Below are 69,912 nucleotides of genomic sequence, written 5' to 3'. Positions count from 1 at the left end.
TGCAGTCCGGTGTCGGGCTGCCGCCCCGCCTCGCCTCGCCGCGGCCCAGCCCATAAAACACTATTTGAGCCCCGACGCCCTTAAAATGGACGGCAACGCCCCCCCCCCACTACCCTCTTTTTCACACGGACACAACAATCAACCCCGCACACCCACACACGACTCGACGCCTGACACGCCGCCAGGTGACCCAACTCTCTTACAATCATTTTAACTTTGAGATTCATATCTCGTTTTAAGCTTTAAATTTTTGTTGACAGCTAGCCAGATGAATTTTCCTAGTGTGTAGGTACACTGTTTTTGTGACTTTGTTTGGACCTGCACCGCATCTGCATGGAAACGAGAAGAACCGCGACTACAACGGCGGTCCCCTCTTCACAATCGCCGGGACGCGCACGCACTGCGCACTCCAGCGCGCCGAGTGCTGTTGCTGCTGCGCTCCGAGAACACGGAAGCAAGTGGCTTCAAAACACCAGTCGGTTCGCAATTACAGCAGGTAAAGCGCAGGTCGTTATTGCGGGGGGGGGGGGGGGGCGAAAAGTAGAGGGGGTGCTCGACCAAGGAGCGAGGGAAAGTTGTGTGCATTAGTGGCTCTAGCGGGCCAGCTAGTGACGTGACCCCGTTTAAATCCTGCACGAGTCCGCATGGCTTTCGGTTTGAGAGGCGCTGCCGTGCCGTGGAGGCAGAGCGTCGTAGGCCACGGTATGTTTCGTCGGGTCGGACTGCCTGTGACCCTCGAGGCGATACAATGCAAAACAGGGAAGAGGAAAGAAAGGTTGGGAGTGCCGCCATCACGGCGCCATCAAGCCGCCATTTCGGGTCGTTTGCAGCTCGTGACCGCGGAATGGATTTAATGCACCGCGAAAGAAAGGGCGGGAAAGAGCGGCGGCGCTACCTCGCGGTCGGGGCAGGGTCGGCCGCAGGTCGAAAAACACGTCGGCCGCTCGGCGAGCCGCCATGGTGCCGCGCCGAGGTGACAGCATTTTGGTCCCTTCGCGGTAACGGCCGGTCGACGCGCGCAATCGGCGGCACAGGCGGGGCGGGGCGGGGCGGGGCGGGGCGGGGCGGGGGGGCGGGCGTCCAGCCTCTAAATCGCGGCCACAAGCCAAAACGAAAAGCGTGCCAGCAAAATAAAAGTGAAATAGAGTGGCGGTGCTGGGCTGTCGCTGCAGGACGTGACGAGAGTGGAAAACGCTTTTGGCGGCCGCGCCCTGCCCTGCCCTGCCCTGCGCAGCCAGCCGGCCCAGCACGGCCCCAGCCCAGCCCCAGGCCGGTCCAACAATCCCCTGATTTTCCCGGCCGCAACCCGGACCGCGTTGCGTTCTGCCCGGAAGCTGAAAAGACACCCCTCCCCCTTTCCCAAGCCCGACGCCCGCCCCTCGCGCCGCGCCCCCACCTCCACCTGGCTGAGTGGTCAGAATGCTTAGTAGTCCGTGTGACCTACCGACCGACGGGTCCGACTTCTTTCTCGGTCATTGCAATGGACCGGAGCGCACCCCCTCAGCGGAGCGAGAGAGAGAGAGAGAGAGGGATAGAGAGGTCAAGGACAAGGAACTGGAGGAGGCCAGTCTCTTGCGTCGACTTCCTCTCCGAGTCCCAACGCCTTGGTGTTTGCATCTCGATGGTCGATACTCACTCTCACCCTTGTACCGGTTTTCAATTCCAGAATTTCGAGCTTTGGGGGCTCTTTTCTCGCCCAGTCCACGAAAAAAGAAGCCACCCCCACCTCCTCCTTCTCCCCGGCCAACAAGGACTGTATTTAAGTAGACCTCTGCGAGGTCCGCCTCTCTGGATCTGATGAGACTAAATAGCAACACGACGTACTTAGGGAGCGGGCGGGGCGAACACACAAGCTTTTAAAGAGGAATTTTCTCCTCCGGTAGCGCAGCACGACTGAGCAAGGCACGGCGCAAAGGAGGAGGTCTCTTCACCTTGGAAGGTACGCGGCAGGGCTGGTTTCGAGAGTTGCGCTCGTCGCTCTGTCGCTCTCGCACTCGTGGGGCGTCCCGTTTGCGGTGACGGAGACAGAGCCGCGAGAACGTCCCTCAGTCTGCTGCTGCGCTAATTAACTTTCCGCGGCTGTCTTCCTCCACTCCAGCGCACTAACTACCTGTCTGTCTGTCAACATCTTAGTCTGTCCGTCCGTCCGTCTGTCCGTTTGTCCGTGTGACGCGGTGAACGGTGCGGCGCCCGATGCGTCCACGGTGGGCCCTACTGAACGCACCTAGAATTTTGTCTGCTCAAAATGCGATCGAACTTCGCGATTGAGTCACAAGACAGTGCGAGTACTTTTCTCGTGCTGTCCGACGGCTGGCCGACTGCTGGTCGAGAGGGATAGGCCTTGCAGCCGCGACTCCGACGGCCATCGTCGGCGGCCTTGCCCGTCCTGACCCTCGGCCGAAAGTTGTTGCGAGAAGTGACCGTCGCGTTGGTTTTTGCGCGTGCCAGCGAGGCGGGCGAGGCAAAGGCAGAGGGAGCGAGAGGGAGAGGGTGTGGCTCGCGATGCGATGCTCCCCCGGCAGACTGGTTCCGAAGACCCTTGTCTCTCTCTCTCGCTCCGCTGCGGTGCAAGAGAGACGGAGGGAAGAAGCTGGCGTTCGGATTGGCAGGGTCGGGGCGGTGGACTCCCCGGAGAACACGCACGAGGTCCCCGCGGTCCCCGCGGTCCCCGCGCACACAACCCCGGGCCGTGACCCCCGTCCGGCTGACCCGGGGCGTCGTCGCGTCGTCGTCGCGTCGCCGACCGGGGCGGCGACAAGCACAACAACAGTCTAATGACTCCGGCGCCAAAAGGACGAGCTGGGATCGGATTAAGGATGGCGTGCGAACCAGGAACGGGGAGCTTTTGAATCGAAGCGAGACAAAAATACCACATCCCAGGCTCTCCGATGTGAGTGAGTAGGAGAGGACACCGCGGCAAATTCAGTTCAGAAATGAATCTCCAAACGGCTCGTCGGCGTGCCTGGTTCTTCACGTCCTGGCGGGGCTCCCCAACGAGTGCGAGAGAGAAGGCTGCGGATGACGCATGGCGAGCGGCCGGGCGACTGGCAACGTATGTGCGGCCTGGTTCGGGTTCGGCTGGTTCGTCGCTTGCCGCGTCGCCGAGTTTCCAGGACATTGGGGCAACAAAGGCTGGCCTGGAGTCCAGCGCCTCGCTCGCGCCACACATATCACTGGAGACTCTCATAAATATGAAAGCGCCAAGGGCACCACGCTCCACGCATGCATCACCATGGGCACCGCCCGCACCGCCATGGCGGCCGCGTCGCGCGGCCTGGACGCGGAACCGTCGTTGGAGCACGCACTGGCAACAGAAGAGTCAAAATGATGTCAAAATGACGTCAGAAAGAGCGATCGCAATCACAAGCTTGTCTAATTTCGACGTCAAAGTGACATGAATTCTCTGCTCCCCAATGGTAGCTTGCGTGGTAATTTCATGGCAATTTTCATCTCAATCAGTGGAGTGGATTCGCGGTTGTAATGAACGTGAGTGGGGTTCTATTTTCGCACTGACAGCGGCACCACAGGAAGCCAATCAGAGCGAAGCCCGCTCCACGCGAGACGAAAATGAGACCGTCGGTGTAAAGCGGCGAAGCGGGTCGCGATGACGTGTGTTCGTTGCTGTAGCGGCAGGTCGACAAGTAGTGAAATAGCTTGCTTCCCCGCAAAGCTCCACGGTTGGCGTGTATTTCGGGCGGGAACTAGCAGGGAGCTGGAGTAGGTGTAGTGCCACCGGAACCCAAAGAACCCTAGAACCCAAGAACCCCAGGCGCACAATGCGCAGAAGCAGCAGAGCGCCTTCAAGGAGATAAACTCCGGATCAAGGTCTTTCTGGGCGCTCGCGGCGCGGGGCTGCCCGCCGTCCTGGCCTGCCCCACTGCGGCCCCATCAGCAGACTGATTCCAAGCGAGGTCTCTCTCTCCCTCTCTCCCTTCCGCCCTCGCAGGGAGCCCCGCAGAGCTGCGAGAGAGACGGGACGGCGGGACGCTCCGAGTCGGCCCGGAGGCCAGCGACGGCCAAATCCCCTTTGCGTGCGACACAGCAGCAAGCAGCGCCCTTTTCTTTGAGACAAAATTCGTCCGACAATGGAGGCGAATCTGGGCAAGGCCGGCAAGGCCCTCGCCATGGCCGGGCGAGGCAGCGGCGGGACACACAGGCCTTATTTATCTGCCGCCACAACAGACCCACCCTGTCCCCCCCCCTCACCACCCCGCCCCTCCATGCCCGCCACTATATCGTCCTTATCAGCCAGCCAGCCGATGTAAATACGGAGGGGCCGCCATGATGCGCCATCAAAATCGAAAGCCATATTTCTCCGCGCGGCGGGGAATCTCGCGGTGCAGCCAATCCACATTGTGGCGCTCAAGGCGAGGTGGGCGGCACGTTGAACCGGTGCGGCTCCTTCGAGCGGCCCCTCCGTGCGGTGGTTCGAGTATAGAGGTCTTCCTGACGCGCAGTCACACTGGCGGGGCTCCATGGCTCACCGCGCGACCGAAGCAGGAAGACACACTAGCTCACGTAGTTCCAAGCTCAAGAGCAGACTTTTTCGTCCACGTGTGTGCACTCAAAAGTATTCCGATACTCTCAACTCACTGTTTCACTTCGTCAGTTAACTTTCGAAATAGGGCACTGTTTCTGCCGCGTAGACTGCTGGATTTTTATACGCCCGCATTGTATTTTGCCATTTTTCTACCGTTTCACTTTTTCAGAATGCCCCGTCCCCCTTTCCCCACGCGTCGCGTTTTCTTATGTGTGAGGCCACTGCCAGAGGCCACCACGAGAACCCACAATTACGTCCCATTCGGGAGAAATATTGCGAGGGTGGCAATGCGAGGACGCATCTCGGGTACACTGCCGACGAAAAAGGGAGGAAAGACAGTCACAAATAATGCGCGCCATTCGATTCAGTCAGCGATATTTCCCAGAGTTTGCGCGTTTGCATGAAAGTCGGCGGCAGAGATTTTTTTCTCGTGGAACGTCAGGTGCACAGAGGTCTGTCTGACGATGTACAACGTCCTGACTGGCGGGTGGTGCCGGCGGTGGCGGCGGTGCTTGACCTCGATGGTCGAGAAGTCGAAGCGGAGGGAACGCTTCTTCCAAATCACCCCAATGTACCGCCGGGGCGGTCCCGAAGAAAGACGCAACACGATTTGGGGTTGCTTGGGATTCCACGGCCAGAGGGTGGACCAAATGAAAAATATGAAAATAAGCACAGAAAGTAATGGTAGGATGGGGGATGAAAAAAAGATGAATGTCGTTTCGGACAAGGGCGGGCCGCGGTGGTGCCGTGGGCCGGGGGAGGGGTGAATTCCTTGGTACGTCCTCATTATGCAATAGGGGGACTTGTTGCCGAATCGTTTGCTGATTGTCTTCCCTGCGATTGCAACCTGCAAGGCTGTTGCAATTGAAAATCCGTGAATAAAGAGGAGACATTTTTGTTCTGAAACAGCACAGTTTGAACCTGAAAAGAAAATTGAATCATCTTACGATGGTGTGGTGGAACCTGAAACCAGCAGGGACGCAGACCAGCCTGACTGACTGGAGAAGCCCTGTGTGCAAAGAGAAGAAAGTGAGGTGGCGCGGCCACCAAGCTCTGCCCTCCGCAGGCCCTTTCGGAGCCACCCAGACAACTACTTGTGCCGCGGAGTCGGAGGGGCAGAAGACTTCGCAAAGGGCCCTGCTGCCGCCCAACTACCCTGCTGCCAACAAAAAAAGAACAGAGCGAAGAAGGCGTTCAAGTTACGCGCCTGGTTTTGCAAACGGATCGAAACGTAAGAAAAAGTGAACGAAAGTGCAATGAAATTAAATCGTATTTCTTTGACCACCCCGCAGACCTCCTGCTCTCTACCGAAGAAGCCCAAAGACACATTGTGGTATAGCATCCCGTGACGAACCTCAGAGAGTAAACTCTGTGATTAAATTCACTTCCACTCGACACTTCTAAACAATCAAATCTGGGCGACAGAGGCGCACCGCCCACACTGTCTACTTGTTTCTCGGCTCAGCCCATATAATCCCAGCTAAGTGTCCAGAGGAGGGCCGGGCCTGGCCGCCGGGGACGTCAGGCCTCATGGGAATAGGGCCTCCTGCAGGCAGGGTGGTGCATCCAGCGTTCGGGGGAGGGGGAGCGGGGAGTCGAGTCATAAGGGTGGGCGCTGGCGTGCAAAATGCACCCCATTTCTTTACGTGCGCGCTTTACCACAAACATATGTCTCGCACTCTCCCCGTACCGCATAGCAGGGCTAAAGGCTGCACACCAACACACATGCATCATGCACACACACACAGACGTCCACGTGCGGGCACTGACTCCCCCGACACACAGCCCGCCCCGCCGCCCCTCCCGACTCACTCACGTCTTTGCACTGTGTCAGCCTCCTGCTGCACTGGAGCACTCGCAAAATAACAACCAGGACACACAAAGCGCAGTTCCTTTGGCTTTTTCCTTCGTCTTTTTTCACGACGCCTCTTCGCACTCATTGATCCTAGGTCTGTCCGGGACGAATTTTGTTTATCTTCCGTACCACAACTACACACTCAAGTCAATGCATCTGAACCAAGTAGCGATCTTTTAATTGAACAAAAACAACCAGTAAAAATTCGTGTAAACTTTGGTTATTAATTTACTACGTGAAAAAGTTTTCGATCAATTGCTTTTATTTTTCTGAGTGTTTACATTTTGTGCCCACCAAAATATTTTTCCACGGAATTCTACATGATTGACCATCTCTTTGAAAAATGTAGCCAGATGATTTCACGTAAGATATTACGTAACCAGAGTCCTGCCCTCTCCGGGAGATGACCGGGGGGAATGGCCACTCCTGCTGCCTTCCGGTTTGGGCCGAGTAAAAAAACACGTCGGTCGGTGCTTGGCGGCGTAGCGGGGCCTTGCGCGGCAAAGGGACGGCCGATCCCCTGCACGCTGCACTGCCGAAATGTAACCGCATCAGCGGCGACGGGCGGCTCCTGCACGGCGGCGTGGATGGCGTGGATGGCGTCATCCACGTCGCGTCTTTACCCCGGAGGGCATGTTTTATTCATGGCGTTGGTCAGACGATCAATGGGAGCCGCGTGCGTGGTGCACGCACACACACACACACACACACACACACACACACGCACACACCGCACAGAAAGAGTGCACCGAATGCAACGGATGTCTGCTTATTGCGAAGGAGGGATCAGCATGCATAACTTCATACCTTACACCTTCCCTAGCCATGCTCCTCCCCCCACACGAACACGTGCCGCTCCTTGGTGAGGAAAGGGAGAGAGAGAGAGAGAGAGAGAGAGAGAGAGAGAGAGAGAGAGAGAGAGAGCTATGAGGGTGGGGTGGAGCCTGCGATCGCTTCCGACTGCTTGCCGGGGCAAACCTCTGCAATATCCGGTTTGCATCATAGAACCATTTGTACGACTGTTTGCTCACTGATGCCCTCCGCGTGCGACGACCTCGCGTCTTGGCCTTGGGTTTCGAATACCGACGCCCCCGTACTTCTTCGACATGTCCTTTTTGTGTCTCTTTGTTGATTTTCTCTCGACTGTGTACTTTAGCCGAGAGGCGCACCACTTATCACGAAGGGGCCCTGCATAGGCATCTCCAAGGACACACGCGAATGAATAATTAAGGGCGGGGAGGAAGGGCGGAAACAGAAGGAGCGACAACTCGGTGTAAAGGACATGGCCCGCGGCCGGGCCGACCTTCAAGCTACACTGTGAGCGACCTCCTTTCATGCATGTTTGAGCGCCATCGTCCTCGTTCCTCGGAGCACACGGCCGTACCCGCGACAGCCGTGGAAACTAACTGTCGTTGTAAATTAATTTCACGCGGCGTTCTATACACCAGCAACAAAATCGGAAAGAGAAAGTTCTTTTCAGGAAAAAAAGCAGAGGCAGCGAAAGTCCGCGGGACAAAAGCAGCATGTTGTCCTACTTGTCCTCGCGCCCCGCGGCCAAGATGCGCGACAAAAGGCGAGGCGGTCCTCCGGGAGGATTGTTTCGAAATTTCCGCCTCATTTCCCTGGACTGTACATCCCGCGCCGCCGAGGACTGGACGATCCGACTTACAATGGAGGAGCCGAGTGTCCGAGGAAGAGGCCCTTAAATGTTCAGGAATTTGGTTGGTTTCTTGGAGACGGGCCGTGCGAGAAACGTCGAGCTCCACCCGGACCCTACTCCATCAGCAGCTGCAGGCAGCGACGCGCGCCGCGCGGGTAGGCAATGCGCACGCAGCCGAGGTGACCACGTTGCCTACCCTGAAACCCGCAGGCGCCCTGGGCGGCAACCGACTCCAGCGTTTTAATTTTGCGCTCGCGTCTTTTGGCAGTGTAGGATGACGAGTGATCGCTGCGCATTGGGTTGCTGTGCAAACGTACACTAATCCTCGAGCCTCCCTCCCCGGCGCCTTGGTGGAGGGCGGGACGGGGCGGGGCGGCGCGTGCGTGCCGCAGCAACCCTTCATCTCGGCGGCGCCGCGCCGTCCGGCCCACTGCCCACTAATGGCAGCAGCAGGCCGTCGCTCTGTCTCCCTCGCGCTCGCGGGGGCGTGCCGGCCGGAGCGAGGGAGACGCGGAGTGAGGCTGCAGGCCGAGCCTGGCGCTCCGCGATTACAAGGGAAAGTCTGGCCGCCCCGCCGCGCCGTGCGTCGCGCGGGGGCCGCGGAGATTAGCAGTGTAGGCTGGACGGAAGGCCGGCAGGGCGGGACCGCGGAGGAGCGGTGATGCCTTCATCAGACTGCGAGGACAGCCCCGCCCACCTCGCCGTTTGTTTGGGAGGGTTGGGCAGCAGGCCCCGAATGCCACGGGTTCTCCTCAGTCATTCCCGCTCCGGACAAGAGGAACCGCCGCCGACGCATCCAACGTGAACCTACATTCATCTGGCGAATTTCGATCTTGCTCTTAACTAAAACCCCAGGTTGTTATTTCATTAAGTTTTTTTTTGTATCCACTTCGAGGAGGTCGACGCCTTTGACGTGCGCTGTCATTTTTTTCTGCTTGCTACTCCGCAGAGCAAAAAGCGGCGCCCCTTCCCCCTCCCCTCCCCGCCGTGAGAGCACCCACACGGGGTGCATGGAGTGCGCGGTGCCATTGTGATGCTAATTCACTATTCGTCGTCAAAGAATTAACATACTTGTTGCGAGTCGTTTATATCGCCCTCTGTGCCCGTGGCGACGAGCGGGCGGAGTGATTCAGCGAGGGAGGAGAGTGGTGGAATTGGGGGTGAGAGGGAGGGGAACACGTTGTCGATACGGATTGGCTGGCTGGGAGAACGTTGCACTTGAGAATGTCTGACGGCCCGCATCTCTTCAGTTCCAGTATCTTGATGAAGGAGATGGAAACAAGTAACACCTTTTCAGTAGTATGAAAGGTCCATTGTTACTGGGCGCCAGTTTGTCGTCCCTCGACGAACGACGCATCTACTCCGCAGTGCCCAAAGGCGGTTGTGAGTTCACAGAACAGCGCGCGAGTGGTGGTGAAGGAGAGCCCCTACAGGAAGGCGGCCGACCAGCGCAGTGTAGCGTCCAGGGCGGATGGGGTGGGATTCAGTTTCCAATTTTAATCCCACTGCCGTGCCTCGCTCCTCACCGCATGCCGCGTTCGCCGCGTGTAAGAGAGATCGGGTGTCGCTGGTGGTGGCGTCGCTGGCCGTGCCGCCGCCTTGCTCCTGCCCTGATGAGAACCGCAGCAATGTCAGTGACTGCAGGAAACCTCGAGGAGCACCCATTTCACCAAATGAAAATGACTCCCAGCTGCGATAACCCGTGAATCGTTTCCGTGGCCAAAATTCACGCCAGGCTAAGTTCGTGGTGAAAAACGTGCCTCCGGCTTGGCCGGGACTTATTCACGGGGAGAAGGAGTCCAACACCGAGTAGTGGGACGTGCGGGCCGGGCAGTAAAAATGCCTCCGTACAGCGCCAGCAGCAGCGGCTCCAAGACCTTCGCCAGCACGCCGACACCGCGGACGCCGGGCCTTCGGGCCTACCCGCATTCCAATACGGTGTCGTGCCGGCACTTCGTCTCTCGCCCTTTTTTATTCAGACGGTGTGCAGGACACACACACACACACCTCCGCAAGTACATAAGTAACCCGCACACGAACACACACTTGGTACTCGCTCTCACGCGCCTGTAGGCTGATACTCGCCCCGGGAGAGCACACTCACTCACTCACCAACACACAGGCACACGCACGCACGCACGGACACACACACACACACAACACACACAGGGCGTAGGCCGTGTGGCGGTGCTCTCAGTATCAGCTGGCGGCTCCTCCCCTCCATCCTTTTCCCTCACGCGCTGGCTTTACCAAACAAATTTGGATCTGCACCGCGCGCGGTCCAGATCCCTCTTTTTCTGCCCCGACGCCGCCGCCGTGCACCTCGCGGCCTCCCCTCCGCCATCAACGCCACGCCCCACGCGCCGCGCATAGTAGTAGTCAAAAAGCAGGAGGACGGAGACGTACACGCGCCGCGGGCCGGAGGGGAAGTCCCGCCGGTGTTCCGAAAGAGGCTTTCGGCTTTCTGGCTGTGCAATTACCTCGGGCCACCGGGGGGCCTGCCCGCCCCGCCCTACCACTCCGCTAAAGACCGGCGGATCAGTGTCCCTTCGAGAGCCGCGCCGACATCACGCCGCCTTTGAAGCAGACTATTTTATTATTGAATAAGTTCGCGGCGACACGTGGCAAGGCCTGGGCAGGCCCGGGGGCGTTCGGCGGGGCTCTTTTCCTCGGATGCAGTTCCAAGTTCTGCTGCGTCTCTTCTTGTTGTTTGCCGGGGCCGCGTTGCTCTTGTTGTTGTTGGTCCTCTGCGCCTGCCGCTTGCGCCGCGGTGACCTTGGGACATGGGGCGGAACCGATTCGGGTGCAGTCTGGCCGAGTAGAGAGTGTACGTTCGGCCAAAGGGGCGCGGGGATACGGCTGCAGCAACGCCAGTGGTGCATAAACAGTCCCCAGCGGGCCGGGCTAAACTACGGCCAACGAGGAGGGACGCAGGAATCCTCATTACTTTTGCAAGCTATTTTAATTTATTCAGTGATGAGGTGACTGGAAGTTCAACGTCTCCGCAAAGCCAACAAAGTACCGCTTGTAAGGGCTCAAGTTAGTTTAGGTAATAGCTCGCAAATTAGTGACTGCACTAAACGAAATATTTTCCAATACTCAGCAAGAGGTGTTTACAAGAACATTGAAAAGGAGAGAGCGCGAGGGAAACCGAATCCTTGCTTTCGGTAGTTTTGCAACATTCTTCTCCGGCCTTCCGATGCGGCGCCAGCAGCGGAGACGCGCAAACATGAACAAAAGCAGGAACGGCGAAGCAAGCGCCATTGATCTATTGGCGGCTGTTGGGTACGTGGCACGGAGTGGCACGTAGCGCCGCACAGAGGATATCCGTGCACCCCGCCCTTTAACCCGTCTCCACAGAGCCCCTCCCCCCGGCCCGGCAGACTCCCCCGCGGAGCAGGGCATCCGGCCGACTGACTGCGCCGGGTCTGCAAGATTTAAACACCCCTGGATCAGGCCGATAAGCCCTCCAGGCCCCGGTAGAAACATTTTGAGCTTCTCAAATTTTTCGACGATTTTGAATTTTTTGACGGCGATAAATACGTTGATTGATAAGGTCATTTCCCACTCAAGTTTTCTGAGCCAGTGCAGTAGTTTTGCTCGCGGGGATGGGTGTCCATCTCACTGGACGTTGCGCCTCGAGACGCGAGTCTGCCCGGCGAGTCTGCCTCCACGCCACTGGTTAAACTTTGGAATTGCCGGCAAAGCACGGCGAGGCGCGCGCGGCGTGCGGCGGGCGACATTCCCTGCAGTCAGAAATGACCCGTAAAGGCCATCCTGCCCCGCTCCCATTAGGGGCAGACGCAGCCAGCCGGGGCTTGAGCCGTGCAGCAGGGCCAGCAGGGCGCCCTCTTCCGCAACAGCGAACTTGACTCCCAAACAGCAAAAAAAAACGAAAGCAGAAAGAGAATCATTCCGAAGGCTTAAAACATTGCCAGGCCGACGCGCAGTGCAGCCCTGCCTGTGCAAATGCCTCCGGGGTCTGCCGCGCCATGCACGTCTCTGCAAACAAATATCATACCACCTGAGCGCCGTGGTGCTGGGGCGCTGGGCGTGTCACATGGCGAGGGGACTGGGATTGTGTGCACACGCACAGCTCGGCTAACAGGAGCAGATAGGACTTGCCACCTGTCATCGTCTGTTTTTGTTTTGCATGCGAGGGCGCAGGTTCCCCTTGCAGGCCGTGCAGGCCGTGCAGGCCTCGCAGCGGGAAGGGCTTTTCCCGCGCCCCGCCCGGAAGGCAGCCCCGCGGGGGGGATGGTCGAAGAAGGCAGTGCCGCCGCGTTTTCGAGTTGCAGTTGCGCGGTCTGCCTCACGCTCCCGTTGTCGCGGCCCTCGCTCGCAGCGTGCGACTCTACTCCCTGCCTCCCCGCGGCTCGGCGTATCAGTTTGACGAATTGCATTCCACGCACGCCATTTTCCAGACGCGTATCCTTCCGCAGCAGTTCAATTTCATTTTTGTCAGATTCCATCGTGTCGAAATGGAAAAGTAAATCTCTGCGGCCGGGCCGGGCTAGGGAGCCGAAAGAGCCTTTGCGTTTGACGTGCCTGTCAAACTGGCACCACCGAATCAGTGCACGAGTGAAGAGCTGTCGGGCATAATGTTTTGTGGAAAGGCCTCGTGAACCTGCAATCTCCGCCGCCTGCCTGGTGGAGTCTGCCACTTCCTGCGCATCCCTCTTTAATAAAGCTTCTTATCATGACAAACAACCTGCAATAACCTGGGGCAAATAAGGGTGAGGGCGGCGAATTAGAGCCTAAAAACACAATCGGGGGAGTAAAAGGATGCTGAAAATCAAAAATTATAATCAGAAAAAAGGGGGAAACAGAAAGAACAATAATTCAGTTTTTTGTCCAAAAAAAAAGGGGGTGGTTAAGCCCCAATTTGCCACAAAAGTGCAATATTCCGCGATGCATCATCGGCACAGCCCCCCGCGCCATTTACTTGTCACCTCCCCATGCCAAGGAGCAGCAGCCAATGTCCTCGGTGCCACATGGGCCAGAAATAATCTCACACGCCAGAGGGGAGGCCCAGGGCCTGGAAGGATTGGGAGGGCAAAAAAGAATTACTCGGCGGGAAGGAGCAGGACGAGGAGGAGGGGAAGAAGGCGTAGGAGGAGAAGTGGAAGGAGCAGACAGAGACTGCCCTAATGGGCCACACGACGAATGAATGAATATTTAATACGCAGGCACAGGAAGGCCCACGGCGCCCACGGCCCTTAGTCCGGGTCATGAGGACCGCCGTGCCCCCCACCCCCGGTCCCCGGTCCCTGCTCCGACCGGACCTCCCCCGCCGGTTCCGGTTGGGCTTCCCGTAAACAACGGAGGCGCGAGCACTCAATGCGCGCACGCCCCCCCCCCCCCCGGCAGACCACTTCTTGGACTTGGACGTCCGGGCGGCTGCAGCGCTGCGGCCGAGCCCGCCTTGCTGGCAGTGCCGCTCAGGCTGCGTACAATCCAAAACGATTATTTTTTGGCGTTTGCCGACGTGCTCCGCCAACATGTGCAAACTGTCAGCAACCGTCACCAGCCAGAGAGCGCCGCAACTGGACGCCCGTTACTGGAGTCTGTCCGCGCGGCCTCGCGTCGAGTGGCGGCGAGGGGGAGCGGCTGGGGGGGGAGGGGATTCGCTTAATAGAGAGGCGATTGCCTGGTCCTGTTTGTGTCCGCATCCCTGTCACGCGCACGCGTCACCGCGTCGCTCTATCTTACAAATGCGTGTTTGATATTCCCATCCCCTGGCTGCGCTGTGCTACGCTGCGCTGTGCTGCCCAGGGCCGGGGAAGGGGGATGGAGATCCCACGCCGGAGAGGAGAGTTTAGCAGCTCAGGGGTCATGCACCTCAGGGCACGGTAACTGGCCGGAACACGGCGGGTTGCTGGTCGGTTCACGCAAGGTTGTTGCGTTGCACCGGTTGGTTGGCTTACGGTTCCAGAAGCCGTATTGAAGACTGGATCTGCCCATGCACACCCCAAACTTGACCATCCTTCTCCATTTAGACCAATCTCTTTCCTAACCGCACGATGCCCTCGCCGCCGCCCCCAGTTGTCTGCTGCGGGTGAGGGCGTTTTGGCGGCAATCTGCGCGCGCTAGACGTGGCGTCACCAATTTCTCATACCTCGTCGCCGCTTACGCAATAACAACACAATCGAGGGGCGATTAAGCCAGGCTTTATCCGCCACAGTCTGCCCCAAATAGGGCATAACAGCTCGCCAGTCTCCCGCAAGTAATTTACTGCATGGCGAAGCCGAGCCAGATCGGGTTCCGACCGTGTCAACAGGCGCTCGGCTCCGCTCGGCTCGGTCCTGCTCGGCTCGGCAGCTCTGTGCGATCTCCCCTTTCGTTTCGACTTTTGGCGGGGATGATAAGTGGGTTTCGGACTGGGATCAGTTTGCCCATGATCGCAATACATCGAGACACTGCAGCGTATTAGAACTGTCAGGCTCGAAGAACCCGGAGACATTTACTGGGAGACTTGTCTCACAAGATGGCAGGCGACACACTTAATTCTTTTGGACACCAATCTCGATTTATTAACAATCAAATCAAAACAGCAGTAGAATCGGGCCCCACTTGTCGGTGCGAGGGATGTGGCGGGCCGAGGGTTGCCGTGGGGAACGCCGGAGTGGGGCAACACGTCTTCACTTCTTCGTCTGCATGGAACTCTATTAAGAGCTGGCACGACGGTAATATCCATCCGAAACACAAGCAACACGCAGTTCGAGCCACCCTCGCCTCGCGGCGGGACGCGTCCCTAGCGCCAGCCCCTGCCGCGCCCCAACCCCTCGCGTCGGCGCCTGTCAACACCGGCACGATGACGCGAGGAGGCGAAGCAAGGCGAAGCAGGGCGAAGCCCGCGCGCCACCTCGGCCACCGCAACAACAAACTACGCACTACACTGTGGGGAAGGGCCTCACTACTCTCCCCGCTGATCCTGTCTTTTATGGTGAATTGATCAGCTCATTTCTCGGACTTTGCTCGGATTCATGCCGTAGGCATGCTAAGGTGGTCAGAAATTGGAGAAGCGAGGTTTCCGTTTTGGTGCTCTCCGAGCTCCTGAGGTGGAATGCTGGACGCCCTAAAATTGGAATGCAGATTTTTGAAGAGCACTCCCGGGCGCTGCAATCATCTAGGAGGGGAAAAAACATTTCGTTGCTCCTCGCGCAGTGAGGGAGTGCAGTGCAATCATCCGGTGTAGTACGCTACACTGCTACAGGTGCAGTCGGCCAGAACGAGGTGGCATTCCGGCGCGACGCAGCGAATCGCTGGCATTGCGTTATTGCGCTTGCATTTCCGCGCTGCCACGGAGCGGCACGGCGCGGCGCGGCGCTCGCGGGGAAAATAGCTTCACTTTCTCGTGTAGTGAACCGATTAGCGTGGTCGGATAAGGACGAGGTTCCTTAATGGGAATTTGGGAAAATATAGCCGGCTTTTAATGGGGAAGCTTATTTATCTTCGAAGCTGGGAGGATAGAATGGGGCCAACCATTACCCCTGTTGGCGCCTTCCCGCGGAGCAGGCGTGGAGTACAAGGCAAACAACACGCCTTCTGCGGGCAGGGAGGGGACTGGTCTTGTACCGCGGCAATGCGGATGGGGAAGTGGATGCTTAATTTTCGTCTTTTACAGCATCGCTTGAATACGCTGCCTACAGATCACACCCTGAGAAGAGTGATCTTGTCCCTTCGGATGCCATCCGCACCATGAAAATTCGTGAGGTTCAAAAACATTGACAAGAACCACGGTGAACCCTATGCTCCAGGGGTAGTACTCCTCAGCAAAAGCATTGAACTCTTTCATCCCGGTGCAGTGTGTGGGAAAGCAGACCCTTGCGTCCGCTCTAGAAACTAGCGTATCATGCACGCCGCTTCTCTGGCGCAGCGCAAACTCCCGGAGAGTATAACTAGCTTGACCGGAGTGGAAACTCCTTGGCGGCCGAGGAGGCGGCCGCGGCAACAGCCTTCTAACAAGCCGTGCAGCACACGTTCCGGGTAAAATGGGAAGTTGAGCCGAGCCGGCGCCTCTAGCGGGGCAGGCCGAGCAAGCCGAGCTGCGCGCGTGGGGACCACTCGGGGCTAGCCCTGTAGGGGCATCGAGTGATTGAATTAGTAATGTTTCAATGAATATTCAAAGCGCAATCCACACCCTGTCCACGATTTAGGTTTTAGAATACTTTTTTTTCTGGTGGCGAGCTCCGCGCCACTATACACAGTCAAGAAGAAGAAGAAGAAGAAGAAGAAGAAGAAGAAGAAGAAGAAGAAGAAGAAGAAGAAGAAGAAGAAGAAGAAGAAGAAGAAGAAGAAGAAGAAGAAGAAGAAGAAGAAGAACCGCTTGGGCTTATCATGTTGCAGGCGGTGCAATCAGGGCGTCCGAGGGGTGAATTAAAAAAGGGGTGTGAAAAGGGGAGAGAGAGAAAGAGATACAAAGGCGGTGTCAATCAAGGCTCTGGGCGGCGTGGAAGGGCTGTTTGACCCCTTATTACGTCTGTGCACACAAAAGGGTTCAGCTAGCCAGCCCGTCAATTTGCCTGCTCCAAGTTTTTGTTTGTTATTGTTTTTTTGCTTTCTTCTTCCTTCTATTTTTATAATGATCACACACACAAAGAAAATAGAACGCAAGAAGTGAAGATTTTTATATTTTCGGAGAGCTTGTTTTGTGGCCTGCAGAGAGCAGGGTTGCTGGTTAGGTTTAGGGGCGCGGGGATACAGGGAGCAACTGTTCGTTATGTACCGAATTTGGAAAGAAGGTTCCAAGGATTATCTTAGTGTCAGTGTCCCCACGGTATTTAGAGTGTTAGTGTGAAACAAGCGAAGCTCTCTTAAAGAGAGTACTCCCTTTGCTCTCGCACAAATGAGCTACGAGCTCAGACCCGTCCTGGGTGCGCGGTGCGCCACGCCGCGGCATAGCATAGCCGCCCCCCTGTCTGTCCCGGTGTCCCGACGGCCAACGAATATTAATGCCCGCCGGGGCCGGGCCGTGCCGAGCAGCGCCGCCAAAGAGTAAACACATTTTTACCATTTCTGCGCCTTATCCACACTCATCAGCAGACACACGCGGCGTGGGCGTAGCACGGGCAGCACACGCAGCAGGCGCCGCCAGGGCAGCCAGGGCAGCCAGGCCGTCGGCTCAGCCCTTTATCTCACCGGAAGCGAAAAAAGGAAGCCGCCGTAACTCAGGCATTAACACGACACAACACACGCACACGCGTAAACACACACACACACACACACAATGTAGAGGGCCTCCAGGTATGGGCTGGGAAAGTACCGGGTGCGAAACGGAGGGCGAGCTGTCCCATGAAGTACTGCGAGCCTCGAAAACGACTACCCACCGTGGCTACTCCCCTCCAGAGCTCATCCTCTCGGGCACAGTCGGCGCATGAGGGTGCATGCGGAAAAACCTTGAGAGCCAGGCCGTCGGGGGAAGCACCCGGAGCAGCGACGAAAGCCTCTGCCTTCCCGCGCGCGGGGTATTGACGGACTGATTCTGGCCGACAGTGACACGCCCGGTGGTTTAAGCGCCAAGCGCACCGAGTAGCGACGCGTCGGGCCGCTCTCACGCGCGGGGTATTTACGAGTTGCTCCGTGGTAACCCACCCTCTCCCCCGCCGCTGGCCCCGCCGGGCTGGCGCGTCCCGGGGCCCCGAGGGAGCGACGACGGCGTGGCTTGTCCTCCCATACTTAATGCACTTAGGCCCCGCGTAGGAAATAGAAGAAGATAGGGTGCGGTGGGAGGGGGAGGGGGGTGACGGGACGTCAGGCCGAGCTGGCCCGAGGCTTAATCCAATTTCCTCCGCGCGGAGAAGAAGGTGATGTGGGGAGCGGCAAGCGGCAGCGGCGCCACCCCGCAGAGCCCGCAGGGCAGCCCGGCCTAGGCCAGCGCCGCCAGGCCAGGCCGCCAGCCGAGCAAAGACACGCGTCGATACCCCACGCCCTGGAGCACGCTCATGTCCAGCCAGGCAGCCGCGGCGATCCCCTGCGATTCCGTGCGTTTTGGTTTCTTTTTCAAATTTCTGTCTGCCAGCAGGAATTGTCACATCAACTCCGTTCCGAGTGGCTTTAAGCAGACCCACGAAGAAACCTAGAGTTTTTTCGAACCTGAAAACCTTAATTTCGCCCCGACTGTGCCAGTGCCAGGCTGGGCATTGTCTGTCGTCCGTGCCTCCCCCCCCTCTCTGTCGGATTGTGCAGGGCTGCAGGACCGCGGCGCCGCTGAAGACGTCGAGGCTGCAATTTAAATAAATTAGTAATGAACGCATCCGGGTGTGGCCGGCGCGGCGGGGAGCAGGCAGTGGGCCGGCAAATGGCACGCCGAGACGTGTGCGGTGCCTCGACCACCGCCACGGCCTCGACCACCACCACGGCCTCGACCACCGCCACGGCCCCCGTTGTCCCCGTATCGCTTTTCATTAGACCATCTCGCACAAACGGCCTCTTCCACGGCACTATTATTGGTGCGGGCCACACCGCAGTAGGCTGGAAAGCTTCTGGGCTCGCGGCTAAAGCCATGAAGGAGCTGAGTCCGAAATTCCTTTAAAGGAAGTTCAAATGAAGTTCGTGATAGTGCCACGGAAACAGTTACTAGAAATATCGTTTGTCTAACCTGTCATTCTGAATACTTTTTAAAATTTATTTAAATCGCGACGGCCTGCCTGCTCGACGGGACTGCCGCTCCCGCCGGCGCAATGGGGACGTTTCCCGACCAACACCGCTGCATTGTTATAGACTATAAAAATGGGCGTGCGCTCGGCCCCAATGTTCCAAAGTTGCCATTCCCAATCGTCTTACCGCGCCGCTGCGCGCCACGTAAGAGGGCCGGGCGACAAGAGCGCGCGTACCAACCTCCCCCCGCGACATCCCCACCCCACTGCCTGCTGCAATTGCGAATGCGCACAGACAGGCGACCCACTGAACTCCTTTTCAATTGACTTCCCCGCGGGGCTGCGTCCCAAAGTCGGATCCGCCACACCGTAATGAGGTGTTTTTCCGGACGCAGTGCTGCCAACGCGAGGAAGAAAACACACGCGGCGCAGGTGGGGGAGGGGTACTGCCGCGGCGCTACGGCAGCGACGCGCGCGCCGATACTGCCAACATAACTGGAGTTGGAGTTGAATCGCACCTGCGACCCGTTCTGCTTGGAGCGCCCCGTTATCTCCGTCGTAACGTTGGCAGCGCTGGCTGGGCCAGGGCCGCCAGGGCCGCCCGGGCGGCAATATGCACACTCGCGGCTATTTATGGAGTGCCCGTTGCGCCTTGCCGCCCCGCCGGCGTCCTCGCCGTCTCCGGGTCTCCGCGCGCGCCACGTGTGTGGTCGTGCCGCCCCGCCAGCAGCGCGAGAAGCAGCGGGGCCATTCGGAACCTTGAATCTTGAACAAGCGACGCGTTATGCTGTCACAAATCAATGCGCTGCAACAGCGTCGCCGTGAATAATCCATGACTTCTGGCGGAGCTGGCGCGGCCGAGCCGACCCCAGCCCGGCCCGGCGCGCTTCTTGGAACGGCTTCAAGAAGGGCCCCGCAGAAGTTGTTTCAAACTACAGTGTATGGAATGGAAGATGGATGCAAGTTTGACGTCGAAGCCGTTCGGAAGTAGTAAAGTTGCCAACCTCTCTGGAAAAAAAATTTTCTGAAGGTGTATCACGGTGGTGCGGGTTTCTCTGCGAAAGGCCTGCGGAGGCCGGTGAAGGCACTGAAGCCGATGCTGGCTGGGCGGCGCTGCGCTGGGCGGGGACGGCGAGGAGCTGGTGCCGCCGACAATGCTCTCCTATTTTTGCCCATTTCCTCGCAATTTCTCCCCCCCCCCCTCTTTCCCCCGCTAGCCTCGCACCGTCCGCTGGTCCCTTGGTGGCCGCGGAAATGGCGGCACGTTGCAAAAGCATCCATCACGCCACACTTTGCACACGCCGCCAGCCCCGCCGTGCCAGCGAGCGCGGACCTCCAGCCTCTAGCCTCGCGGCGGGGGGCCGTCATCCCCGCGCCAATTTATCAGGCTGAATAACGCTGAAAATGCACTGCTTTCCGCAATAATGCAACGATTCGTCCCTGTCATCGAATCGCGCGGCTCTCGGCTCCGACGCGGTTCGCCGCGGTTCGCCGCCCGGCTTATTTCTGCGACACTGGTGGGGGTCGCGTGCTGCGGAGAGAGTGAATCTCGTGATTTTTCACCCCCTCGCCATTTCCCACCCCCGGCCCCCCGGTGAACCCCGACCCCGGCCGCGTTAACCAATCCGAGGCTGTCGAAACGTTTGACTCCGTTTCGGTGCGAGGGTCGCCGAAGGCCGGAGGCCGGGGGCCGCGCAGGGGTCGCGGCGGCCACTCCATCTGGCGAATCATCTCCTCGGCCACGTCCAGGAAGGCCACTGGCGAGCCCCCCGGGGGGGCGTTCCAGAAATCAGCGAGCCGGCCTGCGCATTAGAGGCGGTCCGAGGCGGCATTCGAATCGGCCCGGCCGCCTCCGTCCTCGACCACACGACGGTGGCGTGCAGGCTGCGTCACAGCCCGGCCGCCCCGCCCCGCCCCGCCCCGGCCGCGCGGACGGACGGATGTCCCTTTGAACCGGGCGGGGGCCGGGTCGGGCCGGGTCGGGCCGGGCGGCCTGCGGGCTGGCTCCGCACAGTGCGTTCGCCGCTCCGTCTCTCTCGCACTCAAGGGTTCTCCCGCAGGGTAGCGAGAGAGACAGAGCGACTCGGTTTGGACTCGGCCGACCGGGCGGGCAGGGCGGGCCGGGCCAGGCGGGGCCCGTTTCGGGACTAGCGGCCGGCGAGAGACCGCCGCAGATCGGATGTCAGCGACCATGGTCTAATTGGGGGAGGCGAGGCCAGGCGAGGCCGGCACCTTATTGGGCTGGCTCGCTGGCTGGTGATGTGGCGCGGAATGGTGAACCCAGAGGACCCAGAACAACGACCCCGTCCAACTACTCCGGCGTCACTCAGAAGGAAATTTCCGACGGGAACGTGGGAGGAAAGAAAATGTCGTTTGCCAAACGAAGCGCACCCAGCAAGCGCTTTCATTGCACACTGCATAGAAAACGTTTGGTTTATTGGACCAGCCATTTTTTCACAGTCAACTTTTAAAAATTACGAAAAGATTCAAACGAAACTTTTTTGGTTCATTGAGGCTGACGAAGGACATCTCCAACCAAAACCTCACAAACACCTTGCAAGTCATTTCACACTCCAGTGAAGCGCCAAGGCCAGGCCCACTGCGTGACGTCACACACGCGTGAGGAGCACGTTTGGCTCCTCGCACACACTGGGGCACTGGGGGTCTTAAAAGCAGATAAGCTCGGCAACACGTGGCGACGTCGCGCACAACGCGCACAACAAGGACCGTGGCATTCGTGGCATTCAGGGCCACGCGCGCGGTGCTTTCGCCTAACGACGAGGCCAGCCCGTCGAGGCCGAGGACGCCACGTAGCCTCCAAGGCCGGCAGCCAGCTCGGCCTCCACCACGGCCTCCTCCGGGAACGACTGGGACCGCGCCGCGTCCCGGGGAGGTAAACAAGGCCGATCTGCCGGCTGGCCTTTGAATGGAGAAATTAACCAAAGACCTGCGTGCGTGCCTGGCTGTGCTTGGCCGTGCTGCTGCCGCTGCCCGGTCGGCCCGGTCGCCAAGGAGGGCTCCCCGGAGGAGGCTTCCTCCAGCCTCAATTTCCCTATCGCCGAAACGACTGCTCGCCGTGGCGCCGTGGCCTGCAGGCTGCTTCTGGACCTTACTCTCGTCGTCTCTCTCTCGCTCTGGCGAGTGTAGGAGTGCGACAGAGACGAGGCCACTGGCGGCCCCTCCTCGCGCCGAGGCGAGGCCTTCTCGAACTAACGACACTGACAATGACCTATCCCACTCCTTCTGCTCCTAATCATTAGAATACAAATGGGTCTGTTTCAGGAGCGCGCTCCCGTCCGCCCCAACGACGTCTAATGCTTGAACTCCGATGAGTTCCCCCGCCACCGGCTCCAGCACCGGGACGCGGGGGAAAGGGAGGGGGGAGGGGGCACTGATGTTATTTGCCGGTCCGCCCGAAAGAGCGAAATGAGGGAGAAGGCTTTGTCCTTTCAATCCCTGGCCGGGGATTCCTCTGTGTGAGTCGAGAACGGCGAGTAATTTAGATGAACGCTCCTGGCGCCACTGCGCCGCTGCGCCGCTCCACCGCGACGGTGGCGCCACCAGACGCGGAGGAACGCGGAACTAGGCGGGGGCGCCTGCAGTCGGGAGGGTAGGCCATCCCGCCGTACACGGGAGCCGCACTGCTGCCTACCCGCCGGGCGGACAGGGGCTCGTATCTCTCTCTCTCGCACTTAGAGGAGGCGCCGTTAGGTGCGAGGCAGATTTCCCAAATTTAGGCACTTTGAGTGCGCGTCCTAAAATTGATTTCTTGCCGAACGGCACTAAAAATTATGCAGATAAGAATCCCTGAAGGGCGTAACTTCTGTCCCTCTGTGTTCCCATTGCGCCTTCAAACACGGCCAATTTCCAGGAATGAAGCAATGCGACTGTCGCGGGTGAAGCAAGTGCTGTGGCGGTTGTGCCTGCAGCCAGGACAGGACGCCTGCCTCCTTCGGGTCCGCCGGGCCTCGGCCCTTGTTTGTGGGCGCTTGGCCGAAACGTGACGGCTGCGGATTATAGATTCGGTCCTTCGGTCCTTGGGCCCGGCAGTGCGGCCAACGGGACTGGGCGGCAGGCAAGGCAGCGCGGCAGCGAGGCAGCGCGGTGGTGTCCAGGCTTCCCAGTGGCGCGCCAGTGGCGGGGACCAGACGACTGCGGGCCAATCTGCTTAATTCGCTATTTACAGAGCAAACAGAGCATCCGCGTCCTCCAGGCTCGTCCAGGCCCCGGTCCGCCCCCGTCGGCCCCCCGGCCCGTCCCTCCAGGACCTGAATATCTGATGGCGCGCCGCCGGTTGTCCTGGACGTCCTGGACAGGTAGGGCGCCCCGCCCCGCCCCGCCCCGGCCGATGAGGCACAATCACTCCTCGTACCACGTCACGGCAGCTGAGCATTCCGAACGGCGCCTTCGTCGTGGAGGTGCTAGAGAGACGGAGCGTCGGGGCCTGGCCCTGCCATTTCATCTGGGGACAAGTTGGCCCGTCTGCCATTCGGGCCAGCGTGGAATGGCGAATGAGTGTGGCCGGATTCAACAACCCGGATGACATGCCGACGGGCTAGCGGGGTGGGGCTTCCAGAGTAGTGTCCCCTTCCTGCCGGACCAGACTAATAACTCGATGCGGACCACAATCAGCTCGTCAGCATTGCCAACGACCGCGAGGCCCGGAGGGGGGGGGGGGCACCACCGACACCGCCGCCAAGCCGCGCACTAGCCGGGGAGGAGGGTTGTTAGTGCGATCCGCAGTCTGAGCGTTACTATGTAGTTCGCTCCGTTTAAACGGAGGAGGCTGCAGCGCGGTCGTCGTGGGGAGACAACAGTTCAGTATGTTAGGGAATTTTGAGTATTGACAGAACAGAAAGGTTCGACACACACACACACACACACACACACACACACACACACACAACTAAACACATCCAATGGCGACCACTTCAATAAAGTGCGCGATCGTCGGATGGTCCAGGAGAATGTAATACCCGGGCCGGGCGGAACTCAAAGAGAGGGACAGAGACAACCGGCGGGGCGGGGCGGAATAAGGAGAATGAGAGACGGAGGAGGGGGATGACCACCGCACGGAGGGCAGGAGAGAGAGGGAGGGAGAGAGAGATGCAAGGCAAAATAATTTGGAGCCGCGCCACGCTGCCGCGCTATATCCCAACAATGCCCCCGTGCTGGCCGTGCTGGCCGTGCTGGCCGTGCTATGCGAACGGGCAATAGCCGGCAGCGGGGTGCCAGAGGGGGAGGGGGAGGGCTGACGTCGTGTCGGCCTCGTCACGTGATGGAGAGCGCCCCGGGGACGCCGCGATGCCGCGATGCTGCTGCGCCGGTTGACCCAGCGGGACGAGCCGTCATCGGCCAGGGCCTCGGCCAGGACGGCGCAGCGGAAGCCAGCGCCTTCGAGGCCGCCAGGTGCGGCAGGGCCAACTTCGGGCGCCAATGACCCATGCCCGCAGTGCCCCACATTGTAGGCAACTACGTCACCCAACCCCGAGGACGACGTCGAGGACGACGTCGAGGAGTCGCCAGGCGTGCTGGGCGGAGAGGGCGCCGTCGTCATCGTCGTGCTGTGGGCGCACTTCCGCCTACCTCGCCGAACGGGGGATGTTCCGTTCCGCTCGCCGACGACGGCGGTTCAAAAAGACTGCCGCCTGATGGTGTAGCTGTCCGTGGTGAGTTGTGTCGAGGGGAGAAGTGTTGCTCCGATATTGGGGGGGCGGGGTGGGGAGGGCGTCCTGAATGGTGGCGTGACGACGAACAACAGATGCGGGTCACCGTCCTGCCACGCTACACGATGTGCCCCTCCGCGCCCCGCCCCGCCCCGGCCACGTATGCAAATGCCGGCTCCGCTCTTTTGCTATAAACGGCAACGCAATGGACTTTAAGAGAATTTATTTGCATTTTATTAGCAGGTGCATAAAGGGGAAACGGGGGCCGCACCGTGTCGTGTCGGCGGCCGAGGAAACTCGGTCGTTGCCTCGTATTTATTTTCAAGCCTCCGGAAGCCGGAAACTCGCGGCTGGATTAGCGGAGTCCCACCTGGCGCGGTCGCCGAAGGGCCGCCCTGCTGGAGTGCGACAGAGACAGAGCGACGGGACGAGCCCTCGGAATCAGTGCGCCGCTCGCGCGGCCTTGGCCGTCCTTGACGGGGAGGTGCAGGGCGGAGAGAAAGTAGTCACCGACAAGAAAAGTGTTTCCGGGGGAGTGACGCACGCGGGTCGGGCGTGGGGACAGAGAGAGAAAGGGACCCATCCCCTTCGAAAAGCTGCGGAGGTTTAACACGCAAAGCCGCCGTTCAATTCGCGATTTATTGCAATTTTATGTTCATTTTGTTTGCGGACAGTTGTTTGACCGAGTTCGACATGGCGAAACTTTGGGACATTTCCCGTCCTTTCTCTGTCCCTTTTCCGGCAGTGCGTCTCGTGTTTCTAATTCGCTCGCTCTTTATCATTTGCGGGAGTCGTGCGCGCTCCCTCACGGCCGAGCGCGCGACACTCGGCGACACTGCGGCCCGCCGGCCGGCCGACCGCGTCTGTTGCAGGACGTTAATTGAAATGGGAATGAAGGCGAGGCGGCCGGGGACGGAAACGGACCAAGAAAAGGAAGTGGGGGGATAAATTATGGGACGCGGAGGGTGCGCCGCTTCGCCGCTTTGTGGCTGCGGGTCGGACCGAGCTGGCGACCGCCCTGCGTCGCCCCGCACGCAGCCTCCCTGGAGGGGTAGGTGGTGTTCCAGTGGGGAACTAGCATTTCATCCCACCGGTCTTAAAGCGGCGCCAAAGGAGCATGCTTCCCGGCGGCCGACGCGCGAGCGCCGGGTAGCGGCCGCCCTCCGCGCGCCTCAGCCAGTTGGGCTGCCTGCCGCCACGGCGCTCTGCCGCGCTCCGCCGCGCTCCGCCGCGCCATGCGAAGCCAACGTCGGACGCGAAAGCAACTGGCCGTCGCTACCCCGTGCCGGAGAGGCTCTCCGTTCTGGCTCTTTGGAGAGTACACTGAAAAACCACTCACTGAGAACTTGGAGCGTGTGACGGATGAAATAATTCTCTTACACGTAAAACGCAGGACTGCTTTTGGCAACGAGTACTTTGAAACGTTTCTTTTCTGGACCGCCACACTGTGCGACGCGGCGGGTTAGTGTCGGTCTTTATCGTCTCCGATACAAGTGCTTGCCTACACTGAAAAAAAGAATAACACGCACAGATCGAGCCTACGCTGGGACAAGCCCACACACACTCGGCCGAAAGCCAGTGGCCCCGCTGGCCACGGCGGCGGGCACTGCCATCCCTCTGCCCTGCCCCATCCCCCCCCCCATCCCGCCCCCGCCTCACTACAGCCACCGGAGCAGTCACAGGGCAATGGGTCGGAAGCGATTGTCGATTTAGGTCAGTATCGAGGAGACCGCGCCTCGCGTCTGATAACTCCACGGGGCTCTGGGGTGCTCGGGGGTGGGGGAGGAGGGCAGCGGGGACCCGTGTCACCTCCTCGCTCGGCTTATCCAGAGGACTCCAGTGAGCCCCATTGGAATATGTCAATATGGAGTGAAAAGGGCGCTACGGTGGCGCGGAGACGGCATTTCGGTACGAAGGATTTCGGCGTCATGGGGTTTCACCTGACAGACAATGGCTCAGCAGCCGGCCTTGGCCGCGCCGCAGTCGCCGGCCCCGCCGTCCTAAAAGGCCACGTCGCCGAGGTGATCCGATAACCGGCGACGCGGGGCGTGGCCGCTAGAGTGGCAACCCCCAAACGAGGAATTAGGCTCGAGATGGAGATGCCATCGGGGGCGACTCTCTTTCTGTGTTCGACGCGGCCGCCGCGGCGCGCCGCCTCCGGACCGGAACCGCGGCCGCCCGTCTCGTTCAGGGCGCGAATTTCGATCGGGGACGATAGAGCGTCGCTGACAGGCGCGGTGGAGCGGGCGGGGCGGGGCGGGGATAATTATGGGGGAGGGGGGATTTGTGTGTGGGGCCGCGATAATTTCGAGGCGCCGTTTTCGGGTCGCGGGGCGGTGTTGGCGGGCCGGCCTCGGGTGCAGCCCAGTGCAGCAGCTCAGCGGCACCCGGCGACGCGCAAAGTCAATCCGGATTGCGCTGAGAGGTTTTCGCCCCGCCTGCGTCCTCTCGGTCCTCGGCGTGTTGTCCGGGCAGTCTTTGATGCCGCGCGCTCAGACGCACGGCAAAGGGGAAGGGGAGGGAAAACTGGCGCTGAAGGTCACGGGGCGAGGGGGGGAGGGCTGCCAGCATGCAACGGCGAGGAGGCAGTGGCTTGGAGGCTGGACTCAAGGCGAGGTGTCCAAGGGTAGCTCGTGTCGGCGGCGGCCCGGAGTTGACAGCGACGCCCATGTTGGATGTCCCCGCCGCCAGCGAGGCGGTAACGGCAGACTCCATCGCCACGCTCGGCGCCTCACCTGAGGCCGACAGGTTTTGGCGGGGCGTGGCAGCGCGGCAGCGGCATGGCGCGGGGGCGAGGCCTGCCGGGGCGGCGCCGCGTCGCAGCAGCGCGCCTCTCGAAATAGCTGCCACGGTTTCAACGGGTTTCAACCCCCTCCCCCTTTCGGCATTGTCCCCGCGGTGTGCATTGTTGCGTAGGGACGCCGCGTCGCGATGCATAAATCAATAGGCGGCCACAAAGACGATGAGCTTCTCCTCGCCGGGGTCGCCTTTCAGTCGGGTCTATGTCAATTTACGACGGCATGCAACGGACCTTGCGGCCAAGTTTTCGTTTTCCTTCGCTTACGTTTTTTTTTTTTGCCCTTTGTAACACTATTGTGCTTGTCAATGCAATGTCAAAAATTTTCAACGAACTGATTGAAATCTATCATCTTTTCTTTGCTCAACAGAACTCATGGTCGTTTTCACTGAACTTTTGTAACTGCGTCAATCGAATAACTCGATGCCCCCGGCCGCGTTCCCTTTTGTCCTCGCAACGGTCTTGTTTTGCGATTTTATAGGGCATTGCATTATGCGTGCCGATTGCCGCTAAGTGTGCAAGCGGCTGTACTGCCGACCGTTCTGCATTCTCAAGCAGTCCGCTGGCGGGCTGGGCTGGCTGGGCTGCCTCGGCCGGCCGGGCTGGCTTTAATTCAAAAGAAGGGCCTGTAATCACTTTGCCAATGGCTAATCGGTACTCATGAATGGATAGCACAGTGCCGGGCTGGGACGGGCTCGGTCCGGCCTCCCTCCACCGCGGCCTACCGACTCCGGGTCAGTGCGCTTGCGCCACTTTTCACGCCTAGCTTTTCAGTGCTGGGCTTTGTCTTCAACTCGAACGCACCAAAGCGACCGTGTTGGGGCAGAAGTGCGTGGAAAAGCCGTCTATACTGCGGACTGAGTCCCAGTTTGAGTCGCCGGGGCCTTCTTAGAGCCCGACCGGGCTCAACTCATACAAGAGCCCGAAGTCATCTGGGGGGAGGGGGAAGCTACTGACACGGTACCAACCTGTGCCTCTATCTTGTCCGTGCACGCGAGCCTGCCACCGCTACCGGCACCCCCATCGCCTCGCCGCCAGAAGACCGGCGCAGGCGGACAAAAAATCTACTCGCGTTTTGAGCTCCAGAGTCGCGAAATGGGACTCGAAACGATCGCGTGACCTCATCAATGGATTGCTCTCCGAACGAGGAATTAATTGGTGGGGTCACACGCCCGGTTTGAGTCCTGCTTAGCGACTCGGGAGCTCAAAACGAGTCTACAGTTTTGTCCGCCTCCACCGGTCTTCTGGCCCACTGTGCGCCGCCACGCCGCACACCGGACAGGCCCTCGGCGCGGGCCCTCGGCGGGGCCGCGGTCCTGGGGATGCCGTCCAAGGGGCGCTCCGCAAACACTGGCCCCTCCTTATTTCCAGCCCTTCCTCCCTCCCCCCCCCCCTCCTCGGTTTCGAGCAGCGCGCTCTCTCCACAGATTAGCCCCATTCTATCTGTCCTCTTACGAGCCCTCGGCGGGCTTAGAGGCGGACATTCGTGCAGCCAAATCCAGCTGCCCCTCGGTCCACCCCCCGCCGCCCCACTGTCGTCCTCAAGCACCCCGACTTTCCGGCTTCCGTCGTCCTCGGCGTCGTCCTCGCCGTCCTCTTTGGTGTCTCCTTGCCGTCCACAGGTCCCGTCCTCTCCAGCACCCCCAGGCTGAACAGCGCTTTCCTCGCTCTGTCTCACTCGCACTCACGAGGAGCTGAGGACAGACAGAGCGGGGATGCTCTGTTCGGAAGCAGCCTGGAGCTCTGGTTGCGCGGTGCGCCCTCGAGGCGGGCAGACCGGCAAGCGGCGAGGCGCGGCGGGGCATGGACGCGGCGCCGCGGGAGATTCGTTTGTGCGAGTCTGCCGGACACGCCGAGCGTCACGCAGAGTCGTGTCGGTCACACACACACACACACACACACACACACACGCACTTGCGCACGCCGGGCACGCCGTCGGCTCGCTTTGAACTCGCCGCCCGCCTAACGCCAACTCGATCTGCTCCGACGGGATCCAGCGTGGTGGGCTAGCGAGTCTCGCTGGAACGCACGCCGGCACGCTCGCCTCTGTCTCTCTCGCACTCATGGGGCGCTGCGTAGGGGGTGCGAGAGGGACAGGGCCTTCGGCGGGGCTCGGCGGCGCGAGTTTAGCCAGTAGTGGCGGCCTGAAAATTCCCCAAAGCAGGGACATTAGTTTGGCGAGGCGGCGCGCCCCGCCGCTTTGGCCGGTCGGTGCCGAGGGCCGAGGGACGGCACGGCGACGCGTTCCAGCCGTTTAGCCGGCGGACTGCGGTGGAGCGACGCGAGTTAGGGGAGCCATGCGCCGAGCCAGGTGAAGCAGGCCCGGAAGTCAGCGGGCCGCGGTCACGAGCCGGGCGGGCACGCCAGCCGGGCACCGCGACCACCACGATGACGATGATACCGTCCGTCCGCGCCGCCGCGCTGCGTGTCCGAGCCGGGCTGTCCCGCCGGGGCGCTGGTTCCCTCAGTCTTTGTCGCACTCCTGGGGCGCTCCGTGAGGGTGCGAGGGAGACACAGCGACTGTTCTGACTCGCCCGGCGCCGTGTGCCGCACGCTGCACGCCGGCACACTGCACGCCGGCACACGCGAGGGCGCTGCCCTCTCCCTTGGTGTGACCGCCATGCACCCCGCCTCGCCGCACGAACCGTTTCACCCACTCAGAAAGTTTTCGCTTTTCGGCCCGAGCTTTCAGCTGCTTTCAGATGGTTTCAGCTTTCAGTCATGCACCCAGCCATCCAGGCGACCGTAAAAAGCGCCCGGCACATGGGCAATCTACTGTACCTGCCGCCTGTGAGTCAGGCAAAAAGTCCGACAGGACATTCGCTCTTTAACCAAGTTTGGATACACGTCGGCGCATAACATCCTTGTAAAGGGATGGCGGTGTTTCTATACCGACTCGGGAAAGCTGGAAGAGGAAAAGCGGCCGCCTACCACTCCCCCAGCCCAACGACTGCACTATTTAGCTCGGTAGTTTCGCTGGTCGAGGCCGAGTGTTCTCCATCCGCGCATGAGGAAAAGCGTCCACTGTTTGCTGATTCTGGGCTGGGTTTTTTTTTGGCGTGACGTGTCGCGCCTGGCCGTGTGTCCGACCGTTCCCTGTACAGTACAGTGCAGGCCGTGTCGGACTGCGCCGCCCCGCCGCTGGGGGAGGCGCCACGGAGGCGCTATGCTGCGGACCCGTTCCGAAGCGGTGGCTGCGTCTCTCTCGCTCTCATGGGGCGGCCCGTAGGGTGGGAGGGGGAGCGCGTGGTGGAGCCTGGTGCGGCCGAGTGGCAGTGGCTGGCTGGTGCTGGCTGGCTGCTCACTGCTCGTCTAATCAGACAGTGTGTCGTCCGCCGCCCCCGCCTCTCTCCTTCACTCACAGCCGTTACGACTAATCCAACTCCTAAAGTCCTAACTCTCTGGCCGCGCTTTCGTCGCGCGCGCGTGGCTGGGGCGGGGCGGGGCGGGGCGGGGTGGCCCGTGCCGTGGGGCTCTGATCAGTCAGCTTATTGGCAGTCCGCGATGCGATAGGCAGTGCGCGGACGTGATCTGAATTATTCACAGTTCCAATCAACTCCTTCCCCGCCCCCTCCCCCACCCCCTTTTCTAGCGCCCGGCTCTAAAGATGCACCGCCCGGCCGCGCGCTGTGCTGCGAAGGGACGCCGCCGAAAGAAGGCGTGGCTGGTTAAAGAGACAAAAAGTTGATAATTCGGGTCCTGGAGCTTGCCGGGGGGGCTGTGGGCCGTATCGAGTGCGTGGGCGGGGGGTGGGAGGGTTTCTGCTCGCAAGCGAACGCACCATGTTATTGTTCGCAGACTGATTTTTTGAAACTGTTCGAAAACGCTAGCGTCAGCAGAGCACTGTAAAATCAGGCCAATGCCAATGGTTGCCTACGATACAATAACGAACGTACCAATGTGTTCAATTGGTGGAAACCTACGATAAATCTGATGAAAACACAAAATCAATTCGATCGAATTACGCGAACCTCACGTTGCCAATCGTGTGGAAAATTTACGTACAAATTTAAACGGACCTTGCAATGATGACAAATGGTTGGATTACGAATAAAAACCGGCGCAGAGACCATCGTCGGGGATTTAGCGCACGATCCGTTTGGGACCGCGCCGCCTCCAAAGTACCCCGAAGCGTTTTCCGCGATGCTATCTCAACGCGCCAGTGGATTCGGCGATGGCCAATTCCATAACGGAGACGCGGCGTCGTCAAGTGGTCAGAACGGGTCAAAACCAAGGCCGGCGAGCCCCAGCGAGGCCGGCAAGGCCGCAGATAGGCCGGCCGGGCCCAGATCAGAACGCCGCCAACCGCTTTACATCTCGACTCCTTCCCGACCCCGGCCCGGCCCAGCGGGCTGCGTCCGAATGGTGTGCACACCATGGTCCCTCTCGCACCCGGACGGTGCGGCCGATGAGTGCGAGAGAGGGACAGAGAGACGACAGCGCTGGAGACGGGCCCGGTGTCCTCCTCGCCCAGTTTCGCCCCATTTGGCCGCCACGACTGTGTTACGCGATGGCGGACTAGATTAAGACACTCATCCGGGCCGTCGCGATCCTGGCCAGATCCCGTGCAGCCGGAGGGAGGGGGCAGTGGCGGTTGGCGACGAGCTGTGGGAGGGTCCTGCACATCGCCGGCCTCCCAGGAAGTGTGAGGGAAGCCCGTCATAACAAGATCCTCGAGACAAGGGAGCTCGACCAGACGCATGAGGAAGGGATGAGCTCTGGTGCTAGTCCGCGAGTCCCGATGATACACTGGCAAGGCCATCGTGAGATTGGCTGCTTGGTGTTGCGGTGCCTTTTGACCTGCCCTTTGAAGGCACGTTTGCGTGTGGAGAGGAAGGAGGCATTAAGTTAACCTGCACGGGTACAATTTTATTAGTTCTTTATTTTCAAGTACTTTGACTTTTCATTTACAGAGAACAGATGCTATATTTGTCCTTTCCAGGCAAACAAATTTTGAACGCCGACAAAATACAAGGGAACACATGAGAGTGCTTAATTCTTGTGCCAAGAATAACCTTCATTAGAACATCTCAAAGGCTGTCCAGCTCTTATGAGCCATCATCTGACTAGATGAATTAGCAATAAATAAATACATTTATTTGAAAGTGTTTCAATTAGATTGAAACAATCAATAGAAACTACCTTTCTAGAAATAATTTAGTTACTGAACAAGATGGTTTGAGGAGCTATTTTTTCTATGATTTTATATCATCTAGATTTTTGCATCGCCTCTTCGAAACTTATACCAAAATATAATCATTAACGACCACTGTCCCTAGATCGTCCGAGTGGTTTAAATCGTAAAACTTGCAGAAACTTTCGTGGCTATTCTTCCCGACATTGTCCTGGCGAGTTCAGGTCATAACTTACACTGGCAAGAACAAATGGTTTGTACTTTGCTACCGGTATCCTTAACTCTTCACTGTTTCATTGAGCATTCACTGACATCACAAAGCATCAAATATCACGAAAACTACATGCACCGGGCATGAGGTATCACACTGAAATAATCCAAGAATGGCAGTAAAGAAGTGACAGTGCTCTTACTACTTGGTGAAATGGTGCTTTCGAAGAAGTCTCACAATAACTTATAAACTATGGCACTTTAAATCTCTATTGGGGGAGGAATAGATGAATCTGTGTACCATCACATTTCCCTAAAAATAAGCCAGGCAGGTAGACTGGTGCTTTTCGCTTGAGTACGCTGCCATGCCAAGGGGGTCAACGATCTAAAAAAATTAAATTACCCTATCTTTAAAATAATATCTTAACCGGTAACGTTTGAGCCTTAACCAACTCAGCAATTCGGGTTTGATGCCAAGCGTCTATTTTAACAAGGGAACACGAAGATTTCCCTAGACTATCTTTCACACCGTAATCTAAAAGACAACAAGGGTCGTCCACCACCAGGGCCAGGCGAACAGGCGGTCATGGCGTCTCGCTGCTCGGCTTGCCATCAAAAATCTGCAGGCCTCCAGTTAGTGAGGTCCACCAGGCCCACCAGGCCCGTGGTGCCCTTGGCCTAGCCTCGCCGCAAGGCCTCTGCGGCTGGGAGTCACGTCGCCCCTTGGCGGGGGCGGTCGAGGCCGAGGCAGGCGGGCCAACAAAACTGTCGCCCTGTTTGTCTGCGCGCTTGCGGCGCTTGGGAATTTTAAAGCGGAGCGAAAAGGCGGACGGATAAGTAAACGGATTAGAACCGCGCAAAATCAAATGCTGGCGTTCCGGGGGGCCGGCTGGGGCGGCCCGGCCCGGGGGGTGACGGTGGCGCTTTGCTTTGCGGAGAGGTGGCGAACTAATTTGGGCGCTAACGAGCAGGCTGGCGGGCCGGCCGCGCTGCTTGTAGCTGCGCCGTGCCTGGCTGCCTGGCTGCCTGGCTGCCGGCATGCTTCACCGCGTCGCCTGCGGTGACTGACTAGAGCTGAGGCGGCGAGGCGGCGCGCGCTTCGCTCGGGCCCCCTGGAGGCGGGCTGCACGGGACGTCCCGGGATGTCGTCCTGCGGGACCCTGCAGCGTCCTCGGGGCCGTCCTGGCAAGCGCGCTCATCTGCGCGCCGTCGTGGACGGCGCATCGGTGGTGGCGGGCTGCAGGAACGGGGCCACCGCGAGACGGAACTCCTGCTTGAAGCGGTTCAGGTTCACCTTCGAGTCCTGCGGCACAGAGTCGCTGGTTAGCACCCACGGCGAAACAAAGTGTTTCGAGCATAGAATCACGTTGAAAACGAGAGTGGCACAATGCCCAAATAAACTCGAGTCATTTTGTCACAGTCATTTGATGAGTGCCTGGGAGCCACCGACCTGCATGGCCTGGTCGTACTCGCGGCGGAACACCCTGCCGATGCCGATCGAGTTCCTCTGCAGGATGCTGAACAGCTCCTGCCTGGAGATGCGATAGGGCGCCTCCGTGGTCGTGGTGCTGGTGGCCTCCGTGGACACCGAGCTCGAGTTCTGCGGCACACCAACAAGACAGTCCGTAACGACAGCGGGCGGAGGGGAGGGGGCTACGACTTGGCCGATCCGGCTCACGACAAATCCGTTTAATCCAGATCACCAGAAATTTTGAGGTACTCTAGCGGTGACCCGGCGTAATCCAAGTGTTATCATCATATTTTTTAAAATTTAATCCGGAGAAAGCCGTTTTGTTTCCCCCCCTCGGGAGAGGGACTTGTGTTCGGCCTTGGTTCGCGCGCTGGGTCAACTCGGCGCCTGCCGGGCAGGCCACCCATCGAACGCCTTACCTTGATCTCGCCCAGTGAGCAAACGGCAGGCGCCAGATCCGACATCCGAATGGCCAAAAAAATTCCCAACTTGACTGTTGGACTGAAGTCGGATCCGTCCACCGATCGCGTTGTCGCTCCACATGGAACCGTTACTCACGTGGGACAGGCTCGGACTGGCCCCCAAAAGGCCCCAGCGGATAAGACCGCAAAAGGTCCCCGATCATCATTATGTTTTTACCCTTCATGACCAACTTTGCGGCTACCGCCCCAAACAGTGCGGTCAAAATTCCGAACAGGGCACGAAGAGTAGGTCTGAAAGAGGCGCAAGGAACCCTTAACGGAACTATATTGTTGAGAGTGCCTGGGAGTCCACCATGCAAATTCCGGTCGACTCGCGGCGGAACACCCTCCGATGCCGATCGAGTTCCTCTGCAGGTCTGAACAGCTCCTGCCTGGAGATGCGGTAGGGTCTTCGTGTTCGTGTAGCTGGTGGCCTCCGTGGACAGAGCTCGAGTTCTGCGGCACACCAACAAACAGTCCGTAAAAACAGCTGGCGAGGGATCGGGCCACTTGGCCAGACCGGCTCACGACAAATCGTTTAAGTCCAGATCACCAGAAATTTGAGGTATCTCTGCGGTGCCGGCGTAATCCAAGTGTTATCATGATTTTAAATTAATCCGGAAAAGAAAATCGTTTTGTTCCCCTTTTCGTGACAACTTGTGTTCGGCGGTTCGCGCGCTGGGTCAACTCGGCCCTGCCGGGCAGGCCAATGAACGCCTTACCTTGATCTGCCAGTGAGCAAAGGCAGGCGCAATCGAATCCGAATGGCCAAAAAAAATCCCAACTTGACTGTTGGACTGAAGTCGGATCCGGTCCACCGATCGCGTTGTCGCTCCACATGGAAGCGTTACTCACGTGGGGACAACAGAGCTGCCAAGGCAATAATCCCCTAGCGATACTTTGTGCAAAATCGCATACATGCATCGAAATTTCCAGTCCGCCAACTCCGAGAGCTTGGAAAATCGTGGCGGGCGTGGTGCATACTTCTCCCGTCGCGATGTATTTATATATATTTGGCTGCCGAAAAAAGCCAAGAAAGTCTAGACTCGGTGGGCGCTCGGGCCCCGGTCCTCGGCCCGCCCCCGAATGTCTGCATGTGCTCGTAACTTTGGCCACGCTCCGCCAGGCCATGGCCAGGCTCCGCAGGCCGTTCGGAAGGCCGGATGCGAACCGACGGAAGGTCTATATTATCGGCGCACAAACAGACCGACCATGTTAAGGGCGGCCGGCCGGGCAGTCCGCTCTCCGTCTGCCTCGCTCGCCGGACGAGAGAGACAGACCAACCCGCCCGGACTGATGTTTGCATCTTTCCAGCGGAAAGTCGTCGGTTCATCGCTCTGTCTTTGTCGCTCCGTTCGGCGTGCCGTGCCGGTGTGAGGGAGAAAGAGGACGAACTCTTCAGGACAGGACTAAGCGTTCGTCGCCATCATCTTTGCCTCACCTTATCGGGTTTATTCTGACTCTCTGTTTCTTTGGTTGATTGCAGCACACTGCGTGAGGTTGCCACCCAAGAGGCGGTGCAGTGCCCCGGTGCTTGACGCATTGCCCCAGCGCAAAATGTACGCGACGGTGGCCGTGCCTGGGCGTGCCTGGGCGCGCAAAGGGGGAGACTGTAGCACTGTAGCCACCAGGCTGTAGCAGCTCGGGCCGCTCGGCCTGTCTCAAGTGGACTGCAATTATACCAGCATTTACAACTACTAATGAGAGGGGCGCGAGGCGTGAGGGTAGGGCAGGTCTCCCTCCTCCAGGCCTGCCCGCCAGGCCGCCGGGCGCCGGGCCCTCAGGACGGCCGTGGGGGGCCCCGGCCCGTCGGGGGCGCTGCGGTCGTTTTGAGACGTGTGAGGTGAGCCTGCCTGAGCCCCGTACTGCCTCGTCCTCGTGTTCTCGTCACCGAGGGTGTCAACACAGTATCACTTGGCTTAGAGGCGGTGCGACCGCGGAGGCGGGGGCGTGAGGGAGAGGGCAACTCGAGGAGGAAAACCCGTTTGACCTAACGGGGTCACCCGCCCCGCGACTCTTGTTTTTTGGAAAACCGTCTGGCTGGCGTAAATTGGTGGTTATGTTATTTTCACACGAGTGATAGGACGAGTCCAGAAATACGTACCCGTTTTGGTTTGTCATTGTCGTCGTCCGTACGGTCAACGCAGTGTCCTCATCGTCTTGAAAGTCTTGATCGTCTTGAACGTCTTGGTCTCGGTCTGCGGTCACACCTGGCAGACTCACAAAGAGAAATCAGTCGCGTCCCGATATCACCGATTTCGCCCTCTGGACGGCGGATGGCAGGGCCCTCTGGAGGACACTCTGTTTGCGTGAACCCGGCCAAAGAGAACGCTGATATTTTTTTCTCTTTCTCTCTCTAAGGGCCCTCTCGCTGTTTCTCCCACTTGCTTTCCTCCGCCATCGTCTTCCCTAATGGAAGGGCCAAGGGCCCCAATATTGGGCCAAGCCAACAAGCGCTTCAATTTTGGGAGATCACCCGCATTCCGCCTCAAAGGAGTTGCCGAGTTGTCTGATCCCCGGCCTTCTCACCGCTGCGAAAAGAGGGTAGGCCTGGCCGTGGCCATGGAGGGGCTTAGCCGAGCGAGGTACATATTCCGTGAATAATTCCACTTAGATCAGGCAGTGTGTTTGCGCGGCCAGAGGTGGCAGCGGCCAAGGCCGGCGTGGAGGCCGCCGAGGCCGCCGTCGAGGTCGAAGAGACTTGCCGCGTCAGCTGGGGCGGCCGGCGTGGTCGACGTGGTGGTCGTGGTGGCCGCCTGCGGACGCGAGTCCGCGAACTGGGAGCCCAGGATGTCACCGATCTGGTTGAAGGCGGTGCGCGTCTCGTTAGCGGTCTGTAACCGGAGAGGCACATCACATCAATGCGAGGACCGCGAGGACCGCGAGGGGCGTGGCGGGCGTGGAGCGCCGGGCAGGCAGCGTGGCCGCCACGCTCGCGTGTGCGCCGGGCGGCCTGCCTCCCCGGCGCTCCCCGCGGCCTCGCCGTCGGCGTTGCCGGAGCGCCGCCGCCGCTTGGCAGTGGGGGCGAACAGCAGACGTCTTCCTCACCTCCGCGATGAGCTGCCGCAGCAGCGTGAACGTGCTCTGCTTGCTGTAGCCGCGGTACTGGCGCCGGTTCCGGGGCGGCTGGGTGCTGGCGGCGCGGGACGCCTTGCCGCGCGAGGAGCCGCCCACCACGTAGCCCGGGTACCGCAGCTCGCTCACGGGCACGTTGGTGTCCTGCGGGATGGCGGCGCGTTAGCGACAGGCTTGACCGCCGCGGTGGCGGATTCCGGGCCGGCCTGGGGAAGGCGAAGCAGCACCTTGCCTACTTACAGGGCAAAGCGCGTCTTGCTGCCAACGCTCCAGGCGGCCGTCTAGCGGGGCAATGGTCGTTTTCGGCTCACCCGGTTCACCCGGTTGTACGAGGACGGCGACATGGACGCGGTGCGGAACACCCGCCACTGCGGGTCCACGGGCACGGCCCAGACCAGCAGCAGCGCGCCCACACACAGCAGTCGCAGCGGCGGCAGCGGCGGCATGGCTCTGCGACAATCGAAGGGGGCGTCATTAGCATCTCGCGGCAAAAACGGGTCAAACATTCGCAGCTAGAGCAGGTGTCTGTTTTCACGTTCGGTATTTAAAAGACACCCATATGAATTGGTGAAGCGAGGCCCCGGCAGTGGAGCGGGTGAACTGGTCATGCCGTATGGATGCTGCTGGATTTATTCACCCGAAAGTGATGAGTCTGGCCAACAGATTCGGGCGCGGCTCCACGACGTCCTGACCTCCCCATCCCATCCCCCAAACCACACCTACAGAGCACCGCGCGGTGCCGGGGCCCGGGGCCCCCGCCCTGCCCCGCCCCGCCCCTGCTTCAGCCCCACGGTCGGGCTGGCGGTAAGGGGGCAAAAAGAGAGGGGGGAGGGGTCCCTGCAGCCCAATTCGGAAGGTCAGCGCACCGATGCTCCGACGAGATCTCATAAAAGTGTTAGCAGCCTCGCAGTGCCCCCCCCCCTTCCCCATGATCGCGGCGCGTAACCTCATCTCCTGATGCGTATTCGGGCTGGTTTGGCTGCGCAGCCTCCAGGCGGGGAATAATTTATTTTCGATCACCGCGTGGTGGACACCCTCCCGCCTTCCCCCCTCTCCCTCCCTCTCCCGCCCTCTCCGCCACCTCTACTCGCTCCCCCTCCTCTCTCTCTCTCTCCCATCTGTCACGCTGTGATTAGTACGTGGCGTTGTTTGAGTGAGTGGCGGTCAGAGAGCGGCCGCGGAGATGAAGGCACCGCGACGCTGCCGCCCACGTGCAACGGTGCGGCGGGAGTTCGCTGTTCCGCGCATCCGGGCGTCGCCCTTCGAAGCCACGCCGGGCCACGCCACGGGTCCGGTGGTCAAAAGGAGGTGGAAAGGAAGCAATGACTCGGTGACGTTGGAAATTGTGGGAAATTTTCTACATTTAAACAGTTCTGATGTGCGGAAAAAAAATCTCATTCAACGAACGTTAATGAAAGCAGATGATCCATCGCGTTTCACAACTGCTGTGATAGCCGAGAGGTTAGAGACGTGGGATCGAGTTACCGCAGGCCGGCGTTCGAATACCAGCGTCACAAAAGTTTTTTCGACTTGCTATCCTAAGGGTGGTGGTTCGAGGCCATGAGAGCGGAGCCGTGTGCAACAAGCCCACATGCCGGAGGTTCGACTCCTAACAAATATTTCCATTTAATTTTACTGCCTCACCCAGTGCGGTTCAAACCCGTAAACGTGAGCCCACTCTGAGCATGGGACGTGGTGGTCCAGGGAGTAGAGGCGTCGGTTCTCAGTGCTAGGGTCGGCGGTTCGACTCCCCCAACTTCTTGCGAAATTTTGACCGGGTCGGTCGAGTCATGTTGCGTCAACAACCCACCTCACGCCGATCCCCTCATCATGGGCCGTGGTGGCCGAGAGCGTAAAGTCGTGTGATCCCGATGGCGGGGTCCGGGGATCGAATCCCATCATTTCATTACATTTTTAGACTGCCTTCCTCCCACTGCAACTCAAACCCGTCGTCCAACACGCTACCAGACGTACAAGCGTGATAGCGTAGTGGTCAGAGTCACATTCACCTGGCCACTCCGCTGTGGGTGTCTAAAAAGCAATCCGCTTCGGCGGGTTGGCCTCGGCACTGGAGCGATGGCGTATTTGATCCATCAATCCAGACCACCCGGTGTGTGGTTGCGGGTGGTGCCTCCTTGACTTGTCGGGGAGGCGATGATAAGTCCTTTGAAGCTGGCCTAAAACGCTGTATGTTCGGTACGGGAGCGCCGGACAGTGGGGGTACCATGGGGTACACAACCAACCCTACGAAAACAAGAAGCTCCCACCAAACCTCTTCTCTGTCTGAGTCTCTCTCTGTCTCTCTGTCGTCTCACTCTACGTCCCGCCCCTCAAAGAGCTTCGTACTGGGTGCTCTCACCCAGCTGCCTGAGCTTTGGGGTCCTACTGGGTCCCCCGGCGAACGCTTAGAGTCGCTGACGGGATTAACCCCAGGTACCTGATAGCACCGGTTCCCATCCCGAACACCGAAGTAAAGCAGGAGGCCTCCCCATTAAGACTGGGGAGGGGGTGTAGAGTTCAAATTTTTTTCTTTTCCCTTTCAAATTTCTCGGTTTTAAGTATGTTTCAAGTGTGAAGGTATCATCTGCTAAAAAATTTCGGATCAAGTTTGTCCGTGTAGAAAGGAGTCGGCTCCATCCATGCATTCCTCGGCTGTGATGCAGTCGCACCCGCATCGCGTCCAATATCGGCGGGGTGCATTCGTAATGCTTCTCCTCGCCCACTGCATCGGCGCGCTTGTCGGCGCGTTCGGCCGGTAACGGGCGGACTGACCAGACGCGACGCGACCATGGAAGGCGGGCCGCCCACCCAACAAGGAACTGGTCCCCGCCAAGGCCGACAACGGATTTCGGAATGGGGGCACGGCGCGCACAGCGTCAACCGGATGCACGGAAAAGCAGCAATCGGTAAGTGCATGGATCCGCAGTGCACACACACGCACAGGTACTCCGCCACTGCACTTGGCTGCTTGTGACTCGGGGAAGGCCGCGCAGGCTTGGAAGGCCGAGACTGACCCGCGGCACAATGGCGTGCCTGGCGGTCGATCCCTTGCATTCGGTGTGAGACGGCTAGCCGGCAGAGGAGGTCGCTAATGGACTTCTTGGGTCAAACTATTTTTGGCGAACCGGAGGTGCTATGTTAAGAAGCCCCGCGGCGGGGCGGGGCGGGGCGGAGCGCGCCAGTGGTGGACACACGGGGACGGAATGTTTAGTTGGCCAACGCGTTAGCAGCAACAGCGCCGCGCCGCGCCGCCCGGCCCCGCCAGCAGCGAGAATTATTATTACGCCATGTACGGCGCTTAAGCTGTGCTCTCAATGGCTTCGGCGTGAGTGCGAGTGTCGGCGTGTGAGTGTGTGGGTGTGCATACAGGCATCGAGATTCAATTTGTGTGACCAGTGAGGCGAGAAATAAAGGGCAGAATTCGCGTAAAAGGGAGGGGACCGAAAAATTGGAGATGGCGGGACTCGAACCCGGGGACCCGGCCGGCCACCAGTTGCGGGCATGACCTGCTCAAGGCAGAGCTCCGAAAGTTGGCTATAAGTATGCGGCTTCAACCCTCGGAACTGCGAATTAAAACGCGCACCAAATTGTGCCACAAAAATGTTTTCTGTAAATAACAACAAACGACGGCTCCGAAATAGAACCAAAATAAGCATAACGGTCGTAAAGATTGCGTCGCGACGCCGCTGCCTGGCCGCCGGCGGCGTACTAAATTATTGTTATCCCGCACTAAACCTTTCCCCCGCTCCGCTCTACTTTCTGTCTGCCTAGTCGATCGAGGGGCCACCGACTGCGCTCGGAAATATCTCAAATTTCCCCCTCCCCGTCAAACTTTTAGCCGGCCCGAAAGTCGGCAGGGGCTGCAGTCCACACGGCGCCGGGTATGAAGGGTTCATGTTGTGATACAGGTGGCGCACAAGTTGTGACTGGGCCAGTCGCCCCGCGCCGCGGCCGGCCCCGGTCCGCAGGGGGCAAAGGGCGGCCCGTTTTCCCAAGCCCTGGCCAGGCACTGGGCGTCGCCGGCGACGGCCCTTCAATCACCCAACTTTCTGGCCTGACTGCTGCCACTGCGAGTCCACTGCGAGTCGCTCCCGGCGTCGCGCACACTCACGCACACAGACAACAATTTCATCCGACAGATTCCACCGATATTTTTCCGTACGAAAGTGTTGGGTGTTTCGTTTTGTCTCGGGCATGACTCGCAGTGTCTCCAGCGCACACAGAGGGCCCAGAGAGGCGCGTGAGCTCCCCGAGATCCCCCTCCTCCGTGTTGAAACTCATGCCGTGCGCGCCTGTCAATGGCACTCGACGAGCAGCATCTGCAGCTCGGTGTGTGAAAGACGTGAGTGTGTGTGCGTCTGAGAGAGAGAGAGAGAGAGAGAGAGAGAGAGAGAGGAGGGGGAATGAATGGGCGTGCTCCCGATTGTTATCTCGATAGTAGTAATCGATTCGGCGTCCTTTTTCATTTTCGCGCCATTGTGCCAGTGAATAACGAACGACGTGTGTTTCTCGACTGGTAGCCACCAATTTGGGTCCGCTTCTCGAGAGGCTGAGAGAAAAGAGAGGGGGTAGGTAGGGGGTCTCGGAGCGGGACAGCGTTTACCTCGCGTGTCCTTCACAGAGGAGAGGCTTTCAACGAGATTATGACAAAGTCCTTTTTATCGACTGCAACCCTGAAACCTAGTGGATATTCTTCACTTCGTGGCTCGAATTTTATCAATAGGATGAATTTCGGGACAGTGTTGCTTGAATTATAATTCGTCCACCACGCATTCAAGAGGTGTGCACCTGCAGCTTGTAGCGCTCGTGGCGCTCGTATCTTGGGCCGTGGAGAAACGAAAAGAGCCGTGCTGACCATAGGGCCCTCGTGCCTCGCGGCGACGTTCCGAAACAACAGAAGCGCAACCCGCGACAACAACAACAACAACAACAACAGCATTGTACGATATTCATCCTGCGTGTCATAACGCGATATTCATCAGAAAGAAAGAGAGAGGCCCTGCAGTCGCCCGGGGCGCCGCGGCCCACACCTGCAGGTGTCACGAGATTATGCTCGGCACACCTTAATCCAGTCGCCGATAATTGGCCCTTGTTCACCAGTTCGCTTTTATTTTCACGCGCCTTTTTTAAGTATTTTTTATTTGCTGTTTTTTTTTGTTTTTTTTTTTGGTCACAGACTCCCTTCCTTGTCCATCCCGCCGCCGACTCTGCATCAGACTCTCTAATCCTCTCACTTCCTCTCGACGCGTATCTCTCTAATCCAGCGCGTTAATTACACCTCGGAAAATTGCGCTCGAATCCCCCTTCTCTCTCTCTCTCTCTCTCTCTCTCTCTCTCTCTCTCTCTCTCTCTCTCTCTCTCTCTCTCTCTCTCTCTCTCTCGTCACCTGCCGGACGCCAAAAGGACGCTGGGCGACGACTGCTGGCGCGGTCACTGTAAAAAAGCGCGCGCGCTGGGCCGCGTGATCGGGACGGCCAGGACGACGACGTGGGCCGCGGAGGAGTAAAATTAAATGGCGACCATTTAGATCCGAATCGAGTCGGGGGCCTCCTCGTAACAGATTGATCCGTCTGACGGGGTTCAGGGAGGCGTGGGGTGTTGGCCGTTAGCGAAACTCCAGTGCGAGAAAAAATAAAAGAGCAAGCGGGAATTATTGTTTATTTTTTGGAGAGATGCGAGTTACTCTCTGCGTCTGAAAAGGGCTGCCTGACTTGCAATACCACCCAATAACGAATTTGGGGGTCCTAGAACGGCCTCCCAATACCTTCCAGGTCTTTCTCATGCTTGAAGAATCCAACTGATTCCAGTTACGGACTGCGCAGCTCAAAACGCGTGCCGTGGAGTCACATTAGGCGCGCCAAAACTTGGGCCTGCGGCCTAGTCCTCCAGTGCCCTCCAAGTTGGACAAGTATCCCGGCTTGCCAGGGGTCACGGCAGGCGCCCCCGTCCCCACGGCTTGCTGGGAATGCTGCGCGCCTCGCATGCTGAACCAGACTGGGTCGGACTCTCAGTCGTCGGACTCTAGGTCGGACTCTAGGTCGGACTTTAGGTCGGACCGGCTGGGCAAATATGCCGAGCCCCGCGGTCGGCCGTCCAGTTTGGAGCCAATGGGCCAATGATGGGTACCCAGTACTCACAATGGCCCGCCTGGGCGCGGCGCGGCACGGCGCGGCGCGGCGGAACTGACCTTGCCCTTGCCCCTGGGAGTTGTGCAATCCCCGTTAGAGTGTGTGTGCGAGAGCGTCCGTGCCGCTCCGCGTCCGTGTGTGCGTGTGTGTCTGTGTGTGTGTGTTTGTGTGTGTGCTCGTGTGATTCGCCCCGTAGCAGTTCCGGCACCCGGCGTCGGAGCGGAGTGCCAAAGGAACTGAATTACTTACGAGAAAGACGTGTGTACACTCACGCGCGCTCAGGCGCACCGCGGTGTTCTGCTTGCTTTAAAACCGCCAGGTACGGCAAGTACTCCGCGAAGAAAGTTCCAGGCAAAACATTAAAAACGTACGATTTTCTGTTTTCTTTTTAAACTTGCCCTTTTGTAGACACTCAAATAAGGAGAAGAGGGCGTGGCAGGTGGTGGGCCTTGCAAACGGAAATGGACTCCAGGATTTCGGGAAGAAAACGCGCCGAACTGTTATTGAAACGTGGCGGACTGGGGGGGTGGCCGGGGATGGCGACACGTCGTCCTCGTCGGTCGGCAGCCGTTGCGCCAACGTCACTTCTTCTTCTATTTCCGACAGAGCCGGTTGCTCCTCCTCCTGGAGCGTCCTCGACGTCCTCGAGCCCGTAAATCCAGGCGGCCGTCGGGGCCGATGGGCGAGCTTCTCTCTCGCACCCCGACGGGCCGACGGCTCGCCCCGTGAGTGCGAGAGAGAGAGGCAGTTCGGCATCGACCTGCAGCGCCCCGCCTTTAGCCGGCGTCCCCGACGTCCCCGACGACGACGTCTCCGCCGGCTGCTTTGTCCGGGAGATGATCAGGGTGGCCTTCTCGGCGTGCTGGCGGCGCTGGCGGCCAGGCCGCGGGGCCGTGGGACGCCGTGGACGCCGCCGGGCAGGCCTCGGTCCCCGTGCCCGCTGGGACATTCAAGCAAACGTCGTCTTGCCTGCGCGGTGCGTTCCAATCCCATGGATTACGGCCGCGTCTCGGAGAAAGGGGGGGGGGCGGACGTCGGCCCCGAAAGGCCGGCCAAGGACGCGGTCGGGTTGGCTTGACTGGGTCGTCGCGTCACCGGACGGCCCGGCGCGCCGCACCGCCACGTCATGGCGGGGCACACCTGCACGCTGCAGGGCGTCGGCGTCGGCCATCCGGCCGGGGAGGCTCGCCGGTATGAGGGAGAAACACCGCGGATCGACAGCCGCACGGCCTTGCAGACCCAGAGGGGAAAAGTCCGGCGAGGAGGTTTCGAGGAACAGAGCGACGTCAGTGGAGTACGCAATGTCCGTGCTCGCAGCAAGAGGCACAGCGTTTGTCCAGCAAGCGATGCTCTGATTGTTGTCAAACTCCTGTCAAATGGAATAGAATCTTTAATCAAAGTCCAGTCACGTCGTGAAGAGATTTTTCAACTTTTCTATCGGTTATTTCACGCGAGTGCAAGTCAACAAACTCAATCATGTCGGCGTGGCGCCCGCTTGTTTAGCAGTGTATCGAGGCGCTGAACGCGCGCATTGACGAATTAATCGAAGCCGGCTGATGAATGGTCCTGCACCTGCCGGGCCGCGCGCCGCGCACGTACCTCTCTGTGGGAAGGTCGCAGCCTCGCAGTCTGACCTTGCGGCGTTACATCACGGAGCTCCCGGCCTGCCCCCGGCCGGGCCTGCCGGCCAGTGGCCCTGCGCCACGGAGCAGTGCACCCACCGCCGGGCATCCGGCCAGACAGCTGCACCGCGTGCATTAATGACGTAACAATTTCGCCGGTACAGTATGGTGTTACTCGTGTCAAGAAGAAACGGTACCAAAAAAAGGTTGGTTTTTGGAAGCTTTTTTATTTTTTATTTTCCTGTTTGTTTTTTTTAGGTTAAGAGTAAGCTTAACTTTTAGAACGTACTTTGGTTGTTTTCAATTGATTTGTTCAAATTGTTTTTGTATTTTCGTCATTTATTTCTCGACCCCAGCGCAAATTTGTCCAATTCGATCGTCCGTCTCTCTCGACTGTCGAGATGCCTGGTACGGTAATTGGTGGGATCGGGACCTGAGACAGGGCCGCCGGGTCGGGTTGTCCTTTTGAGGGATGAGCGCTCCGCTCCGTGAAGCGAGTGAGAAGGAGAGAGAGAGAGAGAGAGAGAGAGAGAGAGAGAGAGAGAGAGAGAGAGAGAGAGAGAGAGAGAGAGAGAGAGAGAGAGAGAGAGAGGTCCTCGGTACGGATCCTCCTGGAGGAGCTCGAGGAGTGCGGAGTCCCGGTCGTCACGGCCGCGGCTTGCCTAACGGCGTCAAATTAAAAACGCGTCGTACTGCACGTACACTGTACGGTACGCTCCGAATCGAGGGAATCGAGTTTCCCCCGGTCGCCGCTTTCTGGCGTTGGCGCTGCTGTCGCAAGCGCACGTATCGGGCACTCGCACGTCGGAGGGAACCGCGAGGGAATCCATTGCGGGCTGGCCTGCCACTGGACTCGCAAGGCGGACTTCGATGAGTGGGTTTCTGCAAGCGAAGCCGAGCAGTGGTGCAAAGCAGTTCACCGAACAATGTTTTCCCTCCCTCTCTCTCTCACAGCAGGCTCGGACTGGCCCCCAAAAGGCCCCGGTGGATAAGACCGCAAAAGGCCCCCGGCCCCCGATCATCATTATATTTTTACCCTTCATGACCAACTTTGTGAGGCTACCGCTCCCAAACTAGTTGCGGTCAAAGCCTTCCCGATACGGGCACGAAAGAGGAGGGTCTTAAGAATACTAAGGCGTGAGGGAGCTTACGGCAAATAGATTGGACACAGTGCCGCCCAAAGTCAGCAAAATCAGCAAATTTCCGAGATTCGACCACTTTCTGACCAACTTGGTCGGAAAATCGTTGCGGTCAAAGCCAAAAACGTTGTGGTCAACGTCTTCCCGATACAGGGCATGAAAGAGTAGGGTCTTAAGAATACTATGACGTCGAGGGAAGCCTTTTACGGCTACTAGATTGGACACAGTGGCCGCCCAAAGTCAGCAAAATCAGCAAATTTCCGAGATTCGACCACTTTTTGACCAACTTGGTCGGAAAATCGTTGCGGTCAAAGCCAAAAACGTTGTGGTCAACGTCTTCCCGATACAGGGCATGAAAGAGTAGGGTCTTAAGAATACTATGACGTCGAGGGAAGCCTTTTACGGCTACTAGATTGGACACAGTGGCCGCCCAAAGTCAGCAAAATCGGCAAATTTCCGAGATTCGACCACTTTTTGACCAACTTGGTCGGAAAATCGTTGCGGTCAAAGCCAAAAACGTTGTGGTCAACGTCTTCCCGATACAGGGCATGAAAGAGTAGGGTCTTAAGAATACTATGACGTCGAGGGAAGCCTTTTACGGCTACTAGATTGGACACAGTGGCCGCCCAAAGTCAGCAAAATCGGCAAATTTCCGAGATTCGACCACTTTTTGACCAACTTGGTCGGAAAATCGTTGCGGTCAAAGCCAAAAACGTTGTGGTCAACGTCTTCCCGATACAGGGCATGAAAGAGTAGGGTCTTAAGAATACTATGACGTCGAGGGAAGCCTTTTACGGCTACTAGATTGGACACAGTGGCCGCCCAAAGTCAGCAAAATCGGCAAATTTCCGAGATTCGACCACTTTTTGACCAACTTGGTCGGAAAATCGTTGCGGTCAAAGCCAAAAACGTTGTGGTCAACGTCTTCCCGATACAGGGCATGAAAGAGTAGGGTCTTAAGAATACTATGACGTCGAGGGAGGCCGTTGGCCGCAATTAGATCGGACGCAGTGGCCGCCCAAAATCAGCGAAAACGGCTTCTTTCGTCACTTCGACTCTTTGACCAACTTTGTGACGTTACTGGTCCCAAACCCGAGTGACCCCGACAGATTTTTCTGCCTGTCTGCCCTGGCCAGTCCGAGCCTGTCTCACACTGGGTGTCCGGTAGGCGTTGCGAGAGAGACGGAGTGTCGCCTAGCCGTCTGTTCGATGGCAAGCCGCAGCACGGCGCGTCGCATCCGCCTCGGAGTGACAGAAAACATTCCCGCCAAAAAAAACAACATCTGATTCACATTCGGCACGCATCGCGTTCATTTAGATTGCGGTTCGATCCGTTTACGACGAACCGAAAGAAACGGCGCGAATGGTTCGAGCGGGCCGAGACACTGTCGTAAAGCAATTTCAATTTCCGGCCGCATTGAAAACGGCGCTGCTGTTGCAGCCGACGGCAGCCGACGGCGCGGCCACTGCAAAAGCGAGGAGCGGAATATCCGTTGGCGGGGAAGGACCAGCCGGCCTTCCACTGTCATTCACCAATGTTTGACAGACAATGGGGTTCTCCGGAGAAGAGCTCGAACGGAAGCTGAGAAGAAATCAACAAGAACAAAAGCCGGTATGAGAATTTTTAGCTCTGCGGCAGAACGGCGACGCAGACGCTCATCATCTCAACTTTCGCACACTTTAATCTTCTCGAACCTCTTCTCAACTGCCGTGCCGACTCTTCTCCGAAGTACCAGCGCGAAGTTTGGGGTAGGTTCCAAAATTAGGAGTGTTGGCTGCGGAAATGCCATTGTCTTGGCTGCATTCTTTCCTGCGCGTTGGCACGCGGCCTGCACGGCCTGCACGCAGTGCCGCGGCAGTGCACGCGTATCACGGATTCCCCCATTTGGCCTCGTCTGCCGACAACAATGGCACCTGCTCCGCCCGCTGCGCCTCGCCTCGCGCCGATCCTAAAATCGCGCTGCACCGCCGCCTGCTGGCACCGCCGGCTTGGCTCCCTCCGTCTCTCTCGCACCCCCACGGAACGCCCCACGAGCGCGAGGGAGACGGGGCGGCTGGGCGTGGAGCTCTTTGTCTCCGGCTGCATTTTCACCGTAAATAATGAGACGTGGCGCCGCCTGGCGGCGCAGCGTGTAACTCACGTTATGCCATCAATGCCGCAGTGTAGGTACCGTGCGTTCACTCGACGGCTTTTTCACCGTTTTTTTTTTTTGTCCCTTCCCCTTTTTTTTCCGTCCGTCCTCTCTTCTTCCCGCGCGTCTGTCTCTGTGGAGCCGCTGGGCTCGGCTGGGCCACTGCAATCTGCAATCTCTGAGGCAAGCGGAGCGATCCTTTATGCCGCGGACGGCGCTGAGACTGATTTCGAGAGTCGTTCTCGCCGCCCTGTCCCTCTCGCACCTGTACGGAACGCCCCCACGAGTGCGAGAGAGACAGAGCGACGAAAACGGCTCTCGGAATCGGTCTGCAGGCAGCGCTGCGGCGGCGTCGCGACGAAACACAGAGCGCCGCTCGCTCAATTGGTCGTCGCCTCTCGATCCGAACGTCGCTCTGTCTCTCTCGCACCGCCAAGCTGCGCCCCGTGAGTGCGAGAGAGACAGAGAGAGAGCCCCTTGCAGCAGGCAAAGCGGCGCCGTATTTGTATTGTATCGCACGGCTCAGCCGCTGATATCTGTGATGCAAACAGCTGCATTGTGTCGCCCAGAGGACAGCACCGCCGCGGGCTTCCCAGTGTCGGCCCGGCGAGCACTTGGCGCACTTTTCTGTCGATATGCCTGCGATCCAAAGCGTTAAAAGCACAGTTCAAAAGCACAGTCTAGCTTAGTCTCCCGCCCAAAAGCATTTCACGGGCGTGACGAAACGTGTGCGCTGGCGGCCTGCCGGGGCATGGAGGGACTTCCGAGCCAAAGCCGCCGACCACGCACCACGCTAGTTGGCTTGTTATTTTCGGCCACGCCACTAGAAGCGACCTTCGCCTGGTGTCCGTCCGTATTGGCGCTCGCGGCCTCGCATGCAATACCAGCGCAGTTTTCCCCACACCGCGGCCCCGGCAGTGCTTCCTGTCTCTCTCGCACACACGCGGCGTGCGGGAGGCCCGAAGGAGCGCGAGGGAGACAGAGGTCCGGAATCAGACCAGTGCATTTCGGGTGGTGTTCGTTCGGCGACCGCTAACGGCATCATTTTCCTCACTGTTTGCGCGGCGTGGCCTGACCCGCCTCACTCCCGACCCGACCCCACCGCGCTCATTCCGAACGGGTCGCTCCGTCTCTCTCGCACCCGCAGGCCGCTGGGCCGTTCGGTGCGGGTGCGAGAGAGACAGCGCGACGACGCGCTGCTGTGTGGATTCGCTCGGCAGCGCCGCACGCGGGGAAAAACCGCATTAGCCGCAAGAGCTATCGATAAAGGGGGGGCTGGCTGCGGCTGTGTGAGTGTGAGAGAGAACGCCATGCCCACCGCACCCTGTGTTTCATCAAGCCCTGGTGGCCTGGCCGGCCTGCCCGGCCCTGCAGCGGAGCAGACCGATGGCGCGGGCCGGTCGGTCCGAGTGGCGGTCCAAATGGATCGTAACACGTTTCTGATTGAATGACTGGTCAGAAAGCGATCGTGCCGTGCCGCGCCGCGCTCCGGACGCCCCCCGGGAAATGGCTCCGATGAGCTGGAGAGGAACTGGACCCCAGTGTGGCGGCACTTCGGCGGGCAGCGACAAGGCGGCGGGGTTTGCAGGATGTTTACTTTGGGTTTTAGGCGTTTGGCCGCGCAGGGCTCGTTACAGTCAGGCTGTTTTACCTGTGGCGCGACCGAATGAAACCGTATCAATGTTAATTCTGGACGAGGCGGGCAGATACGCGCGGGCCTGGCCCGAGCTTCTGGTGGAATCTGTGGCCGGGTCCGGGCGGGTCCGGGTGGGTCCGGCCCGCAGAGCACCCTCGCCGGACCGGGGCAGGATGGGGAGGGGGAGGGGGTGGGGGCAAGGGTTACTGATAAGATGGACCGGCTTGAAAGCACCGCCCCGTCCGGAGAGAGGCTCACTCCGACCTCGCCACGCCGCGCCACGCCACGCCATCCAGCGGGCTCTGGGTGCGCTGCGATGGCCGCGCCGCCGCCGCGAGGGTTGCAGAACAGACTGTGCGTCGTATTTCACATTAGAGGTACACTGCGAAAACAAAGCAGGCTGCTGGAATCGGCTCGGGACGTGGACTTGGCCGCCCCGGCCAGCAAATCGTGTTCCATTTTCCGCCTCGCGGACAACGACGACGACGACCGCGCCGCGGTTAACCGACCGCCGTAAACGTCGTTCGCTGCAAATGGCTCCATTTTGGTCGCGGCCGCCGCGTGCAGCAACGCGTCCGTCGTCGCGCAGGCCAGCGCAGCCAGTGTGGCGGTTGTTTCAAAGTGGAGCGGCGGCGGCAGCTTGGATGCCTGGCCGGCGCGCGGCACACGGTGGCACACGCCTCGACGCGCACCCGCTTCATTTGCCCGGACAAGTCGCACGGCGCGGCGCTGACGGCGCCCTCGAGACACTGCAGCACACTGACTCCGAGGGTCGCCCTGTCTCTCTCGCACCTGTAGGGGAAGCCCCACGAGTGCGAGAGAGACAGAGCGGTGCCGCTCCACCGAGTGCCGCGTCTTCGTCAGGCAGGCGGCGGCCCCGCCACGCCCCGCCACGCCCCGCCACGCCCCGCCACGCCCCGCCCGCCGCCACGCCCCGCCACGCCCGCCCCCCGCCACCCGCCACGCCCCGCCACGCCCCGCCCCGCCACGCCCCGCCACGCCCCGCCACGCCCCGCCACGCCCCGCCACGCCACGCCCCGCCACGCCCCGCCACGCCCCGCCACGCCCCGCCACGCCCGCCACCGCCACCGCCCCGCCACGCCCCGCCACGCCCCGCCACGCCCCGCGCCCCGTGTTGGCGAACGGGCTTCGAGTCGTGACCGGATCGGTGCTCCTCCCCCTCCCCCCTTTTCCTCTCTTCTCTCGAGACGACGCGCTTCGAATGATAAGATTATTTGCAAACTAACGAGCCAAGCGTTTCGGGCTTGGTGCCGCCAGCCCTCTTCAGCACAGATGGCTCGGTTCATCCCGCCTCATTGCACTGTGGCGGGGTGCCCCCCCCCCCCCAGCTCGGCTTCCTTCCCTCCCCCGAGGTTCATCCTCTCGCACTAAGTAAGCGACCCTCTCCCCCCATTTCCGCAAAAGTCCCCGCCCCCCTTTAGACGGGCCTATTTTCGCCCCCTCTCGCGCCTCTAAGTGAACCTCCCCCTGCCGCCCCCTGCCGCCCCCTTGCAGCCCGCGGTACGGATCTAAGGGAATCCGAGTCCGCGGCAGGCGCGCCCACGGCACGCCCATGGCCATCGCCGCAGCCGCAGCAATGGAACAGTGTGGTGGAACGCCTGGTTAGGTGAAATTTTAAGCCAATGGCGGCCCAGCCTCCTTTCTGCAGAGGGTGCTGTGCTGCTAGAAGCCAGGCACTCCCAGCATCGCACATATTTTTCCAAAAAAAATCCTCTTTGTTTTTTTGTTTTGTTTTTTTTAATTTTTAAGTAGAGGCTTTAAATTTACAGTTGGGTCGTAATCAAAACTTATCTACAAAATAATCGTGAATCAAAATTTTCTCTGTAGAGGAGTGACATCGTTGTCATTTTGTTCTCAATGGATTTGTGCTTTTTTTTCTTGTCATTACTACTGTTGTTGTTGTTGTTTCTTTCCTACGGGTGGAAATGTCATCGGCCGGCCAATCATGAAGACATCTTGGCTCATCACGCGGACACGCGGCGGACACTGTCGCAAGGCTCCAGCGCGGCGGCCGAGGCGGCCGAGGCGACGGCCCGACCGGTGCCATAACATTGTAGCGGGACGGGACATTTTTACGGTGGGCTCGCGCCGCTGAGCCTCACCCCAACGCCCACACCGTATCTGTGTGTGTGTGTGTGTTTTTCCATTGCGTGCGTTTATTTTTGACCGGCTGATGTTTTTAAATCGCCTCCCCAGCAGTATGCCCCCCGTCTAGATTATGCGCGTGCGACGGGGGCCCTCCTTCTTTTATGCCTCAGCCCGGCCGGACACCAAACGGCTGCTTCAGATGTGTCTCACTGCAGCAGCGTTGTACCAAAAGAGAGGAGAGGGGGGATAGAGCACTCCCCCCCCCCCGCCGCGGAGCAAAATTTTTTTTACGGTGGAGCAGGCTTGGCCTGGCCGGTGAAAGGACGGAACGCGTGGCTGATTTTCGATAAGTGCACGCCGCGTCGCCCCGCGTCGCCCTCTTCGCGTGGCACGGCGCCTTACGGGGCGGCGGTAGGCAAACCCGCCACGCACGGACGCTCCCACACTGCCTACCTCCCCGGCGCTCCGACGGCTTCTTGAAAAAAAAAACCCCCGGCCCGATTACTCTAATTGGGAGTAAAGTGCACGCATTAGCGTTGGAGTGCTGCTGATACTCGCGGAGCGGAGGCAATAAAAAAGCGAGCCAGAGGTATGTCTTTATTCCTGGGAGCCGGTTCAACATTTCAAGATACCTGTTTCCCGACACGGGTCCATTTATGACGCTGTCTGGGAGATTTTTTCTTTCGTTGTTTTTTTTTGCCGCGTTGCTGCTTGTTCGTTCCGCGGCGCCTAACTGCACATAAAGCGAAATTCGCAGCGGCGCGGCAAAGGGCTTCCCAGGCCGCTCCTCGGGCCGCTCAGCCATGGCTTGCCAGTGGAGCTGCAGAGTGAGGATGTTTTTGCAGCGTGCGTGTCGCTGATGAGGGCAGGGCGGCGTGGAGGCCTAGCGCCAAGTGACCGTCAGGCTTGCCGGCAGCCCGCGGCAGCCTGCCTCGTTGGGGAGCCTTTTACGATTTTAAAATGAATAGTGATGCAACAAACGACACGTCGCGTGTTTGGCCACTGTTCTCTTTCTTTTTCCCTCTCTTCGCCTTTTATCTCTCTCTCCGTCTGGTCCTCAGCCGGCTGAGCTGTGAGGAAGGTCAGTCAAGTTGCTCCTGTTTCACGAGAGGAACCTCGTAGGGCGCTGTGATTTGTAAGCCCTTCCTTCAACGAGAGTTTTTCATAGAAATACCGCTGATCGTGCGTGCGAGGAGAGAGAGAGTGTGTGTCTTTCGAAGTGAACGGTGCGAGAGTGAACGGTGCCGGCTGGGAAATGTCATCCGAATGGGGATTCGCCGTCGGAGGCGTGAACTGCAGCTCCGTCTCTCTCGCACCGCTGCGGGGCACTCCGCGAGCCCGCGAGTGCGAGAGAGACGGAGCGGCGAATCGGCCCGGGGACGCGGGCCGCATTGACTGCGTCCACCTGGCCGCGGCCCCCGGTGTGGGGAATAATTAACGTCTGCACAAGGCCCGTCGGCAACCCCCCGGCGCCACTACACTGGTAGACTGGCACACTGGTACACCGGCCGCGCGGTTTCGCAAGTTCATTTCACAGCATGACGGATGGACGAGCCGGAGAGCGACGGCGAGTTTTTCCAGGAATCGCTCCCTCGGCGCCGCCATGCCGCTGCAGGCTTCAAGCTGCAAGAGAAGCCCAGGTTGTCGTTTCATCCGGCCGCCTCCGTCCTGGCCGTCGCGGCGATGTCCCCGTCGTCCGGAATTTTGACCGCTTCCACCGGTCTTCTGGCCCACTGTGCACCGTCCGCCCCTGTGGCGACGATTACCCGTCGCGGTGAAAAAGGGAGGCAAGGCGCGGAAACACGCGAGGGCCTTCGCCGGCCTGGCTGCTGCACTGCAGAGCGCGCAGAGCCGCGGCGGAATGCGGCCCGGCCGGGTTCCTCATTGTTTCCCGCCGTGGACAGGAGCACCACCTCAAGTGGCCGAGGCGGCCCAGAAGGCCGGGAAGGCCCCAGGCAGCCCCAGGCAGCCCCGGCAGTCGCCTTCAATTTATGGTCCTCCGCCGCCAGGGCCGGGCCGGGCCGCCGCGCACCGCCCGCCGCGAAGCAGCGCGGCAGCAGCGAACGGGAGTCCATTTGGACTAACGACACAATGGTCGACGATAAGGAGCTGCCGTACACAATGACGATCACCATGTCCGTCATCGCCATCGCGGCGTCGGCGGGGCACCAGCAGTGTGGTACGTACCGCAAGGAAAGGCCTCGGAAAGTTTGGCCGGCGCGTCTCGCCATAAAGTTCAGCACCATCGCCTCCCTATTCGCCCCACTTCACAGACAGGCGCGCAAACACTCACACACACCCACACACTGGAAAGACAGGGCCCGGAGTACACACATTGTAGAAGGGAAATTTGGCGCGAAGGCGGCCCCGCCACCACGGCCATGAAGACCATGACCGCGAAGAAGGTCGCAAGTGCTGCAGCAGCCCCGCAGCTACGCGGTCCTCCGGCGACCAGCGACACCGCGTCCGCCGAGTCCGCCGAGCGGCCAGCGTCGAGCGCTCTGATTGGCCGCACTCGCAACGCGCCGCCCAATCGGCGGCAATCTTGGCCCCGTCGATACACGCGGATCGAGATATCGAAGTATCGAGGCGGCGCGCCGTGATTGCCACGTTCTCCAATTCGGGGTGGAGGTAGGAGACGGCCGTGGGTTTCTACAACTCCCGCGCACAAACCGCAATAAGACAAAAACCGTATGCGGCTACACAAAAACCGTATGCGGCAAGACAAAAACCGTATGCGGCTACACAAAAACCGTATGCGGCAAGACAAAAACCGTATGCGGCTACACAAAAACCGTATGCGGCTACACAAAAACCGTATGGGGCAAGACAAAAACCGTATGCGGCTACACAAAAACCGTATGAGGCTACACAAAAACCGTATGAGGCTACACAAAAACCGTATGAGGCTACACAAAAGCCGTATGCGGCAAGACAAAAACCGTATGCGGCTACACAAAAACCGTATGCGGCTACACAAAAACCGTATGCGGCTACACAAAAACCGTATGCGGCTACACAAAAACCGTATGCGGCTACACAAAAACCGTATGCGGCTACTCAAAAACCGTATGCGGCTACACAAAAACCGTATGCGGCTACACAAAAACCGTATGCGGCTACACAAAAACCGTATGCGGCTAGACAAAAACCGTATGCGGCTACACAAAAACCTTAGCTGCTCCTCCTCTCCTACTTCGGGGTCTTCTTGTCTACCGCGTCGTTCATCGCGGCTCCGTGTGCCGCGGCGACGGGCCACCGAACAGGCTCGCTGTCCAGGGTGGAGCAATGTGCGTTCATGGTCCGGACGCGCGCACACGCAGCAGGCACGCATTCTCGCACATTCGGGGGAACACACGGGCAGACAGAAGCACGCACACACACACACACGCACACACGCACAGACAGACACAGACACACGCAGCGCCCACGCACTGTGCAAGTGGGCCGCATCGATTGATAGCGACTGCACGATATCGTCGGTAATTGCATAACTCGTGAAAAATGGTGGGGTGGCCGTGCGGGGCGTCGCGGGGCTTTCCTGCAGGCCCAGTTGGCCGTTGTCCACGCGGGCCGGCCAGCCCGGCTACTGGCGCGGTGCCGCGATGCACGCCATGGGTCTGGCCCCGCCGTGGCCCAGCAGTGGCGTAGCCGGCCAGGGGGCGATACACTGGGACAGAGCAGGGAGCTTCACACGACGACCGCGCGAAAAAAATGAAGCGAAAACAAGACTGAGAATGTATTTTTTGCGCCGAGAGCGGGAGACAGGGCGTCGCCGCGGAGGGTTGAAGGGCGGAAGGGTGGAGGGGGCGGCCCTTTGCAGTGGGGAGGAAGGGGCCCACACCGCAAACACGACCCTAACCGGTTTCCGGAATATAAATATTAATTGAGAAGCGCAAAGCGGTATTTCCCCAGAGCCAGCTCGCCATCAACGGGCACACCTAACGCAGAGGAGACCCTCCCCCCCCCCCGCCGCCCCAGACCACAGCCCCGCCCCCACCCCCTCGCCGCCCCGCCATACGGCCTACTACAAAAGGGCCGCCCGAACCCGCCGCGCGCTGCGGCCGTCAATTTACATAAAGCCACAATCCCCGACCGAGAATGAATTCAAGTGTGGCGAGCAAATTCCGAGTCCTCGCGCCCACCCTGGTGGTGACGGTGGTGGCCGTCGGCATTGAAGGGGCCGTCGTGCAGGCCGTGGAGGCACTTGATTCTTGAAAGCGGAGAAGGCGGAAAGCGGAAAACCGCCAGTGACAGGCGCGGCGGTGAGTTGACCTTTGGCGGCCTATGTACTGCCCACACTCCCCCGGGAGTGTCCGACAGTGACACTTTTGCTTCCTCCACTGCGCGGCCAGTGGAGCGACCAGTGGCGCGGCCAGCGTGGCATCAAGTATTAAGCGTTACCTCTACTTCGGGCAGGAGGATTGTCACAGAGCGCCGCTAGCGCCACTGCTAGCGCCGCGAGGCCGCGCGCGACGGGCAGGCGGACCAGCCCCAGGCGCTGCAGCGTGGGGCAGGGCAGAGCCATGGCAGAGCCTAGCCGGCCGCAGGCAGTCTGATGCATAATGGACAAAGTGGACTGGAAGCATTTTCACCGCACCTCGGTGGTGGTGCGCCCCCATGCGGTCCCTCTCGTTCCGCAGGTCGTGGAGGTCCAAGCCGCGTTCACTGTCCGAAAGAAACCTCGTACTCTTTCAAAACAAAGATTTCCGCTCACAAACTTGCGGAGGCTTACACAATTTATAAATGCCCTCCTAAGTGTGTTTGTTGCAAGCAGCAATTTTTCACGTTCAATACTATGGGCCAGAGGCACACAAGCGTGTGAACGCCTTTGTGTGTGAGTGAGAAGGCCCGAGTGTGTGAGCGAGTGTGTGTGCGGGTAGCCTTAAACGAGTAGACATGACACGGTGCTCCACTTCTGTAGTCGTGGAGAAGCCGTGCGTTATGTGCGTTCAGCCCGCGGGGCACCTTGCACCGGGTCGGTACGTGCACGTGCAGGAGGCAAGCCACGCCACGCCACGCGTGCAGAGCGTTCCTCATTCCGGGTAAAGTAGCCCTAGAGCCCCAGAGCCCCCCTGGAACATCACACGCGGGAGGCGTGGTTGGCTGCAGGTTTCAGCCCCCCCCCCCTTCCCTCCCCCCGGCCGCCCTAGGGGCCCCCGCGGACACGCAGAGTGTCCGCACGCCGCGGGGTCGCACCCCTGCCCTCTCTGCCTGGCTGGCTGCCTGCCTGCCTGCCTGCCTGCCTGGCTGGCTGTCCTGTCCGTCATGGATCCGCCACGACACGAGGCCTGCGTGCCCGTCATCGCACAATGACCCCAAGGCGCTCCCAACAGACCCCACGTGGAGTAATTAAATTGACATTAGTCATTATCAGAATCGAAAAAATGAAAACCACAAAAAAATCTGACGGATAAACAATATTAGGAGTTAAAATGCTTGCGATGCTGGATGCAGACTCGTCCTTCGAGTGTGGAACCCGGAGGGGGGGATCCCTATCGGGTGACTCCCTCGGGAGCAAGCTGTATTGAGACGCCTTCGAGTCCTTTCTGGCCTTTTGTTTCCCGGGGCGCTGTCACAGTGTGCGTGCGAGAGCGTGCGTGTGCGCTCGCGCGTTGTTGACGCCCGTGTGTGTGTGTGTGTTGCCCTGCATATTTGTGTGTGTGTCCGTGCACACGGTGTGTCAACACGTGCTTATGACAACACGCGCTGAATGTGCCAAGGCCGCCGCCCCGCGGCCGCGACGAGCAGTACACCCTGCAGAGCGATAAGTGGCGACTCTTTTTTTTCTCGCTCCTCCTCTCTTCTTTTTGTTGCCTTGCGGTTTTTTTTTCAGCGCGTTCCGTGGATTATTTATCTGCCGGGGGGGGGGGGGGGCAAAAAGTGCGGCTGTTTTATTATTCGCCAGGCGGAGTGGGTCGCCGAAGTTCTCGCTGTGCCGGGCGGTGCCGGGCCAAGACCACAACAAAGATGCTCTCTCGACTCGATGCAGGCTGGCGACACTCTCTAGCGCACAGGGCCGGTTTCATCGGTGTGCGTGGAAATTCTGAGAGGACTGGGCCGGACATAGAGGAGCCGTAGGGGAGCCTCGTGACAAAATTCACACTTCCCCTGGCCCTTACTGTATTTTTCAATCCCCCCAATAAAACCATTTTTTAAACTTAAACTCTCTTTCTCTGTCGCACGCAAGGGCCGCCGCGGAGGAGTGCGAGAGAGAGAGCGACAGAGGGCAAACTAGTCGCGACAACTCGGAATCTGTGGCGGCTGGCGCTCCAGGGTTAATGAGGCAAGGTTACGGGGCTAGTGCGCTCTCTCTCGCACTCTCGCCGGGCTACCTGCTTCTCGTCGCCGTGGGCCCCGTGGGGGCGTGGCTCGGCTGGGCTCGTGCCGCGGGGGCCGCGCCGAGGAAGCGCCCCAGTCTCTCTCTGTCTCTCTCGCACCCGCACGGCACGCCGGCACGCGCGCATCGGTGCGAGAGAGACAGACTGCTTTGCTTTGCTCCGCCAATTAGCATGTGGCCGGGCCGCGGCCGCCTGATGCAACTCACGCATCGCGCACACAACACACACCACACACACACACACACACACACACACACACACACACACACACACACGTGGCGCACGCACTGGTATGCGTCACCCCAGAGGCGCCTCGCGACCCGCCGGCTGGCTGCTCTCGGAACGGCACTTCGTCGCTCTGTCTCTCTCGCACTCGTGGTGCGGCGTCCCGCGAGGGTGCGATTGACGGTGTGGCGGCGTTCGGAGTCAGCCTTCGCGCTCGGCGGGTCGTCGGCAAACCCACGTGAGCTCATTTTCACACCGCCGGGGCTCCGGAGTGCTCAAATAGGACTCGAGTCCCCTCTCGACTCGAGTACAGTGCAAGGCACCCGCGGTTCGGCCGCCGCGCCGTGACAGTGGAGGTCTCTACGTGGATCGCTTTTTTCGGTGCGGCATTCTTCGATTGCTGCGGGAAACCTCAGCATCTCTGTGCTGGAGTCGCACTCCAGTGCATCAGTGGCGCGGCGCCTGGCCCCTGTACATTGTTAATCATACAGTGCGGCTGGACGGCGGGTCAGGCAGCCCAGTCCGCTCGGACTGTCTTGGCACGCCACTGTCGCACCGTTGCGCGGCCGGGTCTTTTGGAATCCTGGAACTCCCTGGAACTCCTGGAAGCGTTGGCGCGGAGCCCCAGATTCTGGAATCGTGTCAGGGGCGGCGGGGGGCGGCGGGGGCCCCCTCGGCCGCGGGCCGCGGCAGTGGCTTTTACCCTTTGTGCGGGAATGAGACTGATATTCTGCATTTCGCTGCCGTCGCTCTGTCCTTCTCGCACTCAAAGTAATCTCCCACGCGTGGTGCGAGAGAGACGATGTGCGAAATGAGTCTCGAGGAGGCACGGCGGGCCTCGCGGGACTTGGACTGGGAGACGCGTCGCTGGCGGCGTCGTCCCTGTTTAGCACCTGTCGGGCTGTCGGGCTGTCGACCTGTCGGCCTGTCAGCAGCGCCGCCGCAGCCTCGGCGCGCTGCACGTTCTGCTTTTGTTTTTGTTTTTTCGCGCCAAAATAGTGTCAGAAAGGCCGGCGGCCGAGACGGCCAGCCAGCCTCCGAAACAAGGCGACGCGTTCAGCCCGCCGCTACCGGTCCGACCGGAGCCGGCCGGCTGCCTCCGAGCGGCCTCTGTCTCTCTCGCGCCCACGGGGCGTGCCACACGGGTGCGAGAGAGACAGAGCGACAGTCCTCGGAGTGAGCCTCGGCGATCGCGCGTAAAACGGGCGGAGGAACTCAATAATGGGTGTCGTCAGCCGGACGGGCACACTGGCACGGCCGGCACGGCGGCACACGCCACGCCACTCCACGGCCACTCCACGCTCGGAACGAGCCGGGCCTCCAATTCGAAAAAGTTGTTCGTTTCGCGCCATAAACGTCGCCGGTGGATGGGCAGTCGTCTACGGGGGACACGCGTCTCTGTGCGTGTGAGTGTGTTGGGTGTGTTGGAGAGAGAGAGAGAGAGAGAGAGAGAGCGTGTTTGGGACCACTGCCGCCGCGGCCGCGGATTGAGTGATCGAGTCGGGAGCCTCGGCTCTTGGTTACGCGTCACGTTATTGGTCCGTGCGCCACCTTGAACCAATTTTACGCCCCCCCCCTCCCCTCCCCGCTCCATCACGGGCCGCTGCACTGGGATTAGCGCCTCATCGGGTTATCGCTCGGATTGATGGCCACCCCGGATTATCATTATTATTCATTGATTATTGTTTCGCTCCCGTCTACCTTCGCCGCGCCACCATTTTGCCGTAATTCCATTACTTTTTTTTCGTGTAATGCGCTGTTTCTTTTTTTTTTTTCGAGGCGGCCGATGGACCAGCATAGCAGCTACTTTGGTTTTTAGAATAAAAAAGGGGCGGGTAATTTCTTTTTTTTTCGGCGTTGTTTCTATCTGCGAGCCCAGTGGGGTCGGTGGCGGCGCCCGGCCAGCCCGGCCAGGTTGGCGACCGTCCCCGCTTCTCGCCGGCCTGGCCGCCACAGTGGCGGCTCGACGACGCCGTTTGAATATGCAGCCTCTATCAGGGAATAAGAGCACAGTCGTCCCCCCCCCCTCCCCGTCTTCCCAGGCCCCGCCAGTGTCGATGCGTCGGCAGTGGCGGAGCCAGGGCCGGCGTAAAAGAGTGGGGGGGGGCGTAGAACGATTTGCCCACCTAGTGACTATCTAAGGAACGAAAGGGAGGGGGAACTTTCCTTGAGATGGAGATTCATCCCTCTGATCTTGCGTGTCGCTGGGAGAGATGAACAGCGAGCCCCAGCGCCTGCGGAGTGGCGGGTAGGCCGTACCGCCACGCACGCGCGTCTCGCAGTGTTGCCTACCCCGACTTTCGCAGGCGCTTTCGGGACTTGAGGGGCGAGATCACGATTAATCGTTTGCCAGTTCGGGCCTTCGTCTCGTTCGTCGTGGTGCCTCCATCGCAACGATAACTCTCGAACCAGATTCCCGCCAGTGTGCTCGGCGTGATGATATTCGTCCAGGCGTGGCCCAGCTTGTTGGCCTGACCCGGGCGTGACCCAACTGGCCATTAAGCAGCCACGACTCATGAACTGTTCGCTCCATTCCGAGCAAGCCGAGCCAGCGCACCGCCCCGGCCGCCCTGGCCAGGCCGGCCCACTTGCCTGAGCAAAGACCAGTCACTCACTCGGCACCACTTGCCACACCGCACTCCACGGCACCACGGAGCCGCCGCGGTACACAGTGGGCCAGGAGACCGGAGCAGGCGGTCAGAATTCCGAACGCGTTTTGAGCTCCAGAGTCGCTACATAGAACTCGAACCGAACGTGTGACCCCACCAATGGATTCCTCGTTCGGAGAGCAATCGATTGGTGGGGTCACACGTTCGGTTCGAGGCCTGCTTAGCGACTCTGGAGCTCAAAACGCGTCTAGAGCTTTGACCACCTCCACCGGTCTTCTGGCCGACTGTACGCTACACCGCTAGATAGGAGGCCAGCCAGGCAGCACTCATCGCCACGCCACTGAGTAACACGTCAACTCCATCCACGCCGCGCCGCTCCTCACACCGTTTATGAGATCCGGACCGCCGATAGCCCGACACTCTCGCGGCGCGGCTCAAACTTGTAATCGCAACGGCTTCGCTCGCCGCGCACGCACCTCGCTGTGCGGATTAATTATTGCGGGGCTTGGAAAGCGTTGCTGGCGAGGAAGAGGCGTTCCCGCTAACAAGACAAGGGAGCACCCGATCGCCCCGCCCCGCCCCGCCCCGCCCCGCCCAGATCACGCAACACCTTCGGCGTGTTATTCGTGTTTTTTTTTTCTCACGCGTAAAGCGGAGGCACGGGTATCGCACCATTACAGGGCCGCCGCCGGCCTGCAAATCCGAGCAGGGCGCGCTCCCCCCCCCCTCTCTCTCTCTCTCTCTCTCTCTCTCTCTCTCTCTCTCTCTCTCGCGTCGTCCCGTGGAGGCGCGAGAGAGACAGAGAGAGACTGCGGGCGATGCAAGGAGCAGGTTTGCGTTCCGCGGAATCCAAAGCAGGCGAGGCGGCCGAAGCGATGGGGCGTGTTGCCTTCATATTGTTCCCGGCCTAATTGGCAAGGCGTCTCGCACGTGTGTGTGTGTGCGTGTGTGTGTGCGTGTGTGTGTGCGTGTGTGTGCGTATGGCCGGCGTGAAGGAGCTTAAGCCGGGCTGCCTCATTGAAAACAAGGCCCCCGTATACGGTGCTCATTCACAGAGCGGTCGCAGCAGCAACGCAGCAGCAGCCCCAGGGGTGGTTGCTGCGCGCCGCGCCGCGCCGTGCCGTGCCGTGCCGTGCCGTGCCGCGCGGACCTGCCCTGCCCGCCGCCCTACTTAGGCGGGCGTCATGACGGAATACCGCCGTTTTATTTATTTTCACGGCTTCTTATTTTTTTTTTAGGCCGTAAAAGGGCCCTTAAATTAGCGGTGATTGTCGGTGTATCGATCGATCGGCCTCGCGGCGGCGCCATTCCGATTTCGCGAGTTCGACTGTCGGCGCGTCGAGATCTCGACGAGACGCTCGATGTGCAAAGCAGTGAGAGAGACGCTTTCGGGATTAAAAATAAGCTAGTACACTGTTAAAAACGTTCAGGTGGATTAGTCGTAGTATCGATTTGGCACACACCTAAGAAAGAAAGAAAATCGAAAAGAAGATTCGATTCGAACTTTTTGCTCCCACGGGCAATGGGATCGTCTGAACGAAACGCGGCAACAGACGCATCACTGCTCCGACCGGCAGCAAAACGGTCTCGTGTTTCGTCCGCGAATTTTTAATTTAACTACAACTGCAGCTAGCAGGGCCGAGCCCTCGGCCGAGCCATTTCGGGCGCCGGAGAAGCTGCGGGCGCGTCCGTTGCGTTGTTTCTTTGCGTTTCCTTGCAACACGGCCGACTGCGCTGCTGTGCTGTGCGGCTGCATCGCAACGTCGTTTGGGGCAATTCATCTCGCATTTGAAGAAGGGGAGGGGGGCCGTCCGTCCCACAGTCATCTAAGGCGAGGGAGAGATGGCGCTTGCCTTCGCCAGGATGACTGGGCCGTCCCCGGCCGTCCCAGAACGTCCTAAGCCCCTCGGCCCGCCGTCCCGTCGGCCTCCGGACGACGCCAGTCAGTCCAGTTGAAACAACAGTGCGCCGCCTCGGTTTCGAGACCCACAACGCCCCCCTTCTAGATTGGTCACGTGGTTTATGCCGCAGAGCGATTCCGAAGCGAACCGTTCTGTCTCTCTCGCACCCTCACGCGACGCCCCGCGAGTGCGACAGAGTGACGAAACCGCTCAGTCAGCGACGGATTTATCGCGGCTCCGTATGAAAAATACTTGCAGCCGTCCGCCCGCGCGCTCCGGCCGGGCTCCAGTCGGAGTCCAGCGGCTCGGCTGGACATCCAGACCACACAGGTCTGCAGAGTTATGGTCGTAGGTGGCGCGAGCCAGCAAGCCGGCAAGGGACACGGAATGGTCGGGCATGGCACTGCACCAAGTGGTACTCTGCCAAGAAACACCTCCCAATTATTATTTTCCTATTGCGGCACAAAGGCGCAGCAGCAAGCGAAGCCAGGCGAAGCCAGGCGAAGCCAGGCGAAGCCAGGCGAAGCCTCCCTGGGGCGTCCCCCGGGCCGTCTTAGCGGCGGGGCGGGGCGGGGCGGGGCGGGGCGGGGCGGGGCGGGGCGGGGTAGCCAAGGCAATCACGTATCACCCGACAACGGACGGACGGACGGACAGACAGACCGCCGAGACAGGCCGTTGCTCAACAGACGGAGTGGAAGCTTTCAAGAAGTGTACCGAAAGCACACGTTTGCACGTGCTAATTGATGGTCGTTCGAGTTCAAACGGTGTAGTCAACCCAGAGAGCTGCGCGCTCCAGCTTGTCCCGCGAATGCTTCAGCACCCGGCTACGAAACTTACCGTCGAATCACAGACAGTCTTAGAGAGTGTCCCTATTGAATATTTGTGGCTGTTTTTATGAGCAGTCCCCACCTGGTGCATTGGTACATAGAAAAGTAGTGCGGCGAGTGGTCCAACTTTATGACCTTGCCGGGCACCGGCCCCAGCCCCGGGTTGTCCGGGCGGGACTACACTACAACAACGAGCCGAGCTTTCAATTGGGTAATTACTCTCTCAAGGGACGAAATTCTCACTTTTTTTTGAAAATTTTTAGGATTTTAACTTGAAGATACGAGGTAAATCCACCTGACCGGCAAAATTCAATTTCAATTATTTCCGAATTCGTAAACAAGGCCCGAATTCGACCGAATTTCAAAATAATGGTCCTCCTTGACAGTCTCTCGGCTCACTCTCACATTCAAGTCTCCGGACGACCACTTCATGACGCGCTCGCCGCTCGACAGGTCATCCAATAGACATGAGCCCACGTGGTTTCCACGTGGAAGACACTACCAGTGTGTCACGACTCCAAGTGATAAAAATACACAACAGGCAGGCCGCACTGATTATTGAATATTCCAACAACTCCCAGTGGGCCACGTAAATTGGGAATTGGTAAGAATTTGCTTCGCCACATTTTGGCGCCTAGTCGATTCTCAGTGTTCTCTCGACGGGGCAAGTCCCTCTCACCTGGATGAAGCGGTGGGCCGGGACGAGGCGTTAATCCAATGGTGATGCACTGTACACTGTCACTGCCACTCACTTCGCACCACTCGTCACCCCGGGGACGTCATCGTCGTCCTGTTCGTCCAGAGGGTCTTGGACACCGCCTCGCCGTCCGTCTCGCGCCGCCGACTGACTGAAAGCACGCCCTGCACGGCCACGGCGCGGCGCGGGGCGGCGCGGGGGGGGAAGGCCACTCCGCCGACCTGCCGAACCCGGCGCGGGGCCCGGGCCGGCGTCGGCGGGGGAGGCGGGGGGCCGGGGCGGGCGGCGCGGCGCGGGCCTCGGTGGCGGTGGCGCACTCTGGTGGCCGAGCCGATATTGTTGTTATCCTTAGTGCAGCAGGTCCTGCTAGCCCTGCTGCAGGCCGTGCTGCTGCATCCCGCGGCGCGGCGGCACGGCGGCGGCCCGCTCCCCCCGACGGCGGCGTGGCGGCGTCGGGAGGGGGAATATGTGTGTCGAGGTTAAGCCCGGCCGTGCCCCGCGTGCGTCCCCACCGCCTTCTTTTTATTAACGCGTTCGAAAAAGAGCGGGAGCCGCGGCCAGGGGGAGGGAGAGGGAAGGGGCGAGGCGTGGCTTGCTCGACGGCGAAGTTGTGCGAGACGCATGGGGACGCCCCGACCGCCCCGGCCCCGACCCGCGCGACAAGTCCCTCCGCCCCGAAAGTGAGGTTAGGTTTCGGGTGAACGCGAGCTTGGGCTCTCGCTGCGCGGTTGCCTCGCGCTCGCGAGAGAGAGAGAGAGAGAAGGAGTGAAGGGAGATGAAGAGCCTACCTCGCCGAGATAAGAGAGCAGAGACCGAGAGGGGGGGTGGATAGGGATGAAGCCTCCTCGCCGAATAAGATGTCGGCCGAACGGCGGCGTGCGTGCGCATGGGTGCCGCGCGGTCCAGCGAACCGTCACACACGAGTGCACATGCGCGCGCGCCTGTTTGTGTGTGTGTGTGTGTGTGTGTGTGTGTGATAATCTTTCTGGTCGCTACAAAACGTGACGGAGGTGGCTGCAACGCAATGGTGCCCGCACCATGTCGCGTCTGTCCTGAGCGCGCGCGCGTTTGTGTGTGTGTGTGTGTCCACTGTGTGAGACCGTAAGCGGGTTGCCCAGCGATAATATGACAGTTGCAGGGCGGCCGAGGCGAGACGGTAGCCAGGCGTGTCGGCGTCGAGAGGCTTGTCCGGGCCCGGCTGCGAGGCTACGCCCGGCGGGCGGGCAAGCCTCGGGCGGACCACGACGGGAATCCACGGAATGCCTTCATTTCGTTGCGTCTCTCTAAGAAAAAGAGAACCAAAACAACTCGAATGTCGTTGCCAGGCCGAAGGAGAAAATTAAAACCTTGCCTCCGTACACAAAAGAACAAGTTATTCAAATCTGAACAGCAAAACAGTTATTTCAATGTAATGATTTAGTCAAAACAAGATTTGTTTACTTTCGATTCAACTTTGATTTTCTTTGGTAAAATTTCGCATGCATTGCGTTTGAGTAGAGTCGTTCGTTTTCTTGTGTGTGTGTGTGTGTATGTGTGTGTGACTTTTTTCTGTTTCTGTTGGTACTCCTACATGCTGTCATGTCGGCCGTGCGGCAGTGCGAGCCAGGCGTGGCCAGGCAGGCGGTCAGGCCAAGCGGGCCAAGCGGCCGGGCCGTGGCAGGGTGCCTGCATCGCCTGCCGTCTGATTCCGAGCACTGTTTTTTCGCTCGTCTCTCTCGCACCCTCACAGGAAACCCCATGAGTGCGAGAGAGACAGAGCGACGAAAGCAGTGCTCGGAATCAGACGCCTGCATGGCCTGCATGGCCTGCATGGCGGAGTACTGGACCGCTGCCGCCGCCACGCCGCCCACTCGCGTCGCACCTGCGCTGTCATCAACCAGCGGGCTGGTCGCTCTGTCTTCCTCGCACGCCTACGGCACGAGCCGCGAGTGCGTGCGAGAGAGAGAGAGAGAGAGAGAGAGAGAGAGAGAGGAGAGAGAGAGAGAGAGAGAGAGAGAGAGAGAGCGTCGGCCCCGTTAGCCGTTTGGCTGCGCGTTTGGCCGTTTGGACGCGCCGAGTGTTTGCATTTCCCTGCCAGTTAGTGGCCGTAGACGCAGAGGCCCTCGAGGCCGGGATGGAGGCGAGTGACTCCCCTGCAGGCTGATTCCAAACACCGTCGCCCTGCCTCCCTCGCGCTCACCGGGGCCCGCCGTGGGGGAGCGAGAGAGACAGAGCGACGCAGTGCCGTTCGGCATGAGCATACAGCCCGGCTCGGCTCCTAGGCCGTCCTCGGCTCTCGACTGCCAAGCAACTCATCGCGCGCTACGCGGCGGGGCGGCGCGGCGGCCGAAGAGATGGCAGTACACTGTAACTGGATGGGGTTTGGCGAGCAGGCCCAGCAGGCACGGCAGGCCTCGCCAGGGGTTCTCCTGCTGTGTGACCAATGTGGAATGGCGGGCAGCGAGCAACGCGAAGCAAAGCGAGGCGGCGGAGGATGGCCTAGTTGGGATTGGTTCAGAAGTGCGGCTCGTTTCCGCCAGGCAGAGCCAGGCAGAGGACGGCGGACCGCGTTAATGGAAAGACGCGTTGCAGGCCAATTATTTGTTGATTGTTGGCGAAAAGGCGCTTTGACGGCGTCCTCGGAATCTCCCAGTGCACGTCCAGAAGCGACCGTGCGCAGGGCTGCCGGTCGCTCACCGACCACCTGACGACCCGGGCAGTGTATCGGTCCGCCTACACCAGCGGTTCTCAACCTTTCTCGGCTCGCGACCCCAAATTTGTAGCCAAAAATTTCCGCGACCCCCAGGAAAAGTTTCGCGACCCCACGGGACCCCTCCTTTAGCATGCCACTGCGTCTGATCCGAGGCGGGCATTTTGCTCCCTCAACGGGCAATTGGTCTTTGGACCTTCCTTTAGCATGCCTCTGTTACGGAGTGCGATTATCAGTCTTAGTTTGGGAGCAGTATTGTCTCAAAGTTGGCCAAAACGCTCAGAAATGTCTTAAAAAATCATGTTTTGGGTCGATTTAAGCAGCCACTGCGTCTGATCCGAGGCGGGCATTTTGCTCCCTCAACGGGCAATTGGTCTTTGGACCTTCCTTTAGCATGCCTCTGTTACGGAGTGCGATTATCAGTCTTAGTTTGGGAGCAGTATTGTCTCAAAGTTGGCCAAAACGCTCAGAAATGTCTTAAAAAATCATGTTTTGGGTCGATTTTAAGCAGCCACTGCGTCTGATCCGAGGCGGGCATTTTGCTCCCTCAACGGGCAATTGTTCTTTGGACCTTCCTTTAGCATGCCTCTGTTACGGAATGCGATTATCAGTCTTAGTTTGGGAGCAGTATTGTCTCAAAGTTGACCAAAACAGGCACAACGATTTTTCAAAGACATTTCTGAGCGTTTCGGCCAACTTTGAGACAATACTGCTCCCAAACTAAGACTGATAATCACACTCCGTAACAAAGGCATGCTAAAAGAAGGTCCAAAGACCAATTGCCCGTTGAAGGAGGACGAAATACCGCCTCGGGTCAGACGCAGTGGCTGCTTAAAATAGGCCCAAAACACGATTTTTCAAAGACATTTCTGACCGTTTTGGTAAACTTTGAGACAATACTGCTCCCAAACTAAGACTGATAATCACACTCCGTAACAGAGGCATGCTAAAGGAAGGTCCAAAGACCAATTGCCCGTTGAGGGAGCAAAATGCCCGCCTCGGATCAGACGCAGTGGCTGCTTAAAATCGGCCCAAAACACGACCCCAGCTACCTCGCCGCGACCCCTTAAAATTTTTTCGCGAGAACCACTGGCCTACACTCGGGCGTTTCGGCGGGGGAATCTCTCTCTGAGAGCTTACAGGCCGGCGACAGTTCCCGGCGATGGCAGTGTCCCCCTGACGACGGTGCACTGCAGCGGTCAGGAGGCAGCAAGCCTGCTTTCGTCGCTCTGTCTCTCTCGCACGCTTGGGGCGTCCCGCATAGGTGCGAGAGAGACAGAGCAGTGCTGCCGGGCCGCACGCTGCGCATCCGCATCAATGATTGAAGCGGCTGCGACAGTCGAATGCGGCGAGGCCGGGCCGGGCGGGCCGGCCGGTCACAGGTTGACAGAACCGCATTGGGAAGGCTGCGGCGTCCTGCGGTGTCCTGCGACGTCGCCGGGAATGCCCTCAAATGGGCCTGGAATCAAAACTGTCAGCCGACTTTATTGAAAAATAGCGCCAACATCCTTAAAAATTGTTTCAAGCGTCGTTGCAAGCGCACAACTGCGCTCCCGTTCTACCCGCGTACTCGCTCGGTGCCTCCTCCGCCCCGGCAGTGCTCGGCAGGCACCCACACTGGTAGGCAGCGCCCTTTCCTAATAACGTTCGCGGCGCGGCCGGCCAATTTCACAATGAAAGTGCCCGCGGCGACGCGGCGACGCGGCGAGCCCACTACTAGGAGCGACGCGTGCTGCCGGCCTGCCAGCGAGAACGAAAACACACAAACTATTAGCCGGGCGACGCGGCGACGCGGCCGGCATCACAAGCAGTCCGGCGAGCCGCTCGTCCGACTCCGAGCAGTGCTGCGTCTCTCTCGCACCCGGGCTGGGGATTGCGAGAGGGAGCGCCTGTTCGGAATCAGGCTGCTGGAACACCCCGGGCGTCTGGACCCAGGACTCCGGTGGTCCGGCCGAGTCCGGCAGTGCGGGGCCTATTAGGAGCACTAGGACAACGGCAGTGTAGGCGCTGCGAGAGTGCAACCCGTGCACGGTGCACTGCAAGGCTAGGCGCAGCCCGGCGCAGCCCCACCCTCGCACCAGGAAGAATAAGAATGGCTTGGTGACGGTCCAGGACCCGGCCTGCAGGTGCCGGCGGTGCCGGCGGGGCCACTATGGACAGCTATGACGTGCGGGCTGGCGGCTCGGTGGGCAACTGGCCCTCCCCCGCCCGTCGCTCGCCACGCGGCTACGCGTCGTGTCGTGCTCCAGTAGGTCAAAAGCCCCCTGCCTCGCCCGCTTCGCCTGGCTTCCTCGACGAGGGCCTCCACGAGGGCAGGGCGGTGCAGTCCTCCACTCCGTCGACTCCGTCTGATCATTTGGCGTGGCTGGCGGCGACGACTCGAGACTACT

The 69,912-nt window shown here is 59.6% G+C and overlaps 1 protein-coding gene across 1 annotated transcript; it reads right to left on the bottom strand.

Moving 5' to 3' along the window:
• Nucleotides 1-31,978: 31,978 nt before the first annotated feature.
• Nucleotides 31,979-64,970, bottom strand: LOC117642849. The gene is made up of 6 exons (XM_034381443.1): nt 64,816-64,970; nt 37,779-37,917; nt 37,441-37,611; nt 37,098-37,226; nt 33,911-34,060; nt 31,979-33,763 (listed from the first exon to the last, which is right to left on the bottom strand). Exons 2-6 carry the CDS (start codon nt 37,911-37,913, stop codon nt 33,656-33,658), a joined length of 693 nt encoding a protein of 230 aa, XP_034237334.1. The 5' UTR covers nt 37,914-37,917; nt 64,816-64,970; the 3' UTR covers nt 31,979-33,655.
• Nucleotides 64,971-69,912: the final 4,942 nt, after the last annotated feature.

Source organism: Thrips palmi, unplaced genomic scaffold, assembly GCF_012932325.1.
Source record: "Thrips palmi isolate BJ-2018 unplaced genomic scaffold, TpBJ-2018v1 HiC_scaffold_16, whole genome shotgun sequence".
Classification (NCBI taxonomy): domain Eukaryota; kingdom Metazoa; phylum Arthropoda; class Insecta; order Thysanoptera; family Thripidae; genus Thrips; species Thrips palmi.
Note: the sequence above shows the minus strand (reverse complement) of the source record. Positions and strands in the feature narration are given on the sequence as shown.

Excerpts from the sequence above, each read along its gene's own strand:
- LOC117642849 (XM_034381443.1), bottom strand. The coding sequence starts at position 37,913 with ATGCCGCCGCTGCCGCCGCTGCGACTGCTGTGTGTGGGCGCGCTGCTG. Across the intron at positions 37,227-37,440 it reads TGCGGCAGCTCATCGCGGAG|ACCGCTAACGAGACGCGCAC; the intron begins GTGAGGAAGACG and ends CTCCGGTTACAG. Across the intron at positions 33,764-33,910 it reads AGTACGACCAGGCCATGCAG|GACTCGAAGGTGAACCTGAA; the intron begins GTCGGTGGCTCC and ends TCTGTGCCGCAG.